At 43.3% G+C, this 72089-nt stretch overlaps 1 protein-coding gene across 3 annotated transcripts; it reads right to left on the bottom strand.

Annotated features, from left to right (window-relative positions):
• Positions 1–34146: 34146 nt before the first annotated feature.
• On the bottom strand, positions 34147–71478 carry Vapa (VAMP associated protein A). Of its 3 annotated transcripts, XM_076837186.2 has the most exons (7): positions 71148–71478; positions 51655–51807; positions 48753–48856; positions 48253–48333; positions 42481–42615; positions 38194–38367; positions 34147–34910 (listed from the first exon to the last, which is right to left on the bottom strand). In XM_076837186.2, the coding sequence occupies exons 1-7, from the start codon at positions 71224–71226 to the stop codon at positions 34752–34754; spliced, it is 885 nt and encodes a 294-aa protein (XP_076693301.1). In that variant the 5' UTR covers positions 71227–71478; the 3' UTR covers positions 34147–34751. The 3 variants fall into 3 exon arrangements, with proteins under 3 accessions (XP_076693301.1, XP_076693299.1, XP_076693300.1); XM_076837184.2 differs by lacking the exon at positions 42481–42615 and having other exon boundaries at positions 71148–71473; XM_076837185.2 differs by lacking the exons at positions 42481–42615; positions 71148–71478 and adding an exon at positions 67005–68810.
• Between the last annotated feature and the right edge of the window lie 611 nt (positions 71479–72089).

Raw genomic sequence — 72089 nt, 5'->3', positions numbered from 1 at the left:
CCTGTAGAAGGGAAAAGTAAGAGTACAGTTGTCTCCAGGGATCAGAGGGTGAGAGGGATGGCAGAGGCGGAGCTCTGCCCATCAGCAATCACCTTACAAACACTGACAACCACAGTCAAACCCGTGTCCACCGTGGGCAGCGTGGGCAGCAGCCTCCTTCTCACCTGTTCCCAAACAAAGAACTGAGGTCCGGGGCCCCCATCAGCTAGCCTCATGCGCCAGATGAACGTGGGGCTGGACACTTGGTCCACTGGACTGTGCCCAGTGACTGATGGCCGTGGAGCAGCCAGGACCTTGGAAGAACACAGGACTGCCCAGCTCTGTCGGACACACGCTGGAACTTCATAAAATGGAAATGCCAGAAACACCGCTATTGCCTTTTTGATGAGTCCCTGTGCCCTGCCTGTGTGGGCACCAGCAGCGATGCGTGTGGCCCCTGCAGTGGCGTCCACGCCTGCAGACTAGTGCTCCCCGCATCTCGGGATCCCATGAAGTGAGGAAGGTCACTGTCCAACCCGTGGCCACAAAGAGAAAGCAGGTTCTGAGGAAGCGGTTTGACTCTGAACCCAGTCTCGAGCCCTGAGGATTTGAGAGTGGACAAGTGGCCATAGCATTTAGCAACCAAAAAATAAGAGTGAGGCATGAAATTCTGATTTTCGGATCCTTTGAAGTCCACAAGTGGGAGGAAAGTACAGGAAGGCCATTTACCAGATCCCACAGCCTGTGGCGACATCACGTGCCTCTTGAGTAGGGAGGACTTGGGGACGCGCCCACTTCACCCAGCAGCTGAATCAGGGTCACGTCTAGCTCTCCTCTCCAGGTACGGAGAGGAGACAGCCAGGAGGCCAGACAGCAGGATGTGGCTGCAGAAACATGAAAGTGCATTTCTCTCTCGTGAACCGGGAAACTGCAGGCCTGTCACACCGGCCCGTGAGGCCCCTCCTCACCACCCGCCCCAGCAGCAAGCGCTGCAAGGAGGATTCGGCATGTTCAATGCACACGACCCCCACAGGCCATCTGCCAGGTAGCCACTGACCCTGAGCTGTGGATTGAAATGCACATTTGTAGATGCTCCGGCCCCACAACACTTCTAAAAATAAGACTCGGAAGCAGCACAAAGATTCCTCTAAGGGGCGGGGGGTCCTGGGGTTCTGGTGGCCTCTATGTTAGCACGTGGCCACTTACTGACCCAGCTGACGCTGACCACTGCAGGACATCCTGAGGAAATGGGGCCAGAGTAGAGGGCAGAAACGTGGCATCGGGAAGGCCAGCCTGCTGCAATGCCCACCTTGTCCTCAACACCGCCACCAACCTCCTGGGTCACCGTCTTCAACATCCATGTCGCCCTGAGACCCAAGAGGACAGAGCAAGTTCTCTAACCCCCAAAACTCTCAGGTTGAAATGTTGAGAATGGAAAGAGAAATTAAAGGCAGTCAGCGTGGGGAGTGCACACAGTTGCCCGCCAGCTTGGGTCCCGCCGGGTGCCCAGGATGATGGTGGTATCTTGGACGGGCACCTCACCAGTGCAGTAGCTCTGGTGTCTTGGTGGCAACGGACACCTGCCTGTCACAGTTAGAAGGGATAAGATGCGACAAATGTGGAGATCCTGGGCTCCCACACACCAGCCCCTGGGGTGCTGTCCCACCTTAGGGTGCCAAAGCCAGAGCTCCTCCCGGGTCCTGGTACCTCCCTCCCAGGTACTTTAGGGACAGGGCCTTGCATCCAGGGCATCCCGGACAGCAGGCTTTGCAGATCTCCCAACTGAGCACCCACACAATGTCCTGAAGGTGCCGCAAACCAGTTATCTATGCCTATGGTTCAGGTCATGTGGAGAGAGAGTCCCCGAGGCCCCTGGCCAGCTGAGCAATGCTGTATCAGGAGGCAGGCAGACCTTGCCTGAGCCAGCCACTGGCCAAGTGGACCCCTGTGAGCACGTCTGCCTCCATGTCTGGGCTGGTGGGCCTCTCTCTTCAGGCCTCTGACTCCAGTGTCAGTCTCCCCAGCAGGCAGGGTCTGGTTGGCTAGTCGGTGTGGCTGTGCATCCTGGAGTAACAGGCCAAGCCTGTCTCACGTGACCAAGGAAACGTGGCTCTCAGATGAATTGTCACTTACCAGAAATTCAACCCCATTTAACGTCCACCCAGGCCTGATACCTACAAGGCACTACAGCCTCTAGAGGCTGAGAAGTCACCATTGCTGCCCTCAGGGAAACCTACAGAGAGCTAAAATAGTTACAGTGTCACTGGAAAAATACAAACAGCAAGCTGGAAAAGAGGACCTAACGCAGGAGGGCGGAGCACGTCCCCTGGGGGACCAAGAAACTCCACGCCAGGGAAGCAGGAGAGAGAGAGAGGAAGAAAGGCCCAGGCTTGGAGGCAGAAACACCCTGCACCTGTCAGGTGGTGGCTGCTGTGCTAGCCTGAGACCCAAGCTAAAGCTCAGGGAGCCTCTTGAGTACAGCAGGCTCTTGGATCTTGTCCTAAAACCCATAGGCCACTCCCTGTCTTGTTGGAGGATTTACTGACTTTACACTTCAGGTGCCCAGTGGTAATTACTTCCTGCTGCCACTTTGTTAACCTTTAAAATTCTTCCATAGTTTCTATGTTCCTTTTTTCCCCTCTTTTGCTGATTTTTTTTGGGGGGGTGGGTAGTGGTAGCTCTGATTCCTTTTATGTACCCTAGAGATTTATCTTTGTAGTTACCGTGAGACTCTATAAAACACACCATAGCTGTAAGAGCCTAAGCTTATAACAACCTAGCAACAGTCACATACAAAACCTGTACATTTTTACTTCTTACTCACATACACTTTATGCCATCGGTGTCACACTTTACATGTTTATATACTGCATAGCAATTAAGAAATCCTTACAACTGTAGGTCATTTTAATAGTTTGCCTCTTAGCTTTCCTAGTGGCGTTGAAGGTGGTTTGTATAGGACTCTTAATCTGACCCATGGAGGATCTGTTCTAAACTCTCTGCGGATATTTGAAACTATGGTCAGAACCGGTTTTTCCTATGCATATGCCTCTCAATATAGGCACAGTGAGAGGTTAATAATAAGTAAAGATAGAGTAGATCCTTCTTAACAGTGTCCTGCAGGGAGAGTGGTGTGTGCGGCCTGTCCACCCTCCCCCGTGGCCCTGACATCTTACTATACTGTGCTCAACGTCCTCTTGGGACGGCCTGAGATGACATGGTGTCCACCCGTGAGACGAGGTAAAGCAAATGGCTGGAGCCTGACCACATGCTGCGGCCACACCTCTGCAGTGTGAGGTGCAAGAGTAAAAGTAGCTCGAGTCTCTCTGCCTCCTCCTGCTTCCACCGCAGGAGATGAGTCCTCGCTGTGGATCTGGGGACTCCACACAGGGCTTCGTCTGTCCTTACTGATGTCCCCTTTGCTCTTCAAGGGAGCCCATCAGGGTGCCCCTTTGGCGTAGCTGAATTGCCGGCATCGCTGCCTTATCTTGGGGGCCACTATTGAGTCAAAGCAGGGTTACCTGAAGACAGGCAGCGCCACACCTGGACCCTTGATGAGTATTGGCGACGGCCCAAGGTGACCAGTGGGCAGGCTGCAAGCACGGCATGAAATGTTGTACAGAGGGACAATCACAGCCGGAGCAGGATGGGGCAAGATGTCGTCAGCTACCCCGCGTGCCCTGCGATTTAAGTTTCCTACTTCTCTCCTCCTGGAACTTTCCATCTCATATTTTCATGTTGTTGTTGACCACAGGAGACTGGAACATGGAAGGAAGCAGCCGGTCAGTGGGGCCTGCTGTGTGCTGCATTCACAGCCATCTTAGGTCTGCTCGTCACCAGTGTCCTTTCATGTCAACCTGAAGAGCGTCCCTGAGCACTTCTGGCAAGGCTGGCCTCGTGGTAATGGACTCCCTGGGACTTTGGCTGGGGAAGTCTCGATGTCTCCATTTCTGAGCAGCCCCTCGGCCAGTCACAGTTTTCTTGATGGCGGTCCTTCCTTTCAGGACCTTCAGGGTCTCTGCCAGGAACCTGCTGCTGGATTTACGGGTCTGCCCTGTTGTGAGCAGTCGCCTGCTCTGGCCATGTTCATGATCTCTCTCTCTGTCCTTGGAGGACATCATTGAACGTGCATCCAGGCTCTTCAGGCCATGTAGGTCCACCCTCTGTGCACGTGTCCAGACTCGGGGTCTCCTGCCTGTCCCTGCTCCTGGGACTCCCACCACCACACGCGGCTCATGCTGGGTGGGGTCTCGTGAGCCCTGAGGTCTCTGTGCTGCTTTCCTCCTCCTTCCCTTGTCCCCAACTAGGTGAATTCAGAGGGTCTGTCTCCTGGTCCCCGATTCACTCTTCTGTTCCATCGAGGCTGCTGATAAAGGGCGCTGTTAATGCCCCAACCCGTCCTGTGCTCCTCGGCCAGCCTCATTCTTGCTGTCTGGTTCTTTTTGTGAACTTCCTGTTGAGCCCATGTTTGGTTTTCCTGAGTTGATCTCCCTTTCCATCTTGCTCTTTTGCAGTTCACTTAGCTCCTTAAAGATGGTCATTTTAAGATCTTTGTCCAGAAGTTTGTGGGTCCTCTCTTCCCGTGGGTCGGTCCTGTGGGTCCCTGCTTCCCGTGGTCAGTTTCTGGTGCTCTTTCTCCTCACTGGTGCCACGTTCCCCTGATCACTTGAGATCTGGGGACAGTATGCGGTTGTCAGAGCATTAAAGGAGCAGCCTCCTTTCCCAGTCCTCACAGCCTGCTTTTGCTGGAAAGCTTCACTCACCTACATGAGCAGAGATTCTGGGCCGGCCGGCTGTGGGGTCTGCAGGTGGGTGGGCCTGGAGCCTGGTCCGCAGGGCTTGATCCAAAACCATCCCAAGCGGCCTCTGCTCACTGCCCAGTGCTGAAGGAGAGTCCTGCAAGGCCCACAGCCTCCTGTGGCAGAAAGACGTGGCCCCGCGCTGGCAGGTGGGCACCTTGGGTAGGTGACACAGCCTCCCTGCGCCTCCTACTCTGTATCTGAAAAACAGAATGCAGTCATCCCTTGGTATCCAAAGAGCCCTGGTTCTGGGTCTGCAGCAGGTACCCAAGTCCAGGGAAGCTCGAGTGCCCGTGTGAAGCCCTGCAGTGTCTGCCCATAACCCACCCGCCTAGACCTTCTCCCAGGTCCACAGCACCTGATACAACGTGAAGGCCGTGGAAACGGTTGTTGCACTGTGTCCTGAAAGTGTGCTTGCCTCTCCATGTGATAATCTCATCCAGCAGTTGGCGGAATGGAAGGTGCAGACCTTGGTGACACAGCAGGTCAACTGCACCCAGCACTTGGGGGTCTTCGTGAAACTGAGTCTAAAAGTAATCAGGAAACCTGATGTCAAGGCTTCCCCCAAGCCCGGGGCGCACAGCCCCCCAGGGGAGGAGCCCTGACCACCACTACGCCTCAGGAACGCAGGTGGACTTTGCCCTGCTCTTTCCAAAGGAAAAGCACAGCACTCCTCCACCATGTGCCCACAACGCCCCAGCTTTCAAAGGCCTGTGAATTGATGCAGATATCAGGAAATCAAATCACAGGAGCCCTCACGTGACAGTTGCATGTAACAAACAGACTCACAGTGTGCTCAAAAAGAGAAGGCCAGGGGCAAGTCCCCTTTCATGTGGCTGTCTCTGTCCTTGACTGCAGTTTCTTCCCAAGGGGCTTGCCCGCCCCTCCAGGGCCTGCTGGGATTTCCACTTCTCCCTGTGCCTGCGCCTCGGGTCATGGGCTCTACAAATCTGTCAGGCATTTCCTGTGCCTTGGATCCTGATTGCTGGGCATAGGAGCAATTGCAGAGACCAGCAACCTATTCATTTAATATCATGCCACACATCTGGGCGTTTTAAAGCAAAAACAGACGAGTGACACTTTCATCAGATTAAATGAGCAGCCAGGATTTGTGGTGGGAACGGGGACAGAGTTGAGGAAAGCATAAAGTGCTTCCCGCAGCACGCCAGCTGAGCTTGTCCTGGGGAGGAGCCCGCGTCCTCACCATCTCCTATCTCCCCTCCAATCACGACACTGTCTACCTGAACGTACTTCTGCCAATGAACAGGACGAGTTCCTAAGAAGGGAATTCTTCAAAGTGGTGATGAGACTTTCACTGTTTTTCATTAACTTCCCGGCGGAAGCATCTGTTGAGGTCGAGGCCATCTTCTGTGGTCTCAGAAGCCCCCAGCCTGGTGCTGAGCTCAGAGCTCAGCCGACTGAGGAGTGGTGGGATTGAATGGTGGGTCTCAGTTAAGCAGGCGTACCACTGTGACAATCAAGAAACGGCGGTGGCATTTGATGACATCAGGAAGATGGCCTTAGGGACCCCAGAAGTTTCATAACCTTTTAACACGTGCTTCTTCTATGCTGAACAACCTCGTAAGTTCTCTCACAAAAGCACCTGGGTAGATATACTGGGCAGTCACTATGGGATCAGATGCAGACTTAACAAAAGCTGAGTTCATTGGCCACCAGCCCTGGCCAGTGGCTGCTGAGACCTGAGCCTCAGAGCAGGCAGTGGCCTAAGGACACATCTTACCCACAGGCCCTGCCCCAGGTCTGCCAGCTGGGGCTGCTCTGCATTCTCAGTGGAGTGAAGAGAACTGCCCTCCTCCACTTCCCATCCTGAAATGAAACGCCTGAGGTAAACTAAACTTCTAAAGAGAAAAGTCTTGTTTGGTTCACCTTCTGGAGGTGCAAGGTCAAGGGGCCACATCTAGTGGTGACCTTTTCTCGGGCAGTCTCAAGGTGGCACAGGGCATCACATCTGTAACCTCTGGTCTCTGTCCCTTCTTATAAAGCCACTGCCATCAGACTGTCAGAAATTTCCATTAGGGGACAAAATCGTGCCTCTGGTAAGTTGCTGGACCACAGCTGAGAAGGCAGCGAGGACACGGGTCTGAGCTCACAGCCCTCCACAACCGCCTACAGAATTGAATCCTATGGCAAGAGCTCTGATAGCCACAGGGCAGGGGATGGCCTCTCTGTCCCCTTTAGGTGGACAAATGCACCCCTCACCAGGCCACATAATGACAGTGGTGATAGAGTCACAGCCAATGCTCCAGAACTACAAGAGTCGTTCTTGGAGTCATCTCAGTTCTTTTTCAAGTTTTTAAAATTGGAAATGTGGAGACCTGGGGATTAGCACTTGTCAACAATCCCCCTCTGAATGACGAACAGGTGGGGTCTCCAGCTGCCCGTTCTTGCAGGAGCGAGTGCTTCTGGGGTCCTGTGAGCTCCATGCTGGCCTCTGGGTTTTGCCCCTTGCCAGGAGCCCCCAAGAGGGTGTCTCTCCAGGGCCTACAACGCCTTGCCCGGGAAGGCACCTGCTGCAAGACCCGCACCTCAAGGCCTCACAGGAGAGCCAGCCAGGCTCCTTGGTGACTCCTGCCATCAGGGAGCTCAGACACCAGCGCCCTAAGTGTGGCGTCTACGGCTTCGTTTCTTTCATCTCATTGCTACTTTTTGTGTTTATAATTCTAGAAGTTTTATTTTTTCCCAATTGGTGAAGAACACATGATCAATATGCTAATACACCCAAAGGTGACCAGGAAGCAAGAAACATTCACCTAAACTCTGCAATCCCAACACCATTAGCAGTTTGAAAGTCCTCCTTGGGCTCCCCTCGAAGCCCACGCTGTGAGCACTGTGCCCGGGACAGACAGCCGCTAGATCACAGCGTACACACCGCGACCTCGGGGACCTTCCTAGAAACAGCTCTGGGTGGCGGGTGGCTGTGCCCTTTGGTTTTCTTCTCCATCCTAGCCCAGCATCATGATTTTTTATTTTGTTGGTTTTTGTGCATTCTAATATCTGAGTGAATGAAGCCATATATACCCCTCTTTTACTTTTTACTTTTTTTTTTTCAGATTTTTCTTGGGTATTCTCACTTTGTTTTCTAAATATAATTTTGGAAAAACTGAATTCTTGTGACCTTAAATCCTCCCATCAGGGAATGCCTCCTTCGTAAAATACTACAGCTTTCTTGTTAACGTACCCCTAGCCACTGTGTGGTTTTCACAGCTGTGACGAACACTTTGCTTCGCGTGCTATTTGGGATACATGACATCTTTACCCACATAAACTAAAACTATTGGTTTTTGTACAGTAAACCTATCTAACTGATTCATCTTACCAAATTGCCCTCAAATCCTAACCACTTCTACTAGTGTTTCTTGGATTCTTCTGGGTACATAATCACCAAACAAAATTTTAGTTTACTAAAATTTTACAAAATTTTACTTACTTCAACTGCTTGCATTCACTCACCAGACTCTCTAAAATACTGTTATTAACTAGCCATCATGGTCAGCCCTACTTATTCCTGTTTTTAATTGAAATGGATTTAGGATTTTATATTATAGAATTATATTTGCAATAAGATATGAGTAGGCAAAAGTATTAGTCAAGAACTCAGCATATAATGGCCCATGAGCCCAATCTACCATGCACTTTTGTTAATAAAACTTTATTGAAACACAGGCATGCACATTTACCTACCTGTGACTTGCAGCTGCTTTCTGCTACAATGGGAGTGTGGAGCTATCATGACAGACACCACATGAGCTGCAAAGTCTCAGCCATCTGGTCCACTGCAGAAGTTCTCCCACAAGGCCTGGTCAAGGCAGGCTACAGCACAGTGTCAAGCCGCTCCCAAATCCCAGTGGCTTAACACGCTCCTTTCTCTCTCACAGCCAGCTGTGGTTCTCAACAAACCTCCAGGCTTGCTCCCCAGGAGAGGCATGAAGGAGGCTGGGGCTCTGCCATCACAACCCAAAGTGTCCCCATGGTGGAGGAAGAGCACGTGGGGCTCTCACCCACTCTCCACACCTGGACTGCAGAGGGGCAGCTCTACCTCTCCAGCCCCCTAACCAAACAGCTCACCCACCTCCACCCAGAGGGACCCAGAGCACCACCAGCCAGACACCTCAGAAGGAAACAAAGAACACTAAACACTTCAGTACATCTCAGTTACTCCTTCCATGCCTGCTAAAATGTTTTGTGTGGTTTTTAAAATTCCAGCATCTATTGCTATGTGCCTGTGGGCTTTCTCCATAGCAAATGTAATGCAATAAACTGTGCTCATAAACATTCTGTGAGGAAATTATCTGTATGTTTGCTTCTAGAATGGTCCATTTAGTCAAAGTTTGTAATTTTTTATAATAGTGCATTCTGTATATGAATATTTTTGCAGCTATGTTAATAAGTGACTTTTATGAACTGTTATTTTTCCTCTTGTACTATCTTTGTTGTGTTTCATGTTAGGGTAGGTCTCAAGCCTGGAGTTCATTAGAATCACTAGGAGAATAATCACAGAAAACTGATGTCCAGGCCTAACTCTTGACTAAGGAAGTCCGAATCCTTGAGTTTTCAGCCTGGACAGCAGTAATTTTTAAAACTCTCTGGTGATTCTAACCATGCAGAACATACTAAGGTTATGTTCATTCATCTTTTTCATAAGAAGAGAAAACCATTGTACTTCCAATTACTCTACCATGTTTCATATATTATGTTTGTCATTAAAATTAAAATAATTCAAGAATATTGGGAAAAATAACAAGAAAACAACAAAATGGAAACAGATCCTTTAGATTCCAAATAATAAGGTATAAGGCACAGAATTTTAAATAGCTATCCTCAATGTGTACAAGGAGATAAAAGATGTTCTTTAAATCTAGTCACATAAGTGGAAACTGTTTTTAAAAGGAAGTTGTAGAAATGAAAAATATAGCACTCAAAATTAAGAAATTAGTATATAGGCTTACCCACAGATTAGATACAGCTGAAGAGAGACATGGTAAGGTAGAAAGCAGACCAGAAGAAAATGCTCAAGAATAAATTATAGAAAGACAGTGGAAGTAAATTACAAAAAGAGGTTAAGACACATAGGGGGTAAAACAAGATCTAGTATATAAATAACTGCCTCATCAAGTGAGAAGAAAGAATTAGGTAGAAGCTTTATTAGAAGAGATAATGATGGAAAATTTTCCAAAACTTATGAAAAATGTAAGTCACAAAGACTAAAAGACTTTCAATCCCCCAAATGATTAAACAAATGAAACTCCCTATTTCATTGCATCATACTAAAACTGCTAAAAAATCAAAGACAAAGACAATATCCTTTTAAAGCCTTAGAAAAATGAACAAATTCTTTTAGAGAAGCAATAAATAAAGTAATATCTGACTACTTACAGAAATAGGGAAAGCCAAAGATAATAATTTTCAAGGGATAAAGGAAAATAAATTAAAATCTAGAATTGTATACCAATTAAAATATTCTTCAAGAATGGAGGTGACTAAAATGAACAAGTTTTTAAAAATACATAAAATAAACATATAAATAAATACATTTTACTCTCTACTTATTAGAAAAGAATGGAGATTATTTTCAGATTTAAAAAAAATTCATATTTTAAAAAAATAAAGACAGACACACAACACCCTGCCTGTGGCCCCGCCCCATGGCCCTACCCAGAGAGGCACCAGGCTGTACATAGGCAGGTTATGAATCCTCAGACTGCTCCGGTGGTGGTTTTCTACAATGTCATGTGGTTGGTGACCAATCAGAGTTTCCTACTCTCCCTGAGCTTGGCCATGGAAGCAAGACAGATACCTCTGGTTAACTGCAAGGGGTTGGAAGGTCGTCAAGAGAAGTGGTTCGAGGTGAAGAGGCTGCACTTCCTGCAAATGTGGGCGTGTGGCAGCTGACGTGCTTTCTAAGAAAAAGTGAAAAGTGTGATCATACACACATTGGTGAAATGTCACACATACACATGTGCACTATACAGAAGTTAACAAGTCACTTAAATAAATTAGGGCCATTGTTTCCCTCACTAGATGTGAAATCTGAAGGCAGCGCAATAGGAACTGATTCAACAGCTCAAATGTGTCAAGGCTGAGTGGGTCCGTGATTCTCTTACTCTTCATTCCACAGCCTTACAATGGCCACTAAAGGTACAGCCAATCAAATTCATGCTTCAGTCTGGGGAAAGAAAGGGGGGGGGGGCGAGCACATGTAGAAAGTAGTGGAGCTAAAATAGGAATATAAATCTTCCCAGAAGTGCCCAGCAGCCTTCCACTCCTGACTGTCCAGAATGGTATCACATGTCCCTTCTCCCCAGTGCAAAGGAAGCCCCAGACAGTAACTTTTTAGTGTGCACAATGCCACCCCAAACAGAAGCAGGATTCGGTCACCAGGGGAAGGAAGAGCTGGAGCCGGGCAGGATGTGGCACAGGGGATCCATTACTCCGACTCCCTATGCAAAGACTGATGTAATTCCTGCTTGGACTTCCAACATGTCTTTATTCTGTGTGGTGAAAGCTTTCTTAACAATTGCATTCTGTTCTGAACATCTGGATGGTGGTTTCTGTTGTTTGTTTGTTTTGCTTGCTTGCTGTTTGCAGATGCCTCCAAGATAAATTTGAGGAACATGGTTTGGGCACCACAAAGATTGTTTTATTCTTTATGGTCAATAAAAAAATCTTCTCTTAGAAGTCAAAGAACATCATAAGAAAGTGGCATGTTTGGAATAAACATAAAACTATTCCCCCCCCCCAAAAAAAGTTAAAGTCTTCTTCTTTTCTCCCTCCTTCTCCTCTAGCACCACCAGGCTCCCCTTCCCAGGAAGGTAGAGGTAATGTATTTATTTATCAGCCCTAGGACAAGCCATCTGATGATGCTCATGAACTCCACCCAGCTTCTCTGCCTGCACACAACTTGGGGAGAGGCTGGCACACCTGTGGGCACCCCACCTGCTGTGAAGACAGGTCTGCGCAGAAATGGCTGGTTCTGGAAGATGGAGGAATTCCCTTCTCCCCAAGGGACCATGCCCACCTCTTTAATTACCTGGGGAAGACACCATTCCCCGCCTGCCTGTGCTGCGACCAGACTGCCCCACCTGGAGACTCCCAAACGCTGGCTCTGCGCCTCTGAAGCATGCAGGTGTGAGCACCATGGGCCTTGAGGGCAGGCCAGGCTCCAGTCCCCACCCGGCTTCTGCTGCAGACACTTCAGCTACTGGAAAGCCTGGATTTCAACAGACCCCTCCGAAGCACGTTGCTCTGAGGTCTCCAGGCTCCGTCCCTGGGGCACCAGAGGGCAGGACCAAAGGCTGAAGGCAGACTGGGATGGGAGCTGCAATTTTATTTAGCTCTTGAAGAACGGAGACTTTGTGTCCTTACCGCCCCTGCCAGTCATCATGACTAGACCAGGAGCTGGTGAGGGGAAGAGAGGACAAAGGTCAGGCCACAGACGGCGGCAGGCAGTAGAGCTGGGTAGTGAGGGGACACAGGAGCAGGGGGCTCTGGGGCAGATCCTGGGAGGGAAGATTCTAGAGCTACCCAGGCACTGAGGTTACTTGGCGCTGGCACAGGCTGCAGGGGCTGAAATAAGGAGGCGGCCTGAAATAAGGAGGCGGCTGCAGCGGCAGGTCCTGAGAGCCCTGAGGCCCTGCTCATCTGTCTCCACCAACCGCCAAGACCCCGCCCCATGCCCATCCCCCTCGAGACCCCGCCCTACGCCCAGTCCGAGCCCCGCCCACACCCTGCCTGTAGCCACGCCCCATGGCCCTGCCCAGAGAGGCACCAGGAAACCTCGTGAGCAAGGGCAGTGGGACCCTTGACCCCACCCGGCACACGTCACCTGACACAGGCGCCCGTCACAAAAGAGAAGGTGCAAAGGAGGAAAGTAAAACGGTGAGAAGTCATTAAAAATAAAATGCAGCACTGTTTGAAGAGATTTTTTAAAAATTGTTAGGTGAAGGCTAAATTTCAAATCCAACAGAACCGAAAGTGAATTTCCCCTTTATCCTCTACCTACCAGGTGAAAAATATCACCTCTGCATAAAAGGAAGAGTTTCATGTTCCCGGCCATCTGAGCTGATTTAAATCTGGAACTGGCCACAGGACATGTGTAAACTGCACTAACTTGGGTGTGTGAGACTCCCTATTGCTGCCGTAACAAATTACTACGCATTTGGTGGCTTAGAACTGCACACATTCATTGTCTTACAAGTTGGGAAGCAGAACTCAAATCAGGTATTGCTGGGCTAAAATCAAGGTGTCAGCTGAGCCAGACCTCTGGAGGCTGCAGAGGAGAATCCATTTCTGTCTTTTACAGATTCTAGAGGCCACTTGACCGTTTCCCCATCTTGGAAACCAGCAGCCACTGGCTGAGGTCTCTTCATGCTGCTGCCTCTCTGTGCTCCCCCTTTTAACTCCAAGGACCCTTATGATGCCGTAGGGCCACCCAGACAATCCACACCAGGCTTCCTCCCTTCAGGTCAAGTGACCAGCACCTGTAATGTTCCTCACCAGTGTGTATAGGGAAGGGGCTGCTATTCTGCCAACCGTCCTTGGCACACCTGCTTTCTCCTCTGGGTGGGAGGACACAGGGATGTGGAAGGACCCCGTGAGCTCAAGTGATGGGCTGGCAGTCACAGAGGAGGTGTTTGCTCAGCTGAGATTCCCACCTTGGCCAAGTTCTGGGGCCAAGGTCCGCACCCATGCATGCCCCCACCCCCACCTCTACTCCCACACTCCCACCTGGCCCAGGCTGGGTGACCTTTCCACCAGGTGCAATTCAGACACTCTAGAACAGGGATTTTCACCTTCACTAGCCATCCTCCTGGTCCTTAGCTCCAGATGGGGCGTCCCGTGGGTGACAGGTAGTGATTCAGCCGGAGCGGACTTGGGCAAAACGACGGGAACATGCCTGCCTGCCTGCCTGATGGCAAAGTTAATGCCAAATTGAGTTTCCAAACTAATAAAGTTAATGAGGACACCCTCATTAGAATTCTAAAGACAATTACATATAATGTTTCTAGCAAAAAAAAAAAAAAAAAAAGATTTTTTTTAGAAATTTTTGCTCTAAATTACTGTTATTTTGAAGCCCTTATTCAAGCTCTGCTCTCCCCTGGTCAGGGGTTCCACTTGGTGGTGGAGAAGACAGGCCGTGTACACGTTAGCCTGGAGGCAGGGGGGTATGCTATGCCTGGCACCCAGAGTCCAATGATCCCAACCATTAAATCAAAGTTAGTCGACCTCCAGGGAAAGGCCAAGTAAAGACAGACACACAACACCCTGCATAAGTAAAAGGCATCATAAAAAAATGAATGCTTGCAACAAAATAAGTTTCACAGATGAAAGTCGGTAATGAAATTAAAGGTATTATTCTATTGTCTCTTTTAATCACTAGGACTTGCCCACATTAACGCTATAATTAGCCCAATTTTAAATTGGAAAAACAAGCTTTGTTTTAACTATCTGATATCTTTCTTCTAAAGGAGGGGGAAGTTTTATATCTATCCTTCAGATCAAGGCGAGAGCTTCCTTCAGTCTATAATTACAGCTTGATTTAGTTTGAGATGTGGGTTTGGAAAGGTGTTTACCTTGCACAGATGGGACAAGTCATCTTGGGTTTCCTGGGTCAGAAGGTCCAGAAATGAGACAACACTGCCACCTGGTGGCAAGGTCGAGTTTCACAACAACCGATTTTGATGGCTCAGCGGACTTTCATCCAGGAGCTAGAGGGAAAAGTGTGTTTTAACTGTGTCCAGTTTAACTCCAAGAAAAATGAAAGAATCTGGAGGACCAGGCATTGGAGGCACTGAATGAAAACAAGTTCTTTCAGTGCCAAGAAAAATCCTCCAGCCTAATCCCTTCTGCTCAGCCTAAGTCAATGAAAATGGGCCCTGGATGGAGACAGACACTGGGACCTCTGGGAACCCTCCTTCAGGGACCTAAATCCTGCACAGCCAGTTACTAGATGGCATTGGAGGGCCTTCGAGGTTAGCAGACCAAACTGGTTCAGTGGCCCCCTTAGGGGCTCCTCCCACAGCTTAGCAGTCTGAACATTCCAGAAGCAACTCAAGTTTGAAGCTGCGTACAGTTCTTGGTACCACGATGAAATTCCATGCTATTTTGCTCCATCCTGTTGTGACACAGGTCACCCCAGTGTCTGGCACAACCTCACCATACACACGACCTGCAGATGATCACTTAGGAGCCGTCAGACACACTGTGGAGGTGTCAGTGCTGCGTTTAACCCCACTTACTCAACTCTACCTAAATCACGGCCCCAGAGCTCACAGGTGGTGACGCTGGCTTAGGATGTGCCAAAGGGGGGTCAGAGAGAGTAGATATCTGGAGATCACGTAGCTTTTATTACAGAATACCAGAATGATTGTTCTGCTTTATTATGAGTTGTTGATAATCTGCTGTGCCTAATTTATAAATTAAACAATCACAGATATGTACGTATAGGAAAACTGTAGTTTGGTACTCTCTGGATTTCCAGTACCCACTGGAGGTCTTAGAATGTCTCTGTCCCCTGTGGATAAGGGCAACCACTGTGCTGACCTAGTTTTAGTCTGAAATGAAAATAAAAAATAAAACCCAAACCAAGGTACCACTGGAATCTAGTAAATGCTCCTGATTCCTGTTTCAAACAAGCCACAATAATGAAAATATTGAGTTTGAAATTAAGAAGAGTTTCCTGAGGAAAGGTGGCTTAGTGCAGCAGTCAACAGTGGCTGGACAAGGAGAGAGGATGCCCAGCCATGTGCTCAGGTGGGGCATTTCTCTGAAGTCCCCTCAAGTGTCCACCGCAAGGGCCATTCTGAGTGGTACCCATTAACTCAGCCCTTTCCTCAGAGGATTGGAGCTTTACAATCCTAGAAAAATTGAGCAAAATTGATTCTTATTTTGAAACAATTCAACTTTCACGAAACCATGACTGTTGCACAATTTTGACCCCATGATCCAGTGGAGGCCACAGGTGTTTCCAAGCGAGCACTGGAGCCGAGCTCCCGTGGCCTTCCCAGCGATGCCTCCCTAGATTCTCACAGGGACACGCAGATGGTTTCTGTGGCCAGTGCCTCAGTTGCCCTAGGCTGTCACAGACAGCAAGGCACACAGTTCCCTCTGGCTTGTCCCTGCAGCCCCCAGCCCTGCTCAACATATCTTTTTAAGCAGAAATTAACACTCCTCAAAGAGGTTTCAAGGGTTCCCTGGGAAGAACTGCTAGCCCAAGATCTCCAGGGATCCACACCCGGGAGCCATCCTCCCCAAGACCCTGGCCCTGGAGCTGAGAGGCCTCACTGGCAGGGCTGACCCCCACCTTCCTCCTGTTGCTCTCCAGGGGGACCAGAGCACAGACAAGGCCCCAGGGCTGGGAGGACCCTCCAGGGCTCTGCCCCTCTCCCCCACATGAGAGGCCACAGACACAGGCAAATCCCGCCCATCCAAGCCCTGGCTCCTGTCCTCCCTGCTGCCTGGGCAGTGAGGAGAGCCCCCCTCCCCCAGGGTCCAGGCCTCACTCTGTTTCCAAATGATCACTTCCCAGGATGGCAAGCAGCCATACTGGTACCTTCTCAGGGTGACTAGCGGCCACACCAGTGCCTTTGCAGAAGTCTCCATGTCCCCATGAGTCACCAAATTCCAAAGTCGACTTTTCACCTTCTTCGTGCACACCACATCAGCTGCCACCCCAGAAGAACCCGTGCCCAGATAGGGGGCCCGCAGCCCTGATGCTCCCGCTGAGGGGCTGGGTCAAGGACAGCAGGTCGAATGCCAGCCAAGGGCCAGCAGGAGGCTGTTGTCCAGGAGGAAAGGCGGGCCTCTGGGGGAAAGCTGTGGCCTCAGAGGACATCCACACCTAGGACATAAGGATGAGCCCGATGGGAAGTGGTGTCTGCAAGGGGATGCTTCTGTCCAGGTGGTGACCGACTCCACGACCCAGAAAGGGAGGCAAGAGTCAGAACCTGCTCTGATGGAGAGCAGCAGCAGGAGCCAGTGGGGGCAGAACGGTTGTGACCAGCTTTGGAACTCTGACCAGCTTTGGAACTATGACCAGCTTTGGAACTCTGGACCTAGGGCCAGGGCAGGCGGGACGGGCCTATGCAGCAGGCCCGTCCTCTTTTCCTTCCACCACAATCCACGGTGAGGACATTCCCGTTGCTCATCCCTGTGCGGAGCCTGCAGGGCCGTGCACCCTTTCCTGGGTGTCATTTCCCTCTCCCCACCCCACCCCCGCCTGGGCACCCCTGTGGGCTAGAGGTAGTAGGAGCTGGGGTGCAGCACGGACCCCCCACAGGAGATGGCCCTGCAGACAGACCTCACCCTGGGGAGCAGCCTATAGCATGCTGGTGGGAGGCAAGGAGGACCCAGCTAAGGGCCAGGGGTGAGGGCCTCAAAGGGGCCTGGGAGAGGGGAGGACAGCCACGCAGAGGGAGGAGACTGCGCAGGCCCAGAGAGGCCAGGGGCACTCGTGGAGGGAACAAGAGGTGGAAGGAACTGGACCTGCAGAGACAAGTGGGGCGGGAGGCCAGAGTCCTGCAGGCCCCAGCGGCCTCATTTCCCTCCAGCTGAAACCGGAGGCCTTGGGGCACGTGGACCTAGGAGAGTGCTCCAAGTCCTGCCTGAGGGAGCAGGGGACAGGGTGGGGTCTGGCAGAGCTGCTAGAAGACCTGAGAAGAAGGAGACCAAGGGGTAGGTTGGGAGGTGGCCACAGAGGCAGTGGGGAGAGGGGGATTCCGGCTGCACTTTGGAAGCAGGTTGTTTGGAGTCTGTGTGGTTCTGGAGTTGAACCTGGGAGCCCTGTTTGAGACAAGGGTCTCACTAAATTGCGCGAGCGGACCTCCACCTTGCGCTGCAGTGTTGAGGGGCGACAGGAAAGGTCTGCCCATGTTGGCACAGCTGCAGTTTTTCTCCAAATATTTCCCACCTGCAGTCGGTTGAGTCCTCAGATGCCACAGAGGAGGGCTGTATCTAACCCACAATGTCACACAGATGGCCGTGACGATCAAGTTCTGAATTCAGGGAGCCATTTGGGTTGGGGGGGGGGGAAGGAGGAAGGATTGGAGCCCTCAGGTGAATGGCCAGGAAAGTCCTGGCCCCACTTCCTGCTGGGGGTCTGGGGAGACCTGTAACAGTGCCACCCTGCACAGGGTGGGGCAGGAGCGGCCTCAGGAAAGACGGGTGTGGCTGGGTGCTCAGAGGATAAGTCAAGGAGAAAGAAGATCCTGGGACAGGAGAGAAAGGCCCGGGCTGGCCAGGGCTTCACTGGGAACGGACAATGGAGGGCCAGCAGAGGCCAGAGCAGGGAGACCCAGAGGAGCAGGAGCACCAGTGAGACTCACGTCTGAGGCCAGACTGGTTCTAGGGCTTTGAATGGAAAGAGATCAAAGTAACCAGAGAGGCCAAGGGCGCCGGGAGGAACTGGATCTGCCTGGGGGACGTTCCATTCTGCTTCTTCAACTGACTTTCCAGTCCCTGAACCAACTGATGGAGTGACCAGCCTGCGTCCTCTGCTTCCCCTCTGCTGGACGTGGAGCCCAACATGAAGAAGTGGTTAGCAGCAGTGCCCCACCCCCAACACGCCCTGCTAACCCAGACCTGTGAGTAGGAACCACAGCCTCAGCAACTGCAGCTGGGGTGACCCTGCGCCCCCAGGCCACAGCCACGGTGACTCACCACAGGAGGGAGGCAGCAGGTCAGAGGGGAAAGGGCCCTGGAGTCTGGGCGCAGGACAGGAAAGCAGCCGGGGCACAGGCGCCCTCTCGTGGCCGGAAAAGGAAAGGACCAGGTTCTTGGCAGGCTCCAGGATTGGCCCCAGCCCCGGCCCCGGCCTCGGCACCGGCCCCGGCCACCCCCAGACAGATTTTAAGATGTATTGAGTCACTAAATTTCTGGTCATCTTTTACAGCCACAAACAGAAAAAGTAACAGCCTTCCAGAAGGAAAGCAGAGCAGACTTCAGGAAGAAGAGGAAAGGAGTGCTGGTGCCCAACTCAGCGTCCCACCCCTCGGCTCAGTCCCAACCAGGACAAGTGACTGTCACGGGTGGGTGTGTTTCTACCTGCATGCAACCCTCACATTTCAGAACAATCTCCAGGTTGCTGGGGTTCACCCCAGAAAACCCAATGTAGTAAGATCCCTGCACCTCCACATCCCTTCCCAAAAGAGATTAGGGCCGTCTTGAGCATCTAGGAGAATGAGGGGGAGAGAGAGAGAGGAACTAGACTACTTGACTTGTGCGTCCTCCACCTGTTCAAAAGGGAAAGCAAAGCCTGGGCTCTTCCCCACACCCCACAAAGGAACACAGGAGAGAGGCAGAGGCCGGTCCTCAGTGGTCCCTGTTCCACACACACACACAGGTAAGGTCACTTCACATAACGGGGAACTTCAGATTTTATCTAAATGCCTGAGAAATGTGAGGATGTGGAAATCAGCACCATTTTCACATTTCAAATACTTTCTACCAATGTCCAAAGATTCATCTGTTTTATCTAGTGGTAAAGATTTCAAAAAAAAAAAAAAAAAAAAAAACCATCACTGGGTTCTGAGTGAACAACTTCTGTCCATTTCTCTCTCCAAGGCCCAGAGCCCCACCCACAGCAAGTGCCTAGGAGGAGGAAAGAAGAAACCCCACGCCTAAGAGGCTTCAGCACCCTGCAGCAGGGCGTGCTCACCAAGTCCTGCCAAAAACAAAGACTGTGAGCCTGGGAATGGGGAGAGTGCACACCGTGTAACCGCAGCCAGTCGCCACAGGCAGCCGGACACCGAGGGAGGGCTCTGAATTCCAAACTTCACCAGCAGTATCTGGGGTGCTCTCTTGGAGGCCCTTTCACAGAGGAGACAATAATGTTGACAGCTACCCCAGTTGGCCTTCGACCCAAGCAGACTGACTCCGTGAGGGGCAGGGAAACTCAGTGTCCAAGATGATACCTGGAGCAGGATACATCACGTCTGTAAGTAATCCAGCTGAGGACCAACTCTAGACTCTAACCACAAGGAAACATGAAGACCTTTCTACTGTGCAGGGTGGGGATGGGAGAGGACTATATTCTTCAAAATCATCCGTGTGATAAGACAAAGGAGCCAGGTGGGTGCAGCAGCCACACCAGTAATCCAAGCAACTTGGGAGGCTGAGGCAGGTGGTTCCCAAGTTGGAGACTAGCCTCAACAATTTAGCAAGACCCTGTCTGGAAATCAAAATTTGAAAAACTGGGGAAGTAGCTCAGTGGTAAAAGCGCCTGGGGGGGTTTAATCCTGAGGAACTAGTTCAGACCAGAAGATCAGAGGGATGACAATCTCTGGACTGGCACTGCACTGAAGGGACAATGCTGTGAATGACATCGGTCAATGCGGAAATGGATGACAGTTCTGGTGGGGGGGGGGGTTGTATCCACGTGTGATTTTCTGAAGCTGAGAGCTGTCTTCAGTCAGGAGTGGCACCCTGAAGTACTCGGGGATGACACAGTCACGTCATCTGACATGTGCAGTCTATTCTTGGGTGGTCTCAAGAGAATTTGTATGGACAGGTAGGTACACACACCTGTGCAGATGTGTGAACCTGTGGGCACATGTGCTCATACGTGTGAAGAGAGTGAGAGGAGGCAGTGAAGCCAGTGTGACCACGGTCAAGGGTGACAACCAGTGTGTGGGGATCTTGTGGCTACTCTTGCACCTTGCCTTACAACAAGCTCAAAAACCACTTCCAGGTAAAAGTGAATTCTTTTAATAGCAATTTATTGATTTACAAAAACCACCACCTTGGTTTCCACACTGCTGACAGTATCACTATACACATTGGACTTGCAGCTGGGCCTTCTCAGGGCGGAGTTGTCTGCACAGTGGGTGTTGGAATCCTTTCCTCACAGCCACTTTCCTGTCACTTCCAAACTTCCAAAAAGGGCCATCACCCAAGGGAGGTTCCCAGAGCCCCGAGGATGCCAAAAACCACAGGTGGTTCTTAGCCTACACACACAGCTGCTCCCCAACTTTCAAAGGGTGGAACTTATCATCACATGTGCAACCTACAGAGCACCCTGGCATGAACTACCCTGCCTTACACAGAGCACACTGGCCTGCAGTGGGCCAAAAACTACCTAACAGAGCCTACTTAAAGTGAAGTGCTAAATAGATCATGTAGCTGCTGGCTACTGTACTCCAAAGCAGTTGGTCAGAAATATTCATGCCCCATTGCCAAGTCCAAAGCCACCTAAGTCGAGCCATCCTAGGATTCAAGTGGCAGGGGGGAGGAAGCATGTTTTGGAGAGGGTCCAAAACTTGGTCATGGGCAGTCGGGCACTGAATCCAGGTTTGCCAATCTGAACCTCAAGCTGTTCTCCTGCTGTCCTGCAAGTACTCACGGAAGCCCACTGTGGCAAGTAAATACCATCAGTTGGAGAACTAAAGACTTCAAAACCCAAGTTAAAAGTCAAACACCCATTGTCTGCATATCTTATATTTTAAACTAAATAAACATTGTTCAGTTTTCCATTTCATTCACATAGATGTTAACACTTGCCGAGTCTCTGCTTTGGGCCACGCACTCATCTAAGAGCTGTACACTTTTGTGTATGTGTCAGGGATCGAGCCCAGGCCTCCACACATACCAAGCACATGCTGTACCACCCACCGAGCCACACCCCTTTAATACCTTCTGTCCAGTGAATGATGGTTGCCGCAGTCTGGCTGGGCACAAATCACGAGCCACTGAAGCAGGAACAAACTTTATTTTTTTATTTATTTATTTTTCTTAGTTTTTTTTTTCGGCAGACACAACATCTTTGTATGTGGTGCTGAGGATCGAACTCGGGCCGCACGCATGCCAGGCGAGCGCGCTACCGCTTGAGCCATATCCCCAGCCCCCAAACTTTATTTTTGAACTGCAAGAAAAAACCACACACACGCTCCTGGGGAATTCTCGCGAATGCCATGAGGCTCGTCCAGGAACCCCCAGCCGGAAATATCTCTCCCGGAAATCCCTCCTCCTGCACTTCCCCAACCAATGGGAACTCTCAGGGAATCCCTGGAAATCCCCACGAGAACTCCAAAATAGTGCGAGAACTCAAAAGTAGCGGCAGAGGCGGATAGTAATGCCTCGCCTGTCAATACTGTTGGCAAAATGCCAGGGCCATACAGACTCGGCCCTGGCTCTCAACATCTCCCCACTTCTGTTTAATTAAACAACAAGCGATGTGGCTTAGGGACCATGCCTGTTAGGTAGTCCAATTCAACATATGGTCCTTACCCGTCATCGGATGAACTGACCTCTAGGCGTCAGCCTCCTGTCTTAGGTTGGTACCACTGCAATTGGATCATACCCGTCACTGACTACCGGTCCAGCATACAGCCATACTTGTGGATAGGCCTTTGCACCAGTGGGGAGGTGAGGTTCTTTGCCTCACCTCTGTTGGCCCCCAAATTTGGCCTTGGTGCCAGTGGGGGGGTGAGGTTCTTTGCCTCACCTCTGTTGGCCCCCAAATTTTAGACCATCACTAGTAGAAGGGAGGAGGATGCAAAATGCCATGACACTAAGCCAATTGAGGGGTCCTTTGAAAAATTGTACCACCGGTGACACCATCAGCAAAAATACCCCAGCACTACCACAATTCGCTGCACCAACAGAAAGTTCACAATGCATACAAGTGATACATAGTCCAGGCAAGTTCTGCAAGCAGTTCAAAGCAGAGGAATCTGTCAATATGTCCATTTCCTCCCAAAGTAAATCGACTCCTTGATTGAGCATTACTTGTTGAGTTATTATTCATTGATGCATCAGTTTATACAGTTTGTTGTGATAACTATTGAAGAAGCTGTAGTTTGGTTTTATCTTTGTCTTCACCGGCACTGGGATAAAGATAGGAATTCTGGCAATGATGCTAAGAAAAAAATTATGTAACATTCCAACAGGCACTAAGAAAACAATTTTTTGAACAATTTACATTATCCTGAACAGAAATATTAAATATAATGAAAAGGAAAGGTGAAAGTAAATAAACAGATCTGTTAACCTCCTTATTTGTTCACATATTAAAACAGTTTTCAACAGGTGTTTACCCAATCTAAATTAAACCATTAAAATCACATGAATAAAAAAATTCGGATCCATTTATTCATGAGCGCTCCTCATATATGATATATGGACATACGGACATACAGACATACAACACAAAACAGAAGTGTGCACACATAACATACAACACATAAGACAATAGTAAAGGCCTTGTAGCTTTACCTAGGTGAAATCTCCATTGCAATGTTTAAAAACTCCACAGTCAAAAAATAAAATTGATCAGAAAAACATTCACCTAGATCTGTATGAGCTCAAAAATAAAATAGAACTTTATGATGTGGGAAAAGGCAATAATAAAATAAATATTGAAAAAAGCATCCTGGTTAATCACTGTCGCAGAAGTAAGAATAGCCAAACTGGAGCTCTGGATATCAGCTGTTATGGATTTGAGTCAAATCACCATTTTTTTTTTTTTTTTTTGGTCTGTAGAATTCGCTTTGGTTAGTTTCTCTGGAATCCAAATCAGCTGTTGTTCTCCCTGTAGAAACACACAAACAGAACCCCGACTCCAGACAATCACTGGGTCAGGACCTTAGTTAATCTCTCTGGAATCCAAATCGGCTGCTGTTCTCCCTATGGAAATACACAAACAGACCCCCGATTCCAGACAATCACTGGGTCAGGACCTTTCCATTGTCCTGTTAGAATATCCTTCCAAAGTACCTTAGGCTTATGTACATTTTTTGGACACATATGCCTTTCCGCAGCACTAAGCCCTGATGAATCCAAACTTTAAAAGTTTAGAGTAAAAAGGGTTATTTTAAGTTTATCTTTGGGGGATATATACCCCTTTCCAATTCCCTCTTTTTGCTTTAATAAGTACATTTTAATAGTTTGATGAGCTCTTTCAACTATGCCTTGTCCCTGAGGATTGTATGGGATTCCTGTTATATGAGTAATGCCAAATGATGAGCAAAATTGTTTAAAAGAGGTAGAAGTATAACCAGGACCATTATCTGTTTTTAACTGTTTTGGAATGCCCACAGAGGCAAAATATTGTAAGCAATGAGCTATAACATCTTTAGTTTTTTTCTCCGGCATGAAGGGAGCCCATCAAAAATCCGGAAGAAGTATCAACTGTAACATGCAAATATTTTAATTTCCCAAATTCTGGCAAGTGTGTGATGTCCATCTGCCAAATATGGTTAGGTATCAGTCCTCTAGGATTGACTCCAAGATTAACTTGTGGTAAAAAAAAGTCACACAATTTTGACATTGTTTTATTATTTGTCTAGCTTGTTCCTTAGTTATTTTTAAACGCTTTTGTAAAGTATTAGCATTGACATGGAACCTTTTATGAAAATTTGTAGCTTCTTCTAGTGTAGAGAAAATATGTATGTCATGTGTAGTTTTATCTGCTAAATCATTGCCCAAACTAAGGGCTCCAGGCAATCCTGTATGTGCCCTGATATGTCCAATAAAGAATGGATCTTTTCTGTCCCAGATTAGACTTTGTATAGTGGAAAACAAAGAGAAAACAGTAGAGGAAGGGGAAATCCTACCAGCATCTTCAAGGGATACTATAGCATTAACTATATACTGACTATCAGAAAATAAATTAAATACAGAATCTTTAAACATCAAAAAAGCTTGTAAAACTGCTTTAAGCTCTACCTTTTGAGCTGATTGTTTGGGTACTGAAAATGTAAAAGTTTGATCAGGGGTAACTACTGCTGCTGTACCATTATTTGACCCATCAGTGAATATATTTGGAGCATTCATGATAGGGGTTTTTCTTGTCATTTTTGGAAAAACTACAGGATGCGAAGACCAAAAAGACAACAAAGGATTAGATGGTAAGTGATTATCAAATGAAACATTAGACTTACACATGATTATTGCCCAAGTATTTAACTCATTAGCTAACTCATCAATTTGATCCATAGTACATGGAGTAATAATTTTATTGGGAGAAATTCCAAACACTCCCTTTGCTGCTTTTATTCCTTTGAATATTAATTGTCCTACAGCCTCAGGATACCTAGTAAGAATAGTGTTAGGAGAATAAGATAAATGTATCCACAATAGTGGACCTTCTTGCCAAAATACTCCTGTAGGAATATTTTTTGTTGGTATTACAATAAATAATAAAGGCAAAGTTATATCAATTCTATCTAAATGCATATTTTCCATATATGTTTCAATAATTTTTAATGCCTTTCTTGCTTCAGGCATTAACATGCGGGGTGAATTTGGATCTGATGGACCTTTTAGGATATCAAATAAAGGTCCCAACTCTCCTGTTGGTATGCCTAGATAAGGCCTTATTCAATTTATGTCTCCTAATAACTTTTGAAAGTCGTTAAGTGATTTGAGTTATCTACTCGTATTTGAATTTTTGATGGACGGACCATGGTTGAGGATAATAGAACTCCTAAATAATTAATTGGAAAATTTAATTGTACTTTATCTACTGCTATCTCTAGATTATAATTTTTTAATAAATTTGTAAGTGTGGCATAACATTCTAGCAATGTGTTTTTAGCTTTGTGTGCTAACAATACATCATCCATATGGTGAAATATTTGTAGTTCAGGATTTTGATTTCTAAGTGGCTGGATTGCTTTGTTAACATAAATTTGATGGCTGTTAGCCATCCCTTGAGGGAGTACTTTCCATTCATATCTCTGATCAAGACCTTCATGATTCAGTGCAGGGATAGTAAATACAAAACGTGGACTATCCTCAGGATGAATTGGAATTGAAAAAAAACCATCTTTAATATCTATAGCTAAAACGTACCAGGTTTTTGGCAAAGCAGACAATTGAGGAATCCCCGATTGAGAAGGTCCCATAATAACCATCTCATTATTAATGGCTCTTAAATCTTGCAATAATCTCCATTTACCAGATTTCTTTTTAATGACAAAAATGGGAGTATTATAGGGAGATACGGAAGGTTGTATATGTCCCTCCACTAATTGTTGTTTGACCAGGTCATGGGCTGCTTGTATCTTTAGTCAGGGGCCACTGAGGAACCCATACTGATCTTTCTGATTTCCAAGTAATTTTTATTGCCTCAGTGACCCCTTCTGAAAACCCAGTCCATGTCTATTTATTCCTTGATCTATTTGAATTGGTGCTGCTATACCTTGTTCTCTTAATCTTTTTTCTTTCCTGAAACCTTGTCTAGCCCTAATAGTGGGCGCATTTGGATTGATGTTATTTGTTAATGTCAAAACTAATTGATCTAGGACATCTCGTCCCCATAAATTTATAGGAAGATGATCCAATACATATGGCTGTATAGTTCCTTCACATCCTTCAGGATCCTTCCAATCTAATACCATTGCACTTCTATGGGGATTAGTTGCCACTCCTAGGCCTCGAAGTGTTTCAGTGCCTTGTTGTAACGGCCAATGTTTTGGCCATTCTTGACGAGATATGATGCTAAGGTCTGCACCTGTATCCAGTAGCCCATTAAATTCATGTCCTTGAACATTTAGTTTTAGCATTGAGCGAGAATCTAAATTCAAAGACAGCATAGCCCAATCTACACCTGTGGAGCCTAATCCCCTGGAACCTCTTTCTATACTACTACTGGAAAATTTATCATGTAGGCTGGGTATTATTAATAACTGTGCTATTCTATGTCCTGGTGAAATTACTGATATACCCTTTGGAGAACTAGCTATAATTTTTATTTCACCTTCATAATCGGGATCAATTACCCCGGTACTTATCATAAGTCCTTTTAGCATAGAAGAACTGCGTCCTAACAATAAGCCTACTGTTCCTTGGGGAAGAGGTCCTTTAACTCCTGTAGGAATGATTTGAACTCCCATCTCTGGAGTTAGTACTGTTCCGGCGGAGGCGCAGATGTCCAACCCTGCGCTCCCTCTGGTTCGTCTGATGAGAGATCTGATGGATAATGTGTCCTGGGCACTACCCTGATGGTGGTGCTGGGTTCCTCCAGTGCCCTGTACATTTGTGGTCATGGGCCCCAGAGCATTGGGCCCCCCTGTCCGTTTTTTGGCAATGGAGCCCGATGCCTTTCTCCACGATATCGTGGGTAAACACCTGGTCCTTGTCCATTTTTTGATAACAGAGTACCCTCTATGGTGGTTTGAGAACAGCATTCATTAGCCCAATGTCTCCCTCTACGGCATCGTGGGCAAATACCCAGTATTCTATTCCTTTGATACCTAGCTTTGTTAAACCCTCCTCCTAAGGGGCAACTCCTTTTAAAATGTCCTGTTTGTTCACAATTGTAGCATGTTTTTGGCCTAGCATCTAAAGCCTGTTGTACTGCTGCCAAGACTTGTCCTTGTTCATTAATGTCACTACATAATTTAATATATGTGTTTAAATCTTCATGTCTCCATGGTCTAATGACCTCTCTGCAGCAACGATTTGCTTGGTCATAAGCCAGTTGTTTTATAAATGGCATTGCTTGTTCTGTATCCCCAAAAATTCTGGAAGCTGCTTGAATAAGCCTATCTACAAATTCAGCGTAAGGTTCATTAGTTCCTTGTATTACCTTAGATAATTGACCTTGTAAATCTCCATGCCCCTGTAAAGTTTTCCATGCCCTAACCGCATCTACAGCAATTTGTGCATATACGCCAGGATCATATTCAATTTGTTGCCGTTGACCCTCATAAGGTCCTTTTCCTAACAACATATCTAGATTTCTTTGAGGGTAACCAGCTGCTGCATTTTGCCTAGCTGTCCCTGCAAAATTCCTCATTAGCAACCTTCCATAACAAATATTGTCCTCCATTTAGCACAGATTTACACATACTAGCCCAATCTGCTGGCGTCATGTCCAAGTTGGTAATGGATTCGACCATGCTTACAGTGAAGGTGCTTGAGGACCATAGGTTGTTACAGCCTCCTTTAACTGCTTCACTGTTTTGAAATCTAAAGCACGGTGAATTTGCTGCCCTCCTGCCTGCTCAAGTACAGGGCATGCTAATCTTTGAGGTCCTGTCTCAGGATCCCATCTATCAACTACGGGGGTTGAGGGCCACTCAGCTATCTCCATAGGTGGAGCTGTTGCTTGAATTACGCCCTCTGGTGATAGAACGGTGTTAGTAGCAGCCTCCTGTTGTAGCTTTTTCCCTAATAGCTGTTTCTCCTCTAAGCTTTCTTCCTTTAAATTTTCTTCCTCTGACTAGCTTGAGAGACCTTCTCTTTTGCTTGATCTAAGATGTCTTTCTCCATGGTCTGAACCTCTAACAATTTACTTAACACTCTTTCAGTTTGTTTTTTACTAATTTCTAATCTGTTATAAAGATAAAGCAACCCAATAAGATAACACAAAACAAAACCGAAACAGAATGAAACAAAAACAGAACAAAAAATCGTTGTATCAGTTTTCCTATTTTCTTGACATGTGCATTTGTGGTCTATTTCTATCTCTTCCTCAGGGGCAAACAACTTCAAACCTTGAGCCAACCATTTTTCCCAGTCTGCCTGAGAAAATTCTAGGGATAGGCAGCTTGAAACAAACACAAAACAAATCAAAACAAGAACACATTTTTTTTTAAAATGGTCACCCATTCTCTGGCCTTCCCTTAGGGGCAAGAAATTTCACTTACCCCAAAGCTTCAGACGTTCCCCGCACGGGCCGGCAAATGCCGCAGTCTGGCTGGGCACAAATCATGAGCCACTGAAGCAGGAACAAACTTTATTTTTGAACTGCAAGAAAAAACCTCACACACGCTCCTGGGGAATTCTCACGAATGCTACGAGGCGCGTCCAGGAACCCCCAGCCGGAAATCTCTCTCCTGGAAACCCCTCCTCCTGCACTTCCCCAACCAATGGGAACTCTCGGGGAATCCCCGGAAATCCCCACGAGAACTCCAAAATAGTGCGAGCACTCAAAAGTAGCGGCAGAGGCAGATAGTAATGCCTCGCCTGTCAATCAATACTGTTGGCAAAATGCCAGGGGCCATACAGACTCGGCCGTGGCTCTCAAGAGATGGTTGTTACCTGCTGTACACAGGAGGAAGCTGGGACAGAGAAAAATTGCCCAAGGTCACAAGGGAAGTGACAGGGCAGAACGGTAACCTAGCTATGTCAACAGGCTTCCCCTCAAGGCACACACTCATGCCTAATGTCTGAAACCTCCGCCCAAATACCAGGACACAGCTGGTTAGCAGGACAGCTCAGCAGTCTCCAAGGAGCTTAAGTGCTGTTGGAAATGCTATGCTCCACTTCCCCACCCAAATGCACAAATGCCAAGGGCTCTCTGGACGCTGAGTGATGGCCACCACAGCCCTCATCACCTGGAGATGCAGACACTGTGATGAGCACTCTGACTACTAGCACTCTGCAGTTCACGCTCCAATACCCCACCACCTGCAAACTCCCAGGCCACTCACCAGCTATCACTCACAAGAGTCTACTATCTCAGCAAGAAACACTGCCTAAAACATACATAGGGAAACTTCTCCCCAACCACTGATGGATTCAAGTCCAAAATCAAAGAGCATTTTTCATCAGAGGGATGAGAATTACTTGACACCGTTAAACATGATCAATGAACTTTTAAAAGAAAACCTGAACTTGTTTTCTTGAACTTTGTCTCATAAAATGTTTTTGATCTCAAAGTACCCAAAGAAACACTTTTGCAAAGTACTTTGCAAAATGACTTTTTGGATTCTCCAAAGGTTTTTTTTTTTTTTTTAATACTGGAGACTTAACCCAGGGGTGCCATACCACTGAATTACATCCCAAGCCCTTTTAATTTTGAGACAGGGTCTTGCTAAGTTGCTGAAGCTGGCCTTGCACTTGCAATCCTCCTGCCTCAGCCTCCAGAGTCACTGGGATTACAGGTATGTCACCACACCTAAGACTTTTCAAGTGACATTGTTTACTTCAAAGTTTGATATTCATTTTTATCGATTGGTTATAATTAGTAATATACATTGAATTACAATACCATACAAAAAGTACTTTGCCAATTATATTAAAAATTTTTACATAATTCCTAACAAACTTCTACTTTTCTGAAACAAGGAACTAAGAAAACTTACTGCTCCAGAACATGAAAACAGATTTCCATTACTTAATTTGCAATTTCAACCTTTTTTTTAAAGAACTTAATATTGTCAGTAACTTTTCTCCCCAAAATATAATGTCCCTGTATTTAAGTTTCTTAAGTATTATTACATGTCATTTCTTTGTAACTACAAATAGTATCAAGAACGTTAACTTTGAAGTCAGTTTTAAAAACCTGGTCACTTGGTTTAAACCATCATCAAATTCTGAAGGAAAACATGTTCATGTTGGCTTTTCGTTCGAGGTTGAGATGATGGCAGTGTTTTATCCCTGCTCACTACTTCTGGGGATAAACAGAAAAAAAGGAAGTCTGAAAACTTAAAACCTGCAATGTCTTGAAGACATCACTGAGAAATACCTACGTCTTTAATGGAAAACAAAGGCATCACAAAATTACCATACTTATTTCCTCTTTAGAGACACTTGCCTTGACCAGCACACAGGAGATTCCTTCACGTGCCTGAGGACCACAGCCCTGCACCAGACTACCTAAGCCCTACCCTTCCCTTTACTTAAATCCCTGCCGTCCAGGAGGTATCCTTCTCCTGAGGTCTGTGAAGACCAAGCAAACTGACACACAGCAACAAGCACCTTGAAAATCATCATTAAATATTGAGAAATACAGAAGCAAAATCCATCTCCTAGGTGGACACTTAAATCACACGTTCACGAAATTCCTCAAAGTGCTTTATAATTTCACACAACTTGCACTTAGAAATTTAAAACTTCTCAAAATTGCCCTGCTTTGGCATTCACAGCTCCCACTTATTTACGAAGTAAAAGCCTTTTTCCTGCGTCCTAGCAACCTGAGTTCACAGAGGCGGCTCTCTAAGCCATGCTTACAGGTGACTCCTCCAACTTTTTTTTTTTTTAGTTGTAGATGGACACAACTTTATGTGGTGCCAGGGATCAAACCCAGTGCCTGCTCACACATGCTAGGCAAGCACTCTACCCCTGAACCACAACCCCGGCCTCTCCAATTTCTTGTTTAAAAGAAAAATTTCTGGAAAAGTTTCACCATATTATAGAAAATAAAAGTCCTAGGTGGGTGTTCCACATAGTAACAACTGGAAAACAAGAACTTGGTTCTAAAATGAAAGTCTGATAGGGCTGTATGCATAACCAGGAGGAGGCGGGCCAACCCAGTGAGCCCTTGTAAAACATCCCTAACCTTAAGCAAGAAAGTGACTAAAAATAAAGCAAAATACTTTTGTCATCACTGATACTTGGTTTTCAATAAACTTGACAAATGATGAAGATGAAAAAATAGGATAAAGTAGTATATAATGTGTGATGTGCTTAGAGTTTAATATTATAGGGAAACAAAATGTCCATAGCAACTGGAGGGCAGAATTTGGCCTTTTCTACATTTACTTTCCAAATTGCTTAAAATGCACACTATTCTGCAATCCAACATGCAGGAAGAAGAAACTAAAATGCCTTTCCCCCAGGGATGTATGTTCAAATGTCTTTGCACCATCCCTAGCAGGCTGGACATTCTCAAGGTGTTACTCACTGTCGTGCAGAGAACTCCCCTGGAGCTCAACTTCCCCCACAGCAGGCTGCCAAATACAGAACTGAAAACTCAGTTGCTCTTATTTCTTACCAAGAAGTACCTTGAGGTCAGGAGCACACCTGCCATCAGACCCCAGTCCCAGCAGACACCCAGCTGTGAGCTAATACACAAACCATCATACTATGTGGAAGCAAAATTTTTGTGTTGTGAAAAAGAAAATTACACATCCCATTTTTTCAAGTGTATTTATTCATAATAAATAATGGTTTACCTTCCCTTGAAAGCTAGAAAATAAAGATTGCCTATGGACCTGGATTTTTTTGTTTTCCTACAGTAAGCACTCATAAAGGCCAAATTTTTAAAATCTATGAACACACCAAAATCTCTTCATAAAGGTCAAATTTTTAAAATCTATGAACACACCCAAAATCACTGGACAGAAATGTGCAAAGCTCTGGGAAAGCAATTGGTTGAGTCTGTCTACAGTGGCAGACCAAAATTAGGGGACATACTCCATAAAATGTGGGGTTTTTTTGTAACCTTATTGTTAGACATAATGGTGTATTTCCAAAGGTCACAGCCCCCCAGCATGTAACAACATCAGGAGGACGTCTCAAAGAAATTAAAAATATTATTTTGACCAGAATTCCTAAATTTGACCCTTTTTTCTCAAAGTGTATTTTCTTTGTTTACAGGTAACACACCACACAGAACACAATTCTTAAAATTTGCTTCTTATAAATACAAGAATGGGCAAAAGTAGGGCATGTGAGAGAAAGGAGGAAGGAAAGCAGTGCTCCCAGTGCCCCCAAACCCAAGGCCTGGGCTGCTGGCCATCTGAGTACCCACTCCACACACACCAGCCAGCAGGTTCTCAAGACAAAAACTCCTCGACAGTGGAGACCACGTAACCTGCAGACCATCCATGGATAGAGCAGGCCCCTGTGGAAGGGTGGCTGTAGGTAGCCCATCTGAGCACACTTCACAGAGCGACTGACAAGAACAGAAAGGAACTCTGTACTCAGCACAGGCGACTGGGGAGGCCCTGGAGGCCACATGGACTTGTGAAGTGCTGTCCAGGCTACAACCTACCTGGACCAGCCTGTGAGGCACTCTGTAGATACCTTCCTGAGAACACAGCCATCAGTGCAGGTGGCACCAGCGCCACTCCACAGGGCAGGAAGTCTCATAGGCACTTTGAAGGGCACTTCTGCTCATCAGGACAGTCATCTTCGTCAAACAAGTTTTTCCCCTACAAAGTTTCCAGTTACAGCTCTGCCTCTACCTGGGAGGCAAGGAAAACTCTAAGCTCTGGGAAAGCCTCAGATTCCTCAGCTATATAAACAAAGGGGATGAGCACAATGACTTCTAAGGAGCAGTCCAATAAGACAGGATTTTGCTTAATTTTTGAAAACCTAAAACCTTCTTAAAGGTGTCTGTGAATCATCAAGCTTGATACTCTCATCAGTTGACACTGACTACCATGGAGAGTTTTAAGACAAGGGATTGCTAATGTGCGTTTACAGGATAAAAATGTCAGACTTTTTTTTTTTTTTTAGTACCAGGGATTGAGCCCTGGGGCACTTGACCCCCAAGCCACATCCTCAGCACTAGTTCATTGTATTTCATTTAGAGACAGGGTCTCACTGAGTTGTTTAGCACCTCCCCATTGCTGATGCTGGCTCTGAACTCCCAGTACTCCTGCCCCAGCCTCCGGAGCACTGCACCTGCCAGACTCCCTTTTCCTTTAGCAGCACTTTCCAGTTGCGAGGGGCCGGGTCTTTACCTGGCAACAAAGCCAACAGCAGTGGAGACATGACCCACAGCAGGCAAGCAATGTCTCCGCACCACTGTTTTCAGTAGGTTTTGGATACAAGCAAGAGGTTTTTATTCAAAATAACAATGCATGGGATCTGACAAATCCAAAACAGATTTGAAATAAAAAGTAACACAATACCTGAGAACACTTCACTATTTTTACAAAATGTATGCGTGACCTGAGCTGCCATGCTCCACCATACCGTATGTAGCCCCCAAACCCCACTTCCCTCACGTAGAGTGTGCATCTTTTACAAAACCAACACCTATGTTCAAGAATAAAAATTCACTTGTACTACGCTATACTCAGTTGAAAACTGACATCTTTTCTCTGGTTCCAGAAATTTTTATTTTGGAATAGTACAAATAAAATAAAGGAAGACATAATTGCAGAAAGTGACAGACCCCATAATGAACACCCATACTGAGAATGTATTTCACATGGTTAACAGATCTTGCGAAGGAGACGAATTTTTTCCCCCAGAAAATTCCAGGTTTACTCAGTAATACTAAATTTCCACAATGGAAATTTGAGTGTCAAATTGGGCAGGAAGAAGTCATTTAACTTTTAGCTATGAGGTATGTTATAAAGTAATAAGAATGATTAAGCTGTTGAAAACACCTCAAGCTGAGTAGGTCTTCCTGAGAAGGCACTAAAGAACCTACTAAAGGGTAAAGGAAACAAATGCAAGCCACGTGGCACGCACACACACTAAAATCATTTCACTTTTATTCTCGTGGCATTTGGTTACTTTATACTTCTTAAAAAGACAATTATCTTCCAAAATATCAAAAAAGCTGAAATTTTATCCATTCCTTTCCTTAATAAAACACAAGACTATAAATTACAATCAGGTAGCATCTGGACGGGTTTCAACGCAAGAGAATGGTGCACCATGAATTTCCAATCACCACACAGTGGACACTGGTCCCCCTCCAATGACACCACGGACACAAGCAGGCTATCGAGCAAGAATCTGTTAACAGTTTTATTTTTTTTATGTTAAATACCATGGGACAGGATTGTAAGGATGAAAAACTCAGTCAACAACTGCCTCACAAGGGATAAGAAAAGTTCTGCCATGATATTAGCAAAGGTAGAGGGAGATTTACACTAAGAGGCACCACTTCCCACAGAACACCTCTTGGCGCTTCCTGAATGAGTGGGATTAGCAATCTAAACAAATCATGTTTCAAGAGGCAACAGCAACAGATAAAATTTAAAGGGATTATTAAAATAACATTTACAAGACTCGGAACAATTCTTGAACTCTTATTAAAACCACAAAGAAAGAACAATTCTTTATTTATGAATTTCATAAAGGACTGAATGTGCAACTGACATCTGCTAGTGATGATCTGGTAATGTACAATTTGTCCAGTAGCCGAACAGTTTGTTTTTATTGTGTTTTCTAACCGTAAGAGATCATTAAAGGCAAAGCCTATATGACGCTGTACACACAAAAAAATGGTCACCGCGGGCCATACTACCAATGAAATGGTAGGTAAACAAATCTTTTTCTGGTCAAGAGAAAAAAAAAAAGAAATAGCACTCTGCATGCTTCGCTCTACAAGATGAATTTCCCTAGAAAGAATCCAATGAAAATGGCTGCAATTACAACAAGAAGTGAAGGAAGAGGACTGGTGACATTATCTCTGAAGGACGCAGTTGAGGTGGATCCAGGTTTATCCGAATGTGCTACCTTTCTGAGCCTCAAGCCTTCATCCTGTGGAGGAAAAAATGCACAAAAAGATTTTTAAAACAAACATATGCAACTGGAGTGGGGGGGGGGTTAAGTCTATAGAGATGGAAAGATCAGGGCTTGCCTAGGGGCAGAGTGAGCAAGGATAACTGCCAATGCATTAGGAAACTTTTTAGAGTCTTGGAAACACTTGAAAAATTGGATTATAGTGATGGCTGCACAATTCTCTAAATCTCCCAAATATCACTAACCATACACTCCCAAGGAGTGTCTTCACAGGATGTAAATTATACCTCAATGACACAGGCATAGTGGCCCAGGCCTGAAATCCCAGCAACACAGGAGGCTGAGGCAGGAGGATCACAAGTTGAAGGCCAGCCTCAGGAACTTGGCAAGACCCTGTCTCAAAAGATAAAAAAGACTCGGGGTGCAGCTCAATGGTACAGTGTCTCTGTGTTCAATCCCAGTACCACAATCAATCAACAAATAAAATTGAAACTGAAAAAATATATACTCCCTAAAACTAATTGTGTACATACATTTATTTCTATGATGGCCCAAGGTATTTCAAAAAGGTTACACCTGTCTTGACCCAATCACAGTCATTACTAGATTTTCTGACAAGACTACTGGTTCACTTTAGCTCAGGAACCCACATGGCAGAGGAACAGGGGCAAGAGATAGGACACTACAGGATTTGGGGGCCAGGGAGATTTCAGTATGAAATTTAAATAACTCAAAGCAGGGATACTAGTGTGCAGAGGGCGAGCTCTGGGTATGGACTACATAGCAAGAAGAGTCAATTTCCTTAAAAGCGGCATATTAAGGCAGAGGTGGAATACTGCCCACAGAGCACCCATCGGAAGCTCTGCACCTGGAGGAGACTGATGTCTTGCCTTTAGTGTCAAAGTGACTTGGATCCCGGCAGCAATAGGCCACTTCCCTCCAAGTGAAATGGCTTCTCACAGCCAAGTGCAGGTCAGTCTGTGTACCACGGAGCAGGGTTTCTCATAACAAGGCGGCACAGGCCCAAAGCATGAGGCAGCGATGATGCCCGCAGGGCACACACTGGGAAACACTGACACCCCCAACCAGCCTAGTCTCAAACGCAAGCTCCTCTTTCTTGTCTCACACAATTGCTCTCCTCTGCTTATAAACACATGATCCTCAACTTTATGATGGTTCAACTTACAATTTTTGACTGTAAGGTAGTATGACAATGATATACATTCAGTAAAAAATGCTCTGAACTTTGACCTTTCTAGTATAGGCAACACAGGGCACAGTCCTCTCTTGCCATGCCTGAACCCACATGATCACAAGGGGAACCACCAACACCCTACAGTGTGCTTTGTTCCTAAGCTGGGATGCTTGATGAGTGCATCAAATCCATGTCTGACTTTTTGATATTTTCAGGTTATGAAGGGCTTCTCAGTATGCAATTCCACCAAAAGCCAAGAAGCATCCATCCATAAGCACTAACTGGAATAATACACCTAAGAGCCATTACTAGATTTTCTGGAATTGGGCTTTTTTGATCTTACACAAAGTAAAAAAAGTTCCAAGTAAAAAGAGCAATAAGCTTCAGCTACACAGCACCAAAATCTGAAGACTTTTTACTATTCCCTGGGATTCCGACTCCCTAGGTCTAGGAGTATATACTTTTGTTTTTTAAAAGCCCAGTGGGTGACTGAGATGCAATCTGGACTGAATTATCACAGGACTAGAGGAGTTACAGAGTGTAATGACCAGACACGAGCAAGAGCAAATCTGACAACACAGTATGATGGGCCTTGTGTGGGATGCTGGGGGCCTAGGGTTCATTCTGTAAGCCAGTGATCTTTCTGGGTGTCTCATTTTTCTTTTTTTAAACAGTAGAATCCTTTTCAAATAAAATTCCATTTAGAACATCAGCATATAAGAGCAGAGGCCAGGAACCAAGCCTTGCCTGCTGCTGTCCCTGGTTCCCCTACCTATTCCCTGTCCCTCCCCACCCATGCCATCCCTTCAGTTGCAGTGGCCTTGAGAGTAAGTCTGCAGAGCATCATAAGGAGCACACTTTTCACCAAAGAACAGAAGTCACCGCAGGAAAAGCAAAAAAGCACATCATCCTAAAGCCCCTTGGTGTATGGATGTGAGAGACACTCTTTCCACTTTCTGGAATAGGGGACCTCGAGGAGGCGCTATGGAATGTGAAGAAATAAGTCCCAAACATCCATTCAAAAAATTCTTCAGTGGAGTTCAGAGATCAACTTAAGATACTGTAACTCAATTCAGAGCGTACTTCCTGAGTACATTTAACAGAAGGAATATCAAATGCAGACTAAATATCAGAATTTAGATGATTTCCTTATATACACTTTTATATCATGTTGTAATGTGATCAGGCTAAAAGAAAATTTAAAAGTACTCAGGTCTTAAATCAAGTAATCACTTGCCAAAAGCAAATCATTCACCAAATGCGCACATGGTCAACTCCAGCCTCCCTTCCCAGTCATCTAGTTCACCACTTAAACACATGAACAACAACTCTGTGCACGTGCCCAAGAGGCATTGCCGGCTGGGCACAGAGGCAGCGACAGGCCTCAACCATGCTCCTGCTGAAGGGAGAGAAGACTACACTGAAGATGACAACACTGCGTCCCAGGTGAAGTTGTGCACGGTGTGTATTGTGAGGAAAGGGACAGGATTCACCTGCAGTCAGAAGAGCCTATGCTAGAGCAAAAGAGGGATGACAGGAGGCATTTCCTCAGAACAGCCTAGCCCAAGTGTGTCAACATAGACCACTGTGCGCTGCAGACGTGAACCACATGCCACTATACATTTCCACTGCACATTAAAAATAGAGAGCTTGGTAAGTTTCAGTAATATATTTTATTCAACCCAGTAAATCCAAAATATTTTTATCTCAGTAAATAACAAAACAATAAAGAGATTCTACTTTTTTGGTACTGAGTCTTCAACACTACCTTGTGTTTTATGCCACAGACACCTAGTCTAAACACATGTTTGACAGCTCCACGCAACTAGTTGACTGCTGAGGACAGCAAGCAACACGTTCAGGGTGACAATACAGAGATACAAGGTCAGTAGAAATCAGAGGAGGTGAGCAGATCACAAATGACTAACTAAGAGGTCTGCCTGCTAAAGCCAGGAGGGTCAGGGTGAGACAGGCTGACAAGGATGGGGACAAGGCAGAACACAGTCTAACTGGGAGGAAGAAGAAAGCGGTGACTCCGGACACACTAATACGGCCTGTAAAATGGTTGGGGGGTGCACCTCCGACTCCTTCAACCAACACACTTACCCTCAGATGTCGATTTTCTTCTGACAGCTTCATCATCTCTCCCTGAAGTCTTTTACATTCTTCCATGAGCTTCCTTGTTTCGGTATCGTTGAGTGAAACACTGTGCGGTTTTGGCATGGGTCCATCTTGCTTAGATGCATTCAGTGGAACAGCTTTGCTAGGTTCCATATCATTCTGTACAAAAATATGGAGAATTTTTAAACTCAACAACCATGTAAAATTCTACATCTTTCCTTTCCCCCAAATTCTTGAAAACTTTTGACAATTTTTAATTTCATTAATAAGATTTTTTATACCAAATATTATGGTTATATGCAAATGATTTTAAAAGTCCTGAACCAGTTAAGTACCAGCAGTAGAGAAGCTAAATAGGCAGCACTCCTCCCATCCTCTACTCCCACAGCCCCTGGCACTTACCTTACCACAGCACTCATCCTACATCACAATCATCTATCTGTGAAGTTCTTTCCTACAACACTTCAAAGGTTGGGACAGCAAGAACCATTTACCTTTGCATTTAACCCCTAACCCCAACACTTTGGTTATTCAATGAAAATATGCTGAATGATGCCAACACTCAAAATATGAAGGTCATTTTCAGTGCTCAGATTCTGCACAAAGAGGGGTTGGGGACTTGGGGGATATTATCCTAATCATTACAATGAAATCAGAAACTAAGTAAAAAAGACTCAAAAAAGAAAGCGCTTCTGTTAAGGGAAACAGTAAGTGAAGAATTTAAATATTGAAATGAAGATGATAAACACAAACATATTCTTGCAGAGAAAGAGGGAAGGAGTTTAAGAAGTCTACGATCTAAACATAAACCTTAAACTCTTAGTAATACTGTCAGCTTTAATATGTGGGGCTCACTGTGGAATAAGAGTAAGTAGCACCTAAGGTCCTTTCTACACTAAGGCCAAGTCTTCCTCCTTCCTGACACCACTAACCACGTCAAGTTGGTGAGAAGGGCTAGAGATACACACACACAGTGCCTGCGCGTCTCCTCAAAACCCTTTGACCAACACCCTTTTCACCACCACATACGGCATCAGCAGCAGTGGGGCAAGCCTTCCTTCTCATTTTAACTAAATGATTTATGGTTAAGTCTCACAGGCCTGGGGTGTAGCTCAGTATAGAGCTTTTGTCTAGCATGCACAAGTACTGGGTTCCATTTCCAGTAAACCCCCCCAAAAAATTTTGAGATAAAATATCTAGATACTCAGCTGTAAACTGCTAACAAAGACATCTGCAAAATCAATGCTGTGGCCCTTCCACAGAACTCATTTATAAGACTTTCTAGAAGCTGCAGGAAAACACCATCCCTGCTGTCAAAGGCGAGCAGAGGGTAAAGAGACCATTTGCCCAAGAGGCAGAAGGGTGCGTCTCAGGCAGGAGACTGGCTTCCCTGAGTCTAGACCCTCGTAGGAATGCTCCTGCTCGGCAGAGGCTCTAACACACCACGCCACACAGCTGCACTTGTCTCCACACCTGTCCACTCTTCTTCATGCTTCATGGCTGAGAGGGGCTCAGAGCCTACTCAACGTCCTCTGAGCTCTTCTGTTCTAGCCTTCTCGTTCTTCACCATCTCCCCAGTGAGCAACCAATCCCACCTCTACTATTAAAAGTCCACTTCAGGTAGACTTTGCTCTCTGCCAGTATTCTTTTCTGTTCTTTTCCCTAATTAAAATTAACTTTTAAATGACTGTCCAAGGGTGCTCAAAGGGCATCCTAGCACAAAGCCAATTTCTGCTACCTCCATACAGGAGGCAATGTTCAATAATACGTCAATGAACAATCTTCAGGTTCTAGTGAAGAACTGAAGAAAAAATCATATTCGTATCAAAAAGCTGACTAAAACATCAGGAAGACACACATGTGGCCAACAGTGAGAGGAATTAAAGAATCGTTGAGCTCTTCACCACTGGATTTTTATTTTTAAATGAAAATTCTCAAAAGTTTAAAAATCACTAACCCAACATGGGCTCATGTTTTCTTCCTGTTTCTCATACTCATTTTATAAAATCTCCAGGCATATCATTCTGCTTTATTGATTTGCTTGCGTATCTTTTCACTTTCATTTAAAATATAACATTATCATTAAGAATTCTGTTCTGTGCCTTATCAAACTTTTCACTTTGGTTAGGAGTTTGATGAGAGGCTTCCCATTCTGTGGGATTTTAAGTAACTCATCAATGAATTACCCTCTTTATAGTGATGGAATCAGATGTTGATTTCCATATTAAAAGTTTTCTAAATGTTGTTATATTGCTTTTATAACAATATATTTCATACCCAACTTATGGAGAATAAGAATTAAGACTAGAATGCAAAGGATATATAATAAAGCTTAAATATACTTTGAGCCAAATCTATAAGACAAGCTACACAGAATAGTTACATAACATACTATTAAGCCCCTACAAACCAGTCAACATACATAGCAGATGCAAAGAAATCTAATTTATTTAAGGATATTTAATGTAGAAGCATAGATAACCTAACTTGGCTGGGGGTAATGGGGGAGGGCTGTCTTTCACGTAGTGACAATCTGAAGAGCCTGATGGGAAGCACTAGGCAGGTGTGACTTTAAGTGAATGCCTTTAAGTGAATGTTAGTGAGGGTGGCTGCAGGAAACAGCTTGTCCCTTGAGAGGTGCTTCAGACTGGTCCAGAAAGAGGAGACTGGTTGTTCTGAGAACCATGAAACAAGCAAACTAGAAGGATTCAACATGCTGTGACTCTTGATAAACTGAAGAAGAGCAGTAACGTTACATTAACATTTAATACTGCAGCTGAGAATAGACTGAAAGGTCAAGAAGTGGATTACCTAAGACAGGACAACATGTACATTGCATTCTTCCACGGCTTTATATTAGTTAGCCTGTCTGTGGAAGTCCCTCCATCTATACTCTGCACTCCTTTTCAAAAGGAATCAGAATTCGAATTCCAATATTACAAACAATTCCACTGAAGGCAATTAGATAGAGGGAACCCCAGCCTGGAAACAGAAGGGGAAAGGTCAAGTGTAAGGCAAAGGAGTGACTGCAAGCCCTGGGAAGAACAAAGGAACTGAATGTCACCAACACAAGCATTCTCAGAGTCAGGGACAGCAGCACCGAGGGAGTGGGGCTGACAGGGGTCCTATGATATGAACACAGGGATTAGAACCTTAACCATGAATTGAATAACAAGGCTGCCTGAAATCATTTTTCTAAACAACCAATCTACTATTTCTCTAGGACCACTATTCCCAGAATCAGTTTAACTCCAAATCACAAAAAAGTATGAGACATTTAGATAAAGGATAATAATTTTCAAAGCCTTAATAGCATGTAAATCCATTGTAAGCCAAATAGAAGTATAAACAATCTGTTAAAACTGCATGCTTTCTGCCACATACAGTGGCACATGCCTGTGATCTCAGCGATTTAGAAGGCAGAAGGATCATAAGTTCATGGTCAGCCTGGGCAACTTAGTGAGACCCCGCCTCAAAATTATTTAAAGGTGAGGGGAGGGGTATGGACTGGGGAGGTAGCTCAGTGGCAGAGCACCCTTTTAAGTCCCAATACAGCAAAAGGGTGGGGGGGGTGGGGGGGGTAAAAAAAACTCCCAAGTTTCCTGTAAGCAAAAAATGATAAAGGAAATCATATTACACCCATTCCTCCACCAAAGTCAGCGTTAATCTCAGTCATAGAGTGGCATTTTATCCAAGTGTATATTAAGTACACACACGCACACACACGCCACATACACAAACGTTAATATTAAAATTATAACTAAGGACTTGAGGGCTTTAGCTACAAATTCTCCTAACTTGGGGCATTACAAATCATCAACAATGACAGTTACAGGAAGGTTACTATATTTGTACTTGATAACAAATATAAAGTGTAATTTCACTTATCTTTTTTATATAAACACAAATACTTTGGAAAGCAGTGCCTGCCAGCTCCCATCTTTACAGCTACACCTGCTGACTTGACTCAGATAAGCAACAAAAGCCTAATTGGTTAGCAAGTGCTTTCCAAATCTCATTCCCAGGAAAAATTACACCAGCTTAATAATGTTCACACTTACTTTGTCCTGCTTACTACTGCAATTTTATTACATGATAAGGTTTTCTTTTTTAAGAACAGAATCATCAGTGTGCATGATTTTTAAGTGCTTTGTGGTTCTATTATAATCTTAAACAGTTCAAAAATTCAATTCTATCCACATCATATAACACACAATACCACTTATCTGTAGCACTAGTAGACGCCTAGTCTGTTAGCTCCCTGTGACAAACCTTCTGCTTCTCCTGTTTGAACACATTGAGTCCCCTGGGGTCACTCTTCGTGTGAAAACTGCCAGGTGTTGCAACTGTGTTGTTGATGCTGCTCCCTGAGGTGACAGTCGAAACAATCCCTGGTGGAGTTATGCCCTGAGATGGCATGGGAAACACATTCTCAGATTCAACCAAATTCTGCCTTCTCCTGTATGATACTGGGAATGACTGACAGAGAGTATTAGGCTCTACAATATTCATATTTTACTCTATAAAAATGTGTTACAGATAAGAAACAATATGAACAAATAATAGCTCTGTGAAAGCAAAAAATACAAGTTTCTGAACTAGCTTTTTATATTACTTCTCAAATAAAATTAGCTATGATCTATTTGTATTATGATCAGTTAACTATATACACTATGATAGCTTCTTATTGTCCTAAAATTAATAACTTCAAATAACTGTGACTTTGTGGTTCTTAACATTTATTTTTCTGTTTGTTTGTTGTTTTTTTTACTAATTTATACTTGTCAATATGTGAAAAACAAAAGAGCACTTCCATGTTTTCTTACCTTTGATACCACTTAACTTGAACATTTTTTCCCTTTGAAGTTCAAAACTGCCATGATTTGCAAACCTCTTTTTGTACTCAGAAACTCAACATACAGACAAACAGACAGACACACACACACACACCCCAGAACAATGAACCTGGAGTTATTCTATAACTCTTCAATTTCCTTTGGTACAGACAAAAATAATATTCTATAAAAAGGCTGGAATAGACTCTGAAATAATACTTACTGGTATCAAATATGTTTTCTGTCTTAGAAAACAAAGTATATTTTTAACCATAAAATGACCCTTGAAATTTTATTGTTCTGAAGTCTTCATTAAAACAAATCTGTTATTTTTTTTTCTAGAAAATGTCATCATAAGCTAATAAAAAAGCATAAATAAAATTAAATACTAAAGAAATCTGGAAATTGCCAAGTGAAGTTAAGACCACAAAAATTTTTTTTTAATTCTTGGACACAAAACACTACACAGGTTATAAATATTTCACATTAAATCCTGGGGGAAAACTACCACTAATTCGACATTAGGCATTACATGATGTAAAACTGTCAAAAATTAGGTGAAGCCCATGGTTCCAAGAACCCCGTTCTACAGAACAGTCCACACCCAAGTATCCCCTGCCTCCCTCCAGTTGTCCACCCCCAGGAGCGTGCTGAACTCCAGTGCTAGCACTGGCCACCTCAGCCCCTGGTGAACTGCAACACACCCAGTCACATACCTGCCATTCCCTAGCACCAGGTACCATGCCCCCGAGGGTACTTGAGGATAGTAGTAATGTATACCTGTTGTCCAGAGAAAGTTACAATCCTAACTCATTTTATTCTAAAACAAAAGTGCTCTTGGGTCTCCTTGGCCATCCTATCTATGATCCTAATTAGCCATTTCCCAAAAAGAAACTCACACTGTAATGACGGATGGTTCAAATAAAAGCTATTTTGTCACACATAATTTTTTACAGTGTTAAAATGAAAACACAGATCCAACCACTCCTCCTCTAAGGCTGGCTCTTTTCATACCTTACAAGATGATCACAAAAATTCAATCATTTCCTTATTTAAATCTTCAATGTCCTAAAATCTCTGGAGAAATAAAACACAACTCTCTTCCCATTGTTTTCAGAGTGTGTAAATGCCCAAGAACTCTCAGCACACCTAAAAAGATCATGACTCTCAAAACAGTGTGTCATACTTTCATGACCACACTCAAAGGCCTGCAGACTTACTGGGAGGGCAAGAATCTAGTGGGGCAGTAATGTGAAGGAGTGGGACACACTGAACTAAAATCACCTAGACCTGTGCCATGTTTGAGGGAAAAAAGCATCCATCAACAACTGATCCAGCTACTACTACAAACTATCTGCTCTCCAAAATATCCAAATTCTTGACTATGAAGATCAAATTCTGATAACAGACTCTTTATAAAGTAAATGACCAAAAAAAGAATTGGTAACAGTGCAAGCTGACACATTAGCTTGACTGTGGCCATCATTTCACAATGTGCATGCACAGGGTTATGAACTGAACATGGGCTTGTCCATTGCAGCCAGCAATGAAAAGGGCTGAATGTGGATCACACATGCCACCAAGACTCCTACATCAGGCCACACTGTCACCAGCCACCTGCTCAAGCCAAGATGAGCAGTGCTGACATATTTCACACAACAGAAACAGGGCCAGGCGCATCAATCAGTGGCTGAGCCCTTGCCTAGCACCACACCTGGGTTCCAACCCCAGAAAGGCTAAGTTAACTTACAAAAGAGTCAAAAAAGATCTCAAAGAATTTGCTGTTACAATCATAACTACAAACGAAAAAGCACATTTTGTCCTCTATTCTTTTAATACATTTCCATCAATCTCTCACATTTAGAAATGTATATCCTTTGAGTAAGGAAATGTGATCTTTAATCAAGTTTCCTAAGTCAGAATTTAACTTTGTAGAGCATTTTATCAATTTACCCAAAGAAAACTGACTAGACCTCATACTACCCAATAATGCCCAACCTTCTTTTCTAAAGATAAATTTCATACTAAACCTAGGCTAAACATACACAGAAGGGAGATATTAAGTAATCATATCTAAGACAGCTAGAAAGAAATCAATAATGTCAAATACAACTTTAAGAAGTTTAATCAACCTCACATATTGGCAATTATGAACTAGAAGTTACCAACACATAACGTAACATGGAGGAGATGTTTTCCATGTAATTTTACAGATTAAAAAAAGTCTCATTTTTATTCGTCATTATGAACAAGTAAACAAGAGCTTTCTCATAAACACAGTCTGTCATGAAGACTTCAGATTCGGTGCTTCGGTTTCACATTTTCCATAAAGGATAAGATGACTTGATGACTTGACAGAAAGTCCTACCATCATCCAACATACAGAACTGGCTTGTGCCAGGCTGTCCTGAACATACCTACATTTCTCAGGAATTAACATTTCTTGCAGAATCTGAAGGTCAGCAGCACAACAAGAATGAGTTTAAGTAGCAATAATATATTCAAAGTGCATTTTTCTGAACACTGGATAATCCAAAAGTTACTTATGTTATATTAAGTTGTTAAATGCTGGTCTGCATATATTTACTTACTGCAGACCCTCTCAGAGCCTATATTACTCAAATATACAACATGATCCCTTTCTGGTAGCCATGGTCTTTGAAGTACTTTTTCAAACTCAATTGACCATAAAATTCTACCAAGCTCATGTTTTGGGGAAAACTGCCATATAAAAACACAGCCATGGTCTGGGGATGTAGCTCAAGTGGTTCAGTACTTGCACAGCACACACAAGGCCCTGAGGTTTGATGCCCACTACTGTCAAAAAGAAAGAAAACAAAAAAAAGGTATATTTAATCCCCTTTTCTTCTTAACATAAGCACTCATCAATGAAGGTCATCTCAAGCCTGTATACAATATAGACACGATTTTCATACATTTTTATTTGATAAATTTGAAAGTGGTATGTCACATTTTATATGAAAAACCTGAAAGTGAATTTCAATAATTAAAGAATGTCCATCAAAAATCAAAAGAGCAAGGCTAACGAGCCATGAGTCATAACCCATATCTACAGTGTTGCTGTATCGAAACACTACTTCAGCTGGCTCATACAAATACCTACCCACTCTTCTTAGAATCAGTAATACAATTTTCATATTCTGAATTATTCAAAAATCTTCAAAAACATATCCTAACCACAAAATGCAATCATTAAAGAAATGAAAGGACCCACATCATCATATATGTTGACATGTTTTTACCACTAAAACTCTGTCATGTGAAAGAGTACCTTCAAATGACAAATGGGTCTCCCTCTCATCTTGGTCAGAAGAATGGTTTGATAAAAATGCCAATAAAATTCAAAATCAATCTCACCCTAGATGTGCCATCTTGCACTGAGAGGGCCCTGAGCTCCTTGAAGGAACAGGTGGTTCAGGTCTAGGCCTGGAAAGACCCTGCCATGCTAGACACCAAGAAAGTACCAAAGACTAGCAGTGTCAAAGGGACCAAAGATCAACTTGCAAAACCTCCTCTCAACCAATCTGAGAGCCAACAACAACAGAAAGGAATCCAAACCTTACTCTATTTAAACCCATGGTTTTAAGAGTATAGAAAGTATAAGTGAGGAAGAAGAGGACTGCATCACCACAGGGAGGCATGCCAATCGACTCACCTTTTTAAACCTGTAAGTAAGAGAATATACTGCCCCTATAAACTCAAATCATTCAATCACCAAGTGTTAAGTGTTAGATGAGCACTAGTTTCTCACTACAAGAATTCTTAGTACATCAAGTTAGGAACAAAACATTACCTTTAAAGAACCTTAAATGAACTAATACAATTTCAACATTACTGATGTTGTGGGCAAATCCTTGTCACAGCCACTATCCAGTGCACTGTATGAAACTGAGCAGCATCTACACAGATGCATGCAGCAAGGCTCCCCACCTACCAGTGTTGGCATGCTGCCTGCGCTGGGGGTATGCTGGATAAGAACCACTCTCACCAGAGGGAGAGGCTGTGGTACTGTGCCTCCTAGCGAGAACAGCGCCTTCAGGTCCTGCCCAATCCTACCCTCAGCACAACAAAGCTGGATTTCATCAGGCACCAGACCCAAGTTCCAATTACTAGAAACGCCAAGGACAGACAAAGTCAAATGAGGCTGTGAGGATGCAACAGCAAAGACTAAATGTGGGGAAAAGTCTAGAGGCAAACAAGTTCCCTTATTAGAAAAACGGAGAGACCTCAAGATGACAAGATGTAAGAAACACCTCATCCATAATACCATTGACACTCTATATTTACTTCGATTCAAACAAACTGCAAAAAAAATCTGGTATGAGAAAAATGTGAATGCTTCCTGGACAGTTTGATATTCATGAAACAAATTTTAAAGACATAATAATGGTCTTCATGTTAAAACACTTTTATCCTTATAAAAAATCTTTTGAAAAATATGCACTAAAATAGTTACAGATGAAATTATGATTTGCCTTAGAACCAATCAAGTGATGGGAAGTAGTAGGGTTTAATTAAATAAGATCAAGCACGAACAAGTAATTATTTGAGATGGTTAACAGGTTCATAGGGGCTCGCTGTAGTAAATCCTGCCTGCTTTTCTAGGTGTTTTTCTAACTCTGAATTTTCCAAAACAGCTATACACATTCACAGACTACTGGTTTGATTTTGATCTTCCTGAACACTCTACCAACTCAGACCTCAATAATCTATTTTCCTCATATTCATCAAAAGGCAACAAAAAATTATTTACTAAAGAATAAAATCATGGGCTGAGGTCATGGCTCAGTGGTACAGCGCTTCCCTAATATGTGTGGCACTGGGTTCAAGTCTCAGCACCACATATAAATAAATAAAGGTCCACCAACAACTAAAGGAATGTTTAAAAAATAAATAAATAAGATAGAGAACTAGAAGTGGTTTTAGTGGCCAAAACTTAGAATTAAATAAGTTGTCCCCATTCTGCACCTTGGACCAAAGAGGTGAGTATTTCTTTCTTTCTTGGATGAGCAAAAGATTATGAAAAAAGCATATCACCTTGTTTGAACTTAAAAAAGCACTAAGTTTCATTAAGTGGACTAGCCATAGCACATAGACCCTAAAGGTCAAAAACAGAAGCCAAAAAAAAACAAACAAAGAATCTAACAAAGGTCAATAAGGTCCAATTTTCTTACACTTAACTACTTACCAACTTGTCGTTTTCACTCGGCATTTCAAAAACACATCTCAATTTAGAATCCATTAATTCATCGGGTTTTGCCTCTTTCCACTGAAAACAAACAAAACCAGACATGAGACAAAAGAGCTCAGGGCTCAGCAGACAGGTGTTACCTAAGGGACAACTAAAGAACCAGTAAGGCTGCCTAGAGTGCCGAAGAGTGCACGCGTCTCTGCAGAGAGGACACCAATACTGCTGCACTACGCACCCGCCAACCTCATGGAACTCTTAGGTGATCCCAGGCCTACCATCACTGTCAGGTAAAAATCACACTGACACCACCAGCAATTACAGGCTAAGAAATATTACTTCAAAATTCTTCCCTGAGACTAACCAGGATTTTCTGTAACAGACAGACTTACACATTTACCATTTTTAAAATCGGGTTTCCCTGTTGACAGCTACACAAAACCTACAATATAAAACTACATTCGCCAAAATAAATTCTGTTGAACTTCTTTTAGACTTACCACAGCTTCCATATCTGAAGTGTTTGGTGGAGCAAAAATCGTCTGCACCATGAACTTATGTTTACTCTTTTCATTGGGATCATAGTCAAAGGGCTGCAGCATCACTGAAGAAAAAAGGACACATTACTCTGCCTTCTGCCTTGACCTGTTCACCACTCCCCCCAGTGCCTCAGCAAGAGGCCAAGGTGCAGGAGAGCCCTCCTGCTGCACTGTTTACACTTGGCATCTAGAAGCTACTGTATGGATTCCAATTATATTTAAACTGTCCGCTTTTCTGATTTGTTAATTCTTTGATAACCTGCAAATTAACAATGACTTATGACTGACCCCTCTACACTGAAGTTTGTGATATTTTCAAAACTTTGCTAACATCAACTGCTATTATGTTTGTAAGATATATTAAACCTAGTAATTGTTTATCAGAACTACTTATAATATGGATTAGGGTTCATTTCAGTATTCAGTAATTATGTCAACTGGGATAGTTATCCAATTTGAGATACGGGAGAAATACTCAGTGACTTTAAAAGTCACCTTCATATATTGTTTTAACATAACTAATATTTCTAAAATGGATTTTAAATACACAGTTACTCAAGAAAGAGCCTACCTATTTGTTTAAATCTGATTCTAAGAAAACAAGGTACAAAAGAAAATCAGAAGCTCTTGAAGTATAGAACTTATTCTGGAGTCCCAACAAATAATATTCTCATTTTTTTAAGCACTTATGATTATCTATAGGCTATAAGGGTGCTCAGAGGTTCCAAGTGGTTTTAAGTCATGCCAAACTTATAAATCCAATATAAGAAATCACAAAGAATAAACAAGGGCTAGGGGTGTAGCTCAGTGGGAGAGCACTTGCCTAGCATGTATAAGGTCCTGGGATCAACCCCCAGAACTGGAATAAAAAAAGAAGAAATCAACAATTATAAACATATATGTGTAGGGTATTATGTAAATTTTTCCCTACTAATCCTTAGATTATTTCTAAAATCTACAGCAGTATCTTCAAAAAGACAAATGGAAGAAATATCTGTTATATAAGACAAATTTATCTATAAAGTATGTCTGTGAAGCCCATTATGGTTCCCTTCATGGTTCAGATTCTTTTTAAGGGCCAAATCCATAGCAGCAGAAAATGCACCAGATAGATGCCTCAGTTTATACCAGTACTTCACCAACCCATCACTACAGGCTCATCACTAGGAACCACAAGTCCACAGATACAAAGAAAATGTAAAACTTGATATAACTTTACAATGTACACTCTTTTAAAAAAAAAAAGTGCAGACCACATGATAATAAGAAATCAATCTCAAAAATATACACAAGTATGTACAGATCAGAAGAGCAAATCCACAAAACTATGTGTAACAGGGACAGAAAGGGGAAAAAGAAATGAACATGTGGCATAAGGTGTGCAGGTGGCTGCCAGAGGAACCAGAGGTATGAGGGACTGGTGGAAAGACTCCACACTCAGCCCTAGAAAAGCCTAACTGCTAGCTGGAGGGGAGGAATCAGAAACCAGTGCAGCCATGACTAGTTTAGAGCTTTTCACAATCCAGGTATGAAGAAAATACTGTGGAAGTAGTATCAACTCTCATAAAGAAACATTAATATAGTAAGACTTCAGCAATATGAAACCCTCAAAGCAATAGTTTTAGGGATACATAAGGATTCGCTGCACCAAAGAACCATTTTTAACCACATGGACTGAAATAATTCCACCTTCTCCCAATGCAGTTGACAGCTTACAGATGTAGACAGCAATGTGCAGAACACATGTGTTCCTCTTCCATACTCCCCATACACTTTCCCAAGAGCTCTGGGTTTGCCTGAGCAAGCACAGCTGAAAGCACTTCTCCCAGGCCACCTCAACCCAGGGGCTAGGAACATCAGCAGCAGAGCCTCCTCCAGGTTGTGCCTTGAGGGTCTGGTATCACCAAGACTGCCCATAATTGCCTTGCAGTAAGGTTCTACTTCTAAAAGGGTCTTATTGGGTCTGCTCCAGGCTCTCATTCTTGGTATAACTTGCTATTTTTTATCTGCTGTGGGCTTAAAAACTAGAAAATCGATAGAGAATTCTCAGCATCTTAGGAATACTCATAAGGATTTACAAACCTCTAGGCTATGACCCTGGAGGTGCTCATGTGGGAGAGGGTAAAAATCCACAGGCCATCTACGACACAGTGGGGACTGAGCACTGCTACACAAGAAAAAGTAGAGGATGATCTCAGATCGTGTGAGGCCTAAGGGGCTCCCCACCAGGAAGACATGATTCTCCGTTTCCCAGCTGCCTAGAAGGCAGTCAAGGAGCACAACCCTGGGAAGAAAAGAAACAATCCACAGAGGTGTTAACCACAGCACCAGTACATACTCCACAGCAGGAGGAAGTGGCCTCTATCTGGGGAGAACCAAGTACACTTTGAAACAGTAAAAAAGAGTAATAAAAGTAAAATTTCCAAGGCATTGTTAACACAATATCAGGCGTAAAGACTCATGTCACTGAATACAACAAGGCAAAAAAGAGGCACTGCACAATTTTAAGCAAAAGAATTAGAACACTTCCACAGCTGCTCATAATGTGTACTATGCAGTGATCTAGTTACCAAAACGGTGTCATTTTTCAAAGACAAAACAAGGGCAGCAATGCAGTGGTGAGGTGCAGGAATAGAGACCAGATACCAAGTTTTAAACTGGCAATAATGACAAATTAGCCTCACACCCCCGCACACACAAGGTGAGAAGTTTTCTGTGGCAGTCTGCATACAGGAAGGTAACAGAACATCTTTAAAAACTGTGTCCTTCCCTCCAGATCAAACACCATTAGATAAAGCAAATTTGACACAATCATAAAATGTCAACATTCACAACTGCCTTGACTTCAGGATGAGATTCCCACCTGAAACAGTCACAGTGGACCCTGGGTCAATGATCCCACTGTTGGGCCGCACACAGTACCGCCGAGGTGCCGTAGTCTTCACTTTGAAACACACCTTCCTATCCGACGGATTTCGGAGTTTAAGATTCGTAGTGACTACATCTGTGAAGGGGCCTGTGAGGATTAAAGGGGGAAATAATTTGTTGAATTCACAACAACAAAAGCAATATCCAAAACTTAATAAATATAACCTAGTTTATGAATTAATGTCTGTACACATATAAATGTTACCAAATGCCAAGAGCACCTTTCTCCAGGTGTTTTATCTTATTCACAAGATAAAACAGATCTTACAAATCTGTTTTCTTCATTTCTTAGCACTATTTACAAACCTACAGTGAACATAAATTATTTCTATTTTTTGAAAGTCTTTTGGAAGCTTCAATCTATGAAATAAGCCCACAACTGCATAGTTATAATATGTCCTTACCACATTAATGAAAATATCAGTGCAGGCATGGTGCTGCATACCTGTAATCCCAGCAGCTCAGGAGGCTGAGGCAGGAGGATCACAAGTTCAAAGCCAGCCTCAGCAAAAAGCAAGGCACTAAGCAACTCAGTGAGACTCTTGTCTCTAAATAAAATACAAAATAGGACTAGGGGTGTGGTTCAGCAGTCAGGTACCCTTGAGTTCAATCCCCAGTACAAAAAAAAAAAAAAAAAAAAAAGAAAGAAAGAAAGAAGATATCAGAATTTCCCCATGGTCCTCAAACCAGTGCCAATCTTTCAAATTTACTTTAGTAGGCGCCCACTGCAAAACTCTACATCTGAAGGCCCCACTCCACCTCCAACAACGTTCTTGCTTCTCCTCCTCAACCCCAACCCAGCCCTGTCTGAGTTAAATCAGCACACCCACCTCCAAGGGAGGTAAGGTGGAAAGATTACAGATACTGTGCTCTTAAAGAAAAGTCAAAGGCATTGTGCGGATTAATTTAGACAGCAAAATTAATTACTTGTTAATTTGGGATCAGAAGATCAGCTTAAAAAACTGTTCCAATGGGAAGCAATAACCTCACACTCTAAACTGTGAAAACACAATCGGGAATGATTTTAGTAAGAATCAGTTAGTTATAAGTGATGTTTTAAAAAGAGAGGCAGGTAGTTCAGTGGCAGAGCCTGCCAAGCAAGAGGCCCTAGATCCCCAGAAGCAAGAAAAAACAAACAAAAAAAGATTAGAAAGGGCTGGGGCTGGGGCTTAGCAGCAGAGCACTCGCCTACCATGCGTGAGGCACTGGGTTCGATCCTCAGCACCACATAAAAATAAAATAAAGATATTGTGCTCACCTATAACTAAAAAATAAACATTTTTTTTAAAAGGTTAGAAGGTTAAAACAAAAGAAAACTACTGTAAGGGTTATCTTTTCTTCATTTAAATCATGAACAAAAATAAGCATTTTATAACCAATTTAAAATATTCATATTATGGAACTTCCAATTGAGAAAATTCTCCAACTATGCCATTTTGTTAATGCTAGAAAATTTTCTAAGACAAAGACTTAAAGGGAGACAAGAAGTGGCATCAGGAAGATGTGAACACTAACACAGAGCTGCCCAATGGAACAGGAGATAAAGCCGACTTCAAGTATGAAGTTCAGATCTTAAGGAAAGTCATTTTAAGTAAAGAAGACAGTGATTTCATCCGATGCTTAGTCTGTGAGTTAAAAAATATTTTCTAAGAAATAAAGATCTGGAATTAGAATGAGAGGCAAGAGATAGAAATGAGAAGAAAATGTAAAAGGCAGAGAACGATTTGAGAAAAGAAAGCACTTTTATGTAAAATCCATCTGATAGAACAGGTCGGCTTGTTTGGGGAGACATGCATACATACACATTCATATACACACACTATACATATGAAGTTCGACCTTTGAACTGCTGGCTGAATTACACGGTGAAGGTGATCGTCCAGTCTGTAGACCCCTCTCACCCCTCCGCTGTTCCTCAGTTGTTGGCATTTTTTGAAAAGCAAATGTTAACAGCTCTACTCTACAACTAGTATAAGAATAAAGAAGAAAATTCCCATCTGTCCATTTTACCACATAAATCCACAAAAACATTTTGAAACTTATAGAACTAGGTCTCAAATTCCATTTCTTAACATTCTCAAAGCCCATAAGTCACTACAGATAATCAAGAGTATAAAAATTTTGTAGCACTATTTTGACTAGGACTCTAATATTAACAGCAAGCACAGACAGGATTTTTAAAAAACCTAAGTTCTTAGTAAAAGGATAAAAGAATCATTTCAAAAAGTTTTAATTCTGAACAATCCTAGATTTTATAATTTGCAAGTTGAATATGTAATAATTATCCAAAATAAGACAGGTAATTTTTTTAAAAACCACCATGTTATTTTTCATCAAATCCCTAAGAATTAGATATATTCTTCAGTAGTCTTTAAATGCTATGATATTGGTGGAAAAGATAGTGGGATGAGATGGACATCATTATCCAAAGTACATGTATAAAGACACGAATGATGTGAATATACTTTGCGTACCACCAGAGATATGAAAAAATTGTGCCCTATAGGTGTAATATGAATTGTAATGCATTGTGCTGTCATATTATAACAAACTGGAATAAAAATTAATAATTTTTTTAAAAAGTTATGATACTGTCTATTAGTGATTATAAATCTCCAGGGATTATAGATTCTGGTCTTTCTAGACAGAAAATGAAAATCAAAAAAGCTAACAGGCCTATGTTGGTGCCAATACCATGCCATTTTTGTTACTATAGCTTTATAGTATAATTTAAGGTCTGGCATTGTGATGCTTCCTGCTTCACTCTTCTTGCTAAGGACTGCTTTGACTATTCTGGGTCTCTTATTTTTCCACATGAATTTCGTGATTGCTTTTTCTATTTTTATAAGGAATGACGTTGGGATTTTAATGGGAATCATGTTGAAGCTGTATAGCACTTTGGATAGTATGGCGATTTTGACAATATTAACTCTGTCTATCCAAGAGTATGTGAGATCTTTCCATCTTCTAAGGTCTTCTTCAATTTCATTTACTGTTCTGTAGTTTTCATAGAAGACAGAGACAAACCTACATAAATACTGTTAACTCATACTTCACAAAGGTGCCAAAAACATACACTGGAGAAAAGATAGCCTCCTTCAACAAATGGTGCTGGGAAAACTGGAAAGTCATATGCAGCAAAATGAAACTGAACCCCGATCTTTCATAAATATGCACAAAACTCAATTCAAAGTGGATCAAGGACCTAGGAATTAGACCAGGAGACCCTGCACCCAACAGAGGGAAAAAAAATAGGCTCAAATCTCCATCACATGGGATTAGGCCCCGAGTTCCTTAACAAGACTCCTAAAGCACAAGAAATAAAATCAAGAATCAATAAATGGGATGGATTAAAACTAAAAACCTTTCTCTTAGCAAAAGAAACAAAGAGGTGAAGAGAGAGCCTACATTTTGGGAGCAAATTTCTATCACATGCACATCAGAGCACTAATCTCCAGGATATATAAAGAATTCAAAAAACTTAACACCAGAAAAAAAAACCCAATTAATAAATGGGCGAAGGTGCTGAACAGTCACTTCTCAAAAGATGATCAAACAAACAAATATATGAAAAACTGTTCAACATCTTTATCAATTAGGGAAATGCAAACAAAACTACTCTAAGATTTCATCTCACACCAGTCAGAATGGCAGTCAACAACAACACAAACGACAACAATAAGTTTTGGCGAGGATGCAGGGGGAAAGGCACACTCATACACTGCTGGTGGGACTGCAAATTATTATTTTTATTTTTTTTTTTTTTGCAAACAATCTGGAAAAAGCAGTATGGAGAGTCCTTAGAAAACTTGGTATGGAACCACCATTTGACCCAGCTATCCCACTCTTCAGTCTATACTCAATGGTGTTAAAAACAGCATACTATAGAAACGCAGCCACATCAATGTTTATAGCAGCTCAACTCACAAGAGCTACACTGTGGAAGCAACCTAGATGCCCCTCAGTAGATGAATGGATGAAGAAACTTAGGTACATATACACAATGAATATTATTCAGCATTAAAAAAATAATAAAATTATGGCATTTGCAGGTAAACAGATGGAGTTGGAGAATATCATGCTAAATGAAGTAAGCCAATCCCAAAGAAACGAAAGGCTGAATGTTCTCTCTGTTAAGTGGATGCTGATCCATAAGAGGGTGGGGAGGCAGAGGAAAAACAGAGGAACTGTGATTGGGCAAAAGGGTGGGGAGGGGGCATGGGGTCAGGAAAAATGGTGGAAGGAGATGGACATCATTACCCTAGGTACAATTGACTACACATATGGTGCGACACTACATTGCATACAACCAGAGAAATGAAAAGTTGTGCTGCAATTATGCACAATGAATCAAAATGCATTCTGCTGTCATATATACCTAATTGGAATAAATTTTAAAAAATTAAAATTAAAAACAAGTTACTGTGGCAAGAGAAAAATCTCTCCCCAATTTAAAACAAATCCTTAACTACTAGACATGTTAACCTTATGATTCAAATGTAAAATTATCTATCTAATAAAGTCACTTAACAAGTAAATTTGAGATTTTTCTCTGCACTATCTTCCTTTAAGCAAGCCTCTCCAAGAGTGTCGCTCCCAGGAGACAGCTCACAGTCTGAGCCCATTTTCCTGGTTAAATAGAAAATTAGCCAAGTCTTGACCGCCAGGAATATAATAACCACCAGGTTTCAGAACTTAAAAAACAGGTCTGGTGCTTCTATGAGACACAGAGCCCTGGAGAATCATGAAAGCTGCTTCCTACCACAGGCAAAAACACTCAGCACATATCCACAGAAGCTGGACACTGATTTCTGTGGGTAGCTAGAGTAAGAGAAGGTTAAAGGGGTCAGCTGTGTCACCCCTACCCACGTGAAGCTAGTGAAACAGACTTGGTGAAATCTACCTATATGGAGCTTCAGCAATGAGAAGTCCATGACTTACTGAAGTGCTACAAACAGATCCATTCCAACACCACTGCACTAAAAGGTGTTTTGTTTGGCATTATGACTGGGTGGTACAGCAGGGCAGGTGGAAGACCTCAGCATGGTGGAGACTCTGCCATGCCCAGGCAGGCCGACACAATACTATGTCTGCATCCCATGAAATGTTCAAACACTCTTCCTGCTGGAGTTTGGGTCTACAGTGTCCCCCAAAGGCCCACGTCCCAGGCCTGGTCCCCAAGACAGTGCAGTTAAGAGCTGGTGATATCTTAGGCAGTGCAGCCCAGTGGAAGGTCTCGAGGTCACTGGGGATCATAGGCCCCTCCCTCCTCTCTTCACCTTCCCAAAGCACTTGCCCTCCACTCCACCAGGCCATCCTACCACTACATGCTCCCCACCAACGGCCCAAATCAACCAGGCAAAATTGACTGTGGACAGGAACCTCCAGAACTGTGAGTGAAAATAAATCTTTCTAAGTTGATTAACTCGAAAGTTGACTAACGCTCTGAAAACTCATATTGGTTGAAAAATCTTTTTCTACGAATACCTCTGTTATATAAAACAAAATTTTTGTTCTTTTCTTAAAAACTTTAAAAGTTCACCATTACAGAAAATCATCAAGACAACACTTCTCTATCAGCAAGCATTCACAACACTCCCATGATTCCACCAATATGCATGAGTGTTCTGATTATCAACGTTAAAACTGTCAGCACTGTTCAGTAACTTGTCATATTTCTCTTAAATATAAGTAACCCATTACAAGTAGGTACAAGCATCTCACTACTTTATTGTGTCTACTATTGTGCTCATGTCCAAACATTTAAACATTGAAATGCAGTTTTCACTAAAATATTTCCTTTTTATTTCTCCCCTATATTATACATACTTAGGGCATTATATTACATTTTAATTGTGGATGTTGATAGGTAATTTTGCATATGAATTGCATCTTGAGATAGTGAAAGGAATGTTATGAAATACAACCATAAAAATGAAATATGGGGTCAAACAGTGTTAAAGAACCACTGCATTAAGCCAATAATCTCCTGCTTTACTAAATGAAAACTCAGGCTTTGCAGTGCTTAGATGGTTAAGCCATTGGGAATATCAAGGAAGTGGTTCCCATAAAAGTCCGAATGATAGTCAGACGTATAGCATGAGGAGGGGGTGATTAATGAGAAGAAAGTACAAGCAAAGCTTTCTGGAATACTGGCCAATTTTCTAATTCTCAACTCTGAATGGTCACTGTATATTTTTTGATAATTTAAACTTTCAGATATTTCCTTAGAATAAAAGAATATTGTTAAAAAGCTGATTAATGTAATTTCTTAAAAATTGAAAAATGCTTAAAAGCAATTTTGATGAAAGTGAACATCTGAAGCAATTTTTGTAGAAAATAAATAGTAATGTTCTGAGAATTTCTGAAACTGAATTCCTATAAAGGAAGAAAGACCTGTCATTTTCCCAAAATGTTTGTTTAGTTTAATGTTTAGGAAACAATTATTAAAAACAGTCCATTTTAAGATCCCGGGACAGCATCCAACTGAACTGTGTCACCACCATGGAACTTGAAGTGGGTGAGGAAAACCAACACAAATATAAAGATCACATAGCCCTTAGGACCACGATCAAGTCCACTGTCTAACTCAGGTGTCTCATATCTGCTAGCAACATCCAAATTTCTAGTCCCTTCACAATTCTTGACAACTTATTTCCAAGCTCTTGCCAATGATGTGCAGGCCAAGCCAATGGCTTCTGGATACTTAACAACACCAAATGCAATGAACCAAAGAATAAATACGAGAAGACACATGGCTAACCATACAACTGGCACCAAATATAATCTGTACCTATCTCATGGCTTGTCTCATGTTCCTTCATTACTGTCTTATGTCCTTAATTATAAGCTCCCCAAGAAATAATAAATTCATTCCAAAAAAACTGGAGTAATGAACACAGGCTTTAACTTACAGTAGCTGCTCAATATCCATTTGTTGAGTGAACAAACACTAGCAATATAACTGAATGGCCACATAAATAATTATTAATTAACATGCAAAAAAAACAAAAGTATGCATGTTTTGTTTCAAATGTTATGACTCTAGGTCTCCATTAATCATTTATTCCAACCCTTACATTTTTACTCTTTCATCCGACCTTTACTGAAACAGGAAAGACAAAGCCCTTGGGAGACCGTCGGATGCTTAGCTCCAATACATAACTCATGCAGCTGCATCGACATAGGTAAGGATGGTCCCCATAGATTCTGGCAAACAACTACCACTCACTAAACAGTTTCCCAGTTCCACAATGGTTATACTGCTACTAAATATGTACCATACTAACTTTAACGTAGAACAATTATGCACTATGAAACACATACTGTAAAATAATACCACATACTGTATAATACATGGAATATCTACTAAGAATTTCCATAGTAACCATAGCAGTGACAATAGCAGTAATAAGTTTTTACAGCACCTGGCACTTATTCATGAATCAGAAATTGTGTATGAATGCTCCTGGTCACATCCCCAGCAGTCAGAACCAGGCCTGCACAGGAAGGAGGACTGACACACACTGCTGCACAAACAAGCAGCCCCAGCTTCTGAAGAGACAAGCAAGCTCTACTTCTACTCAAAAAGACAGGTTCTTAGAGTACTAAAACTTTCTTTATAAAATATCACTAACATAATCACAAAAGCATAGATCCTGAAATTAGAGCAAAAGCAAGACCTCATTGTTTTTCTTAACCTTCTAAATACTTAAAAGCTTTAGTTAAACTGCTTACTGCCCAGTTTATTCATACTGTATTATATAACCAATAAACCAATCAGCAGCTTCAGAATTTATCATGAAAAAAAAAATCTCCAAAATCCATTTATTATAGAAGTGGTTATTTGAGGAAAAAAAAAAGTTTTCCACTCTACAGACCTAAAATTGTAGTTCAGAAGCAGCTACTTAGGCAGGGGCCAGGTCCTTTGTTCCTTTCATACCACTTCCACACAGGATAATATTGTCTGGACAAATACTTAAATATGCTTCCATCACCTTCACGTCAAAATAAAAATACTTAAACCAAATTAACTATATTCTCTTCATTTCTTTGGAAAATTTGGAGAGAGAGAAGCTAGCTTCTGTTATCGAGGCACTATGACTTTTTTTTAAAAAAGTATAATGCAGTATTTTTAAATTGTAAAACCATTAACCAGGTGACTGATCTTGGGCAAATCACTTAACCTCTCTGGCCCAGTCTATAACCCTTTCACTTTGGGATTAACAAAACTGTCCTATTCTTTAACTTTCTAAATGAAAAAGAATATGTATGCATACATAAAATTTTTGAAAAATAACAATGCTTGTGTCAAAGACTGAACATTCAATGTGTGTATGCAACTTGACTACCTCAACTAAAATAAAAACAGGTGGTCCACAATAAAAGTTTAATTTTTATGATCTAGATAGGAGGGTATAAGCAAACAGAAGGAAATGGATATTTTGAGAGAATGTGAAAAACACATTTTTATCAATTTATAATCTAAAGCTGTTGTTAGAGGCAAATATTTATAACATGAGAAAAATGCTCACAGCACATTTATGCCCAGCAAACAAAAGAAATGTATCAAAATGTAAACAGTAGTTATTTCTAGGTTCTAGGTGGTACAACTAGGTAATTTTTATTTGCTTTATCTATTCAACTTTCCATATTAAGCATGGTTTTATAATCAGAAGGGACTTTTAAGTCTGTGCACTTATTAACTTCATTTGCTCATAAAGGTTTTAATCTGTAAAGTCCTAAGGGAAAACTTCCAAAGATTCAAAAGAGCCGACCTTCCAAAGTTTGTGTTACTCAGAATTTTGGTAGTGGAAACGTGGCTTAGAAAAATAAGACCAACAGATGTCTCTTCCCTATAGGTTTTATAAAGGAATAAGTAAAATTTTCTTCACAGAGAAAACAAACCAAGTAGGAAACACACTATAAAACTTATATATACTGTATACCTTAACGTATGGCAGTCACTCCATTCCATGTCAGATTATGGAGTACTAAAAGTATATATGCACATATTCATATATGCACAATCCACACACATGGAAAATACAGAGCTACAAAATTAAAGCCTGTCAAATCAAAGGCCATGAGCAACTTGCCTAATAATATTATGAGCTGATTCTCTTAAAACCCTCTCTCTCATAATAGCAATTCTGTTTCTAACATCCATATTTTTTATAATAATTCAATCTAATCACATCCTTAAAAAAGAAAAAAATGCATGTTAACTGAACTTTTCCTTCCTTTAAACCTGAATTTATCAAACATTCACAGGTCAAGTTATAAGAAACATCCCAAACGCCAGAGAAGAGCAACTAAGCACACTACAGTATACTAATGATTCATGTCATCAAAAATAATGTCTAAAAGTATGTTTACTTTATTAAGACATTGGTCTAAATTATTTTTATAAAGTGAAATGTTACACAATCATAAAGTTAAATGTACTTTCAGAAATTATGAAGTCCAATATTATTTAACAAAGATATATTTTTATTGTGAAGAAGAAAACTGTAATTAGAGTTTATCATAAAGATAAAAACAATTTCATTGGCACAAATGAAGCTCAATGACCTCACAGGAAGAAGCTGCATTCAATAGATGGGAATTCCTGGGACCACAGATACCTTTGCCCTTTTTCTGTCTCTCTCAACAGGATGCTTCTGCTTGTAGTGGCTCAAACTGGCAACTGTCTCAAAGTCTGTAGCCTCCCACCACCTGCTGATAGCTGTATTTAAAGATAAGGCGCCACAATGTCACAGTCACCAGCATGCGTGTGTGCCATGCTTCGTGTCCCTTTCCTTGAGACTGCTAGTACCATTCTCCCTTGTGTCCACATGGGGGACTTGCTCCGAGACAAGATGGTCAAGCATTAACCTATGCACAGCTTCCCCTATTCTTTAAGTATGTCTACTTAACAACACCAAATACAATATAAATGCCATGTTAATAGTTGTTATACTATTAAGGAAAATTGACAACAAAAAAGTCTATCTGTTTAATATAGACATATTATTTTATAAATATTTTCATGCACTTGGTTGAATAGCAGATGTAATATCTGTGAATAGAGTCGACTTTTTTTTATAATCCCTTACATGTGACTTTGTTCTTCTAATTAAAAAAAAAACTACTCATCAAGACTGGACTTAATGATTTCTGAAAAATGTTCAACTTTATAATTCTGACACATACTTCAGTTTATAAAAATAATGCAGAACAAGCTGCTCACTGAAGCAACTGACACTCTTTATAAACAGACCTATCTGGCTCTTTAATATAATCATGGGCAGAGAAGTACATATCCCCAAATCCATCTACTAAGATTCCCTCACAGGACCACCAACTGATAGCAAGGATAAGAGGCAAAAGACACATTTATGTAGCTATGACTTAACTGTTTTAAGTATTTATTAATAAAATTTACTTTTATCTAGATTTGTGAATTGTAATTGGATGTGTCAACCTCAAAAACAGATTCTCCAAAGATTAATAAATACATTTGTAAGTAGCACTGCAATGGGAACAGTCTGGCCAAAATAAACAATGTGTGTATTCAAGGGGGCTGAGACAAGCACCAAGTTTTAAAGGCAAAAATAAGGAGCGTTATATAAATTATCTTGAAACAATAACCCTTGGCTACCAGGCTTGATAACAAGGTGGTGGCAGTTCAAGGCCATATAGGCAGCTGCTGGACAGACATCCTCTCAAGTGGCCTGTGTGCAAGACTGTGGTTCTGGCAATCTCCAGCTCGAGCACAAGGCCCCTCCTTCACAGCCTCCCGGCTTTACTGTTTGTTGTAGTTAAGGTTTGACAAGTGACTTGAGTCTAACAACTTACACAGGTAGCTGTAAACATTAGATTTGTTTCTTATTTACCTTTATAGACCTTTATTACAAAAGATTTCAGACTACATAATACTTGTTAATGAAAAGAATATATAACAAAACCTTTGCTTCAATCTCTCAAAGCTATCAAACTGAGTAAATCAATTATAAGAGCTACAAATTCTCTGTAGAAACTGTCTTAAAACACAGAAAAGGAAAATGGATGAAAACAAGACACCCTAATCCTGAAGTTGGGCTAAAGACTGCTAACTAACACTCTTTGCTTTCTGACCTTTTTTCTCCTTATAAAAAAACAGCTCATATTTATGCAGCTTTCCAACAGGAGATAAGGGTGTCACCACTGATCAGCGGATTACCAGAAGTATAAACATGAAGCAATACCACTTGCGAAGCACTTTTACCACAAAATATTGAAATCTGAATCTAATCCAGACCTTGAATCTACCTCAAAACTTATGAAGAAAACATTAAGATATACCCAGAATTTGAGACTTTCTGCTGGTCTTTTCAACAAATCAATGGCATGATTTAAAAAAGGCGGCGGAAGTCACTGCCTAAGATTTAGACACATGACAACCAAATGCAATGCACACTGAAAAACAGAAACAATAGCATAAAAAAAAAATCAACAAACTTATTAAACAGATGCTGTTACAGAGTTAGTGCAGGCCCACAATTCCAACAGCTTGGGAGGCTGAGGCAGAAGGATCATAAATTCAAGGCCAACCTGGGCAACTTAGCAAGACCCTGTCTCAAGAAAACTAAATAAAAAGTACTGGGGATGTAGCTCAATGGTAAAGCAACCCTGAGTTCAATTCCCAGTACCAAAAGGGAAAAAAAAAAAAAAATCAGCGCTGGCTTCAGATGATAACAGTAACATGATTACACAAAGAAAATTTCCCATTTTTTGTTGTCAGAAAATGCAAACTCAAAAGGACAAAACGTTAGGTGATCCAAGATTGGTTTTATTATACAAACAAAAACACAAATAAGTATGATAAAATGTTAATGAATAAATTTATATTAAGTTAAGGCAGATAGGTTTGTACATTTTTATAAAAAGTTTTTATAAATTTTTTCTTATTTTTGGTACCGGGGATTGAACACAGGGGCACTCAACCACTGAGCCACATGCCCAGCCCTATTTTATACTTTATTTAGAGACAGGGTCTCAGTGAGTTGCTTAAGCGCCTTGCTTTTGCTGAGACTGGCTTTGAACTCCCAATCCTCCTGCCTCAGCCTCCTCTGGAGATGCTAGGATTAGCTGGGATTATAGGCATGCCCTACCATACTAAGCAAATTTAAAATTTTAACTGAGTAATCAGTCATATTTCAGTTCTAATAAACCCAGGGAACAAGCGTTTGCAAATAATAGTATTTTTATGAATGTTTTCATGCTTCAAAGAAAGCAAGACTCTCTCACCTCTGAAAAGCAACTAAGACTTCACTGAGTAGTTTAGGTAAAATACAAAGGCTCAGTAGTTCAAAGCCAGCCTCAGCAATGGTGAGGCGCTAAGCAACTCAGAATGACCCTGTCTCTAAAGAAAATATTAAAAAGGGCTGGGGATGTGACTCAGAGGTTAAGTGCCCCTGGGTTCAATCCCTGGTACAAAAAAATAAAAATAAAAATAAAAAAGATGCAAAGGCAAGAGAAAGAGAAACGGGGAATACCTACCCTATGAGAAAACGGTAAAAAATGTCTGCTAAGAGACTGTTTCCACACATCAGCACTGCCCCATTAAAAAAGCCTTCAGGGAAACTTACAGGGAGAGGAAATGGAGAGATGAAAGTCAGAGGGTACCTAGTATCAGAACCAGTCTAGATCTAATGCGCAACATGACGAACACCGACATAAAAATGTTCTGTACTTAGGATTGCAGCTAAATGGGTAGATTTAAGTGGCTCTTCCCACAAAATAAAATGAGAGAGAGAACAAACTGTGTGAAATAAAGGGATATAATAATTTGTTTCACTAAAGTAACTATTTTACCATCTTTATGCATCCCATTAGCATCACTTATATACCTTGAATATATACAGTAAAATTGAATTTTTAAAAGAGGGGAAAGGGTACAGTAAATAAACAATGATATTACCAACACTAATAATCAGAAAACACTAAATTTTGAAAAATTTAAAATCAAGTTTTCCCCATTCTTGTATGTAGTAGATCCCCACCATCCTTGGGGAATATGTCCCAAGACCCACAGGGATTACCTGAAATGAGAAAAGTACCAAACCTTGTAATTTAATGCTTTTTTCCATCTTAATTAGGCAAGTATCACACAGTTTTATACTTTGTGGTATTACAGTAAAACCAGCACAATTTATTTTTCCTTCTTTAAATTTTCATAGACGTGATTTTTTCTTATGGTAAATCTTAGCATCCTCACCATATAATTTTATTTTTCTGTCATCAAGTCAAAAGTTGCACCTTTCACTTAAAGGAAGCACTTTATGAACTCTCTTCAGCACCTGAACTGCCTGGACCCCACACTCTGGTTCCTTAGGGCCATTATTAAGCAAAATAATGGTTATTGGAACACAAGCACTGCAGTAGCCACACCCTGATAAGGAAACAGCTCCCCAGTGACTTAACAGGTAGACACCACATCCAGTATGGAGATGCTGTCACCCAAAGGGACTGGTCAGGTCCCAGGTAGCAGAACAGGACAGCACAGGACTTCGTCTCTTTACTCAAAATCGCATGAAATTTAAACTTGAGAATTATTTATTTCTGGAATTTTCCATTTGATTTTTTGGGACCCAAGTTGGTCAGAAGAAACTGAAGCCACAGAAAGTAAAAACCACTGCTATAAAACCACTGATGAAGGTAGTGGAAGACATTTCTATTTTCCACTTCATAGAAAATGCCATTTTCTTTTTGTACAATTGTCACATAGTCACAAACAGTGAATGCCAGAACACGCAAAAAATCACCTACAAAAAGTACAAAAATGAAACCATCTACCTATGAGGTTAGTCAACTCTTTATAAAATACTCCAATAACTACTTTCTGGAACAACAAAATTTTAAAAAACACAACTGTCTGCAACAGGAAGATGAAAAACCTGAGGAAAAAAAAAATCCAAGATTTTTAAAAATGGGAATTATAGGTGAAATCATCTAAGTTTTATAAATCCAATAAGCATTTGCTGGGCGATTATTTATGATGCCAGATCTTGTTACCATGGATACAAAGATAAAAAGAAATGGGTATATCCTCAAGTAGTCCACAGCATAATCTGGGAGAGAAAATTATGTATGCATAAATACTAAAAAGTACCATTAATGTGAAATGTGAAAAGTACCATTGTTGTAGTAAGTACAAGCTTCAGTAGTGGCGTGAAAAAGACAGTGACCATCTTGAACCTGGGGAACATCACAAAAGTGAGTCTTGAACTGCAGACCATTATTCCAAGGTAAAGTGCAAGAGCTCTTGCAAAGGTCTCCCATCAGCCGGAGTGTTTGGGAAAATGGTTTCATACAGCCAGTTAGGGCAGAAGAGAAAGTAGTCCCTAAGGTTAGAGGGGTAGGCAGGGATCCTGGACTTTCCCAAGTACATAAAGGGAAATACTTGTTCTTTAACCTATTGAGCAACAACATCAGGTTTTACTTTTTCAGAGAGTAGTTCTTGCAGTGGTGTGGAAGTCAATCTAAAGAAATGACTGCAGAGAAAAGGTCCAAGAAGAAAAGATGAGATAATCAACTGAAATAAGGAAATCTCCCCCAAAGTCCAGATGTCACTTTTGAGTTAACATACCCTTTAACCACCACAGGCCTACTCGGTACCTTCTCAGAATATCCTGAAAGGACCTAAACACATGAATCTCACCTAATGAGACCTTGATCTTCCCCCTCCCCCCTCCCACATGCTCCTAAAGGAAATACAACTGGCCTTCATCCAGACTCCAGTTTCTTCGATGGGACAGCACCACCAGGTATGGAAGTAGAAATCCCAGAGGAGCATCCCATGACTTCAGCTCTTCTATAGCCCATGTCTAAAAGACCCCAAATTTCACTGTGGTGACTTCTGAATTTCCCATCGCCACTCCTCAGTCCTGTGGCACCTCTGGCCAGGGCTGCGGCAGCTGCCTGCTCTTTCTTTCTCACATTTAATTTTGACTTGCATTGCAAAATACAACCACAGGTCTGATGTTACTGGAGTTCCTCTGCCGTTACTGCACCTCCCATACCACATGGTACACTTACGAATCCATCAATGGGCTGGGCTCAGTGGTACAGCACTTGAACAGCACGTGTGAGGCACTGATTTGAGTCTCAGCACCACATAAAAACAAATAAATAAAAATGTTGTGTCCACTATAACTAAAAATATTAAAACTTAAAAAAAAGAATCCATCAGTGGCTTGGGATAAAAACGAATCTCCTCATTTAGCTCATTTTGATCATTAACAAATGGAATACCACACTGACCTCTTTCAGTCTTCAAACTCCCAGGTTCCTTCCCACCACAGGGTCTTTGCACATGCATTCTCCTTTCTTCTTCCTCTAGGTAACTTCTGCTTGTTCCTGCACTCTCAGTTCAACTGGGACAGCCTTCCCAGACCAGATCCAAGTCCCCTGTCTTAAATTCTCAGAGCACCACATCTTCATAGCTACATTTCATTCATCTCAATATTGGTTTATTATACATCTCTCCCTTAGAATCACCCCATGAAAACAAGGATTGTGTTTAGCTCACAACTATAATTCAAATACTTATCTGGCATATAGCACTCAAATTTAATGCAATTATATTAACTAATTAGATTCATGATTGAATGAATTTAAAATCAATTTAGAAGCAGAGATACGTTAAAGGGGTCAGGTCAAGGCAGAAACATTTTAATTATTAGGCGTGCAAAGTCAAAGTGTCTCCTGTATGAGAAATCATGTCACTAAAAAATAAAAATTAAAAATATACAAATATGGGGGTAGTGGAAAAATATATACACACAAAGAAGAGTAGACTTAAGCAGTGGGGGAAAATACTAAATGTTGATTATGAGCATCTAAGGAATATTCAAATTCAAATGGTCAATAAGTTGTTAAGAGTACGCATTCTTGACTAAAATCTGAATTAAAATACAAATTTGGGTGTATATCAGAACGTACAGAAGAGAAAACCTCAAAATAAGGAGAACTCAGAATGAGATAAAGATGAAATCAAGCTAGAGTCTAAAACAGCATTTAAGAAAAAGGACATAAGATTTAAAAAAAAAAAAAGAGCAAAGAAGAAAATTAGAAGGCAATGTTGTAGAAGTCAAGAATTGGGTTTAAAAAAATCATAGGTAATATTAACTGCCAAAGACAGGTCAAGTGAGAAAAAAATTGTAAATGATCAATGCAGTTGGCAATCAATAATTATCACGACAGACATGACTACAGTTGACTGAGGAGAGGTGAAGAGCCAGAGAGACACTGAATGTGGACTATGTGTCTGAATGCAAAAGAAACAAAAAACCAGGAAGGGCACAGACTAGGAGTTGCAGGTCAAGGAAATATTTTATTTGCTTATTCTCAAAATGAAAGACTTTGGTGTACTTATGTGTTAAAAGGAAAAGGCCAGTGGCTGAAAACATGAGGGAAAATATCTGATGGAACACAGTCTAAATATGAATAACAAGGGATTTTACCTTAACCAGCTAAAAAAAAGGAACCAAGAATCTTAGAGATGAGAGGTGTTTCTGTATCAGGGCAAGAAACTGTGGATGTAAATATGGATAGCTGCAGATGGACAGGTGTTCCAGAGGGGGCAGCTTAAGAATCATAAGAAAAATTGTATCCTGTGGACAACAGAGATACTTGACAATAAGAGACACTTGGAATAATAAGATGACACTTTATGTTTTAAGGAAGTGGTGGGGGGGGGGGGTCACCCCAAAGGTTTGGTGTAGCCAATATGAAATGGAAGGGTCCTCTAGAACCACCTGAAAGTATGCTAACTGTTCAGTAGAGTATTCTTCTCCTCGCTGAGCTACTTCTTACTCCAAGTGCACAGGTCCCTGATCCCTTTGACAGCTCTATTCTTGCTTTGTATTGTTATGGGCCATTTCATCACAATGATTTTGTTCTATTTTCCTACTCTCCCTGATAATTAAGAGGAAGAACATATCTGGAATTTGTTTTAGCATTTTCTAAACTTTCTTCAAACTTTCCTCCTTAACTGCTAACAGAAAAATAAAATGCTGCCTGACACAAAGAAGGAAACATTATGAGGTAAAAAATTTAAACAAAAAAATTAGTTTCACATAAAATACCAAATTTCAAATCTAAATTCCAAATCAAATTCCTGCCAGGGTTTAATCACAGAATTTAAAGAAAAACAGATAAATATCTTGGTCTTTTTACTAAAATGGCCAAAGATCTACTTCAGAATTCACTGCCATGGTTAAAGCACTTCTGCATATTACTGATTACATAAAACAATATAAATTTTCAAAATACTGAGGTATGCAGAAAACTTCCTATTACCAACTTCTCCAAAATTGTACAAGGTGCTGAAAACTCATCTCAAAATGATCATATAATGCACATAAAAGAAAAAAACACCCAATTTCAGAATGATTAAATGAGACACTCCTGGAGAAATTATCTTAGTCAAATGTAGAATCAAAACAATTAAAATAAACCTACTAGAAGATGACACTGGATTTTGCAAAACTATCTTGTAACAGACCTTCACTTAAACTAAAAAGTTGTAGGCTGACTCAAGTCAGTTAAATAATTTTATTATACCATCATTAAACTGAGCACAAACACTGTAGATTCTAAGTCTCCCCACTTAGTGCTGAGCTGTTCAAAAACAAAGGTTTCCATCCCAACTATTTACCTTTAACTACAAGAGTGACATTAAAAATCAGCTGGCACCAAATGTCAACAATTTCACCCTTCTTTCTTCCCCCTCCATCCTCCCCATCCCCGCACCTTTAAACAGAAGCACACACTCCTGGACTTTCAAGGATGGGCTTGGCATTCTCCCTTCAGTGCTTACTCAACCACTCCCTTGCCCACCTTCCCCAGCAGCTGAAAAGAATCTTCCTTGAAGACCTCCTTAACCAGGGAAATAGGGCTGGGTTCCTCCCACATGCTTGTGAACGCCTGTCATCTGTCTCTCCTCTGCCCCCCTCACCGAAGTTCTTTATAACTCAGAATGGTCACACAAAACAACCTCTTCTGGAGTCCTAGCTATGATTTTTCAATACCCAAAGAGAATGACACATAGGGATAAGACCATGTAATGTTTTATGTTTTTTTCTTAAACTTACCTCACCCCTGAAAGTTATCATGCAGGGTGAGTTTGGGTGCCTTTTTAAACTTGCTTCTGCACTACTTACTCCCTATGACAACATTACAACTTCGCTAGAGAATCCTTGAAACTGTGGTACGCATTTCCTGGCCTAAAACTAGCTTTAGATTTAGAGGCTTCTGAGAGATTCCTAATGACCACACATTCATGGCTACTGGTCGGGAAAAAGTTCCTCTGTAAATGAAGCCTGTCAAAAGGTAAAAGCAAACTACACTACACTCGAAAAATACATCGTAGAGGTTCACATTAAATTCTTCATGCTTAAGGTAAGGGCTGCTTTAATGAAAGTCATCTCATGACCTTTCAGATCTCTGCCCCAGATAAAACTACGCAGAATCACCCAAGGAACACAAGTCTGCTGCAACTAAGTGCACTCACCGCACCTCGGAATATTAAGAGCCGAGTTAAAACTAAACCCTCGGCTCACAAGCAGTTCGCTGGCTCCCACTCAGAGCCCGCAACGTGAATGTCATTCTGAGAATGCCAGAACCAAAGTTCGTTTTTTAATTCCTAAAACTACTTAAAAATGTTCCTGTGTTAACAACACAGTTGTAACTATTTGGACGCAATCCAGTGGTAATTGATTTTCCGTTTACCCCTGGAAATGCTTGGCACCTCGCAAAACCCATCTCCGCCTCGTTCCGGAGCCGAACCCACCACTGCCTTCCCAGCCCGCGTCGCCCGCAGCCGGCCAGGGCTCGCTATCTGCCCTCGGGCTCCACTAGCGCCCTCGACACGTGAGGAACAAAGCCGCTCCCCGGCGTCCCCCAAGTCCCCTCCACCGCGCGGCGCGAGCGGCCCGGATTCCACGAAGGTCACGGGCACTCCGCTCCCTCCCCGCGGGGCGGCGCGGCTAGCTACACCTCGTCGCGCTCCGGGAGAGCGGCTCAGGACCCGGCGCCCGGACCGGGCGGGGGCGAGCGCCGGCCCCACGCCCTCCGCACGGCGCCGCCCCACCCCGCTGGCGCGGCCCGCACGGCCCGCACTGCACCGCCCTCCGCCCGCCCGGCGCTCGCGCCCGCCGCCCACGCCCGGCCGCCGCCGCCTCGGCCCGGGACGCGCGGCAAGATGGCGGCGGCGCCTCCGCCCGCTCCGCCGCGCCTGGCCGGGCCTCGCCGCGCCGCGCGGGGCCACAGGAGGGAGGGCCGCGGGGAGGGCGCGGCCGCGGCCAGGGCGGGCCGGCGCCGCGAAGGGGGAGGCGGGCGCGGCGCGGCCCGCAAGGCCGCCCAGGCCCGCCGCCGCCCGTCGGCCCGCGGCCCGCCGCCCACCTTTGAATTTGAGGTCTGTGGGCGGGTCGAGGACCAGGATCTGCTCGTGCTTCGCCATGGACCCGGAGGCGGACGCCATCGGAGGCAGCGCAGAGCGGGGGCGCGCCCGCGGCGGCGATGTGCTGCTGGGCGGGACGACGGCGCCGCTCGGCCGCGCTAGGACGGGGCCAGCTCCGGGCGCCTGGGCCTCGACGCCTGTCGCCCTGTCGCGGCTCCGGTGGCCGGCGCTAGGTCCGCAGCTCCGATCTCACAACTGACTCAACCCCACACCAGCCGCCGCGGCCACGCGCACTGCGATCCTCGGCGCCCCACGTGACAGCCCCTGCGTGCCTACGTGCGCGCCCTGGCGGCGGCGCGCCCCGCCCCCGAGCCCGCCCGGTGCTGCGCGGAACGGGCTGCTGCGCCTGCGCACTCCCGCCTGCCGCTCCCGGCGCCCGCTGTCAAGGGAACGGGCGTGACAGGGAGCGGGGCGGGGCTCAGAGGGCCGCCGCGGGGCGCCGCGCACGGCAAAGGCACGGTCCTCGGTCACGTCGAGCTTGGAGTTTGAACCTAGAGGACCTCCGATGGTGGCACATGACTGCCAGTGGAAACGCCTGACGCAGGAGAACGTGGTCGGGCAGCGCCGCGCACTACGACTCCCAGCATGCCCCGCGTGGGCGGGCCTCAGCGCGCCGGCGCTGTCCAGTCGCGCGGGGGCCGACGGGAGGTGCGGTGGCCGGGGTGGGGAAGGAACAGGGCCGCCGGGAGATGTGTCTGCCCGGGCCCCTGGGGAGTGGAGTTAGCCGACCCCCTCTGTGGCCCGTGGCAGCGTTGGGTCTGCGCCTTGAGAGAGGTGTGTGCAGACTCGCCGTGGCCTCCTCGGCGTGTGGCCCGGTCCCGCGCTCAGCCCCGCGCACCTCCGGGTCAGGTCCCCTTGGTCCCCGCGGCCACAGCACCTCGCGC

This window comes from Callospermophilus lateralis, chromosome 17 (genome assembly GCF_048772815.1).
Source record: "Callospermophilus lateralis isolate mCalLat2 chromosome 17, mCalLat2.hap1, whole genome shotgun sequence".
Lineage (NCBI taxonomy): Eukaryota > Metazoa > Chordata > Mammalia > Rodentia > Sciuridae > Callospermophilus > Callospermophilus lateralis.
This window is presented reverse-complemented; position numbering and strand designations above follow the sequence as displayed.

What these genes read in the sequence shown, in the direction of transcription:
- Vapa (XM_076837186.2), bottom strand. Translation starts at nt 71,226, where the DNA reads ATGGCGTCCGCCTCCGGGTCCATGGCGAAGCACGAGCAGATCCTGGTC. An exon ending in CACAGACCTCAAATTCAAAG is followed by an intron (nt 51,808 to 71,147) that starts GTGGGCGGCGGG and finishes TAATCCTCACAG; the next exon opens with GCCCCTTCACAGATGTAGTC. An exon ending in CGAGTGAAAACGACAAGTTG is followed by an intron (nt 42,616 to 48,252) that starts GTAAGTAGTTAA and finishes ATGCCATCTCAG; the next exon opens with GGCATAACTCCACCAGGGAT.